Raw genomic sequence first — 72,089 nt, 5'->3', positions numbered from 1 at the left:
CTTTGCAGGAGCTTGAAAATGATCTTAATCATTTGCATCAGGTGTGTTTAAGAGAGCAGTATGGAAAACATGCAGGTTTGCGGCCCTCGAGGCTTGGAGTTTGAGACCCCTGCGTCTATACTGTATGTTAGTGTGAATGTGAGTGGATGTGAGACTGGTTGTTTCTCTTTTTGTGCCCTGCGATTGGCTGGGGACCAGTAAAGGGCCTACCCCACCTCTCCGGCACACCTGTGCACCTAGTGAGGATTAGTGGGAAAGAAAAAAAAAAAGGATGAATACATTTATGAATAATAATAATAATTACCACATATTTTACATGCATGTTATGTACATATACTTCTGAAGTATACTGTATATCAAATCATATCAAATTTTATTTGTATAGACCTGAATCACCAAAGTGGCATATTTGGCAGGAAACGTCCAGTGCAAAGATGTATATCGCTGTACTGTACTTGCAAAATGATTTACAAATGTAGTAGTGTGTTTTAACTGTAGTAAGCTTTGTTTTTTTACTTTCCAGCATAATTGTCCAGTTGGAAACGTGGACCTTCAAGGAAGAACAGCTTTACATGATGCTGGTAAGGGTCTGTGTAATTTTACTGCAAACTGCATTCAACAAAATATCTCATTATAGAAACAAGTTGACCAGCTTAGCCAACTCATATCAAACAATGTATATTCATGGTTTTTCTAAGTAGGTAGCTAGTATTGCTGACTGCTTGACCATTTTGTTTTCTCCACAGTCATGGCTGGCTGCTCATCCAGTGTGAAGCTTCTCTGTGACAGTGGCGCTTCTGTTAATGCCAGCGATTTTGTAAGAATTACACTTAATTTGACCATTATAGGATAAATCCATTCCCCTTAGCTCTTTCACTTTGTTTTACCCCTTATTATATCATGCGGGTTACTCACTGTGGTGACCTCTTTGTGGAGGGCCCATGGTTGACACCCCCCCCCACCAAAAAAAAAAAAAAAAAAATTGAACACCATTTGGATTTTACTATCTGTTGTAGGCAGATAATACACTTGTATACACTTCCATGATGCTGTCCTGTCAAATCAATGCTAATAGCTTACATTGCTTTTTCATTGTTAAAAATGTTTTTTAAAAGTGACATATATTTTAAATTGTTAATTGTATGTTTCTTACCACATGGTAAGTGACATACAATTCAATATCATTCATGTATTTTTTTTTTTTTTTAAGGAATACTTTTTTTGTTGATGTAACACATTTCGACCCAATGCTAGGGATGGGACGAGACACAAATCCCACAGGAAGAGTTGTTTTAAGAGATTAAGTCCATGGGCATGAGACTGGATTTAGTGCTATATTAAATACTGCCTAATCCTAATCAGCAGTTTTCAAAATGTTTTTTTTTCTTGTGCAGGTTGCAATATAGTTTACGATCTAGCTTTAAAGACGAGTGACTTTTTCACAGCCTCTGAGATCCTTATCTGAATAGTATAACAAAATGCATACAGCTCGTGTTAGCTGTGGTGTATGGCATAATTTTCTTTGCTGTGTTTACAAATTGTCTTTGTCTTACCTACCACTATTTTACCGCCGTTTTCTTCAATTGATAAAACCAAAATGTCACGCAACAAGTGATTTGAAAGTATCTGTTGTAGGGCTGCAGCTATTAAGTATTTTGTTATTCCCATATTGGACTGAAAATTCTATTGAATAGAACATAGAAAATATATTTTATGCTTGATGAAAAATAACGCAGAAGACAACATACAGTTTCCATTTTATTATGAATGATCAACTTTTATATACTTTTTGATAATCAACTTTTAAACCTAAAATTTAGACTGTAGGATCAGTAGGAAATGCAACTGGGTCATGCCTAAGCGCAGCACCTGAGTGTGCAGTCATTTAAGTCTCCAGGATTAAACGTCTTTTGAAAAGTAATCAGACTGTTCTCACTAGCCCACGCTAAATGGGGTTCTCGCTGCTGTAACACTGGCCACAAGGGCCATATAATACAATGTTAGCCTATTTGTTGTTTTTTTGTGCGACTTAACTTGATTTCAGAACAAGGTTGTGTTATTTTCTAAGTAACAGTCTATGACATGACGGCAGTAGATGAATGAGTCAAGTCCACGGTTATGCCACACTAAGCTTTTGTGAGCAACTTCAAAGCGCACCAAGGTTCTCCTGTTAATATATTACTTGGTAGGTTATGGGATATTTTAAAGTTAGCAGCATGTTTTACTGTGATGCAGAGCATTAACAATTATTCCTGCGAGTGGCTTGACTTATTTCTTCTCAAGGGTAGAGGGTACACTAAATAATCGGATACCTGGGGCAAGAAAAAAAATGCCTGGAGAATTTTTTTAAATCGAGGTACTTGCTCCAGCCCTTTTGTGTACTTCATTGCAAATATGACTCAACAGGTCTCAAAAACAGCAAAGGGAAAACAGATGTCGTACTGTGCAAGTAATCTCGCAAGATGTGGGAGATCTCGTCTCATCCCTACAAACTTTTATTGCTCAAAGTAAGCCAAAAATTAACAGAAACAAAAAACACAAAACAACCATAAAAACAGAAAATAATTTCAGATCTGCAAATGGGGGGAAAAAAGGCACTTGTGTCAAACATGCATAAGAAATGCAAATTAGGTTAAGAACAAAAACCAATCAAAATTTGCATCTTCAAATGCATGTTACGTGTTTATCTGCATTCCCACACTGGCACAGGACAAAGCATTGCAAAAATGTTCTTGTGAAATATTGCTTTCTTAAATTAATTGGCCTCTGTGTTGTCAAGTGAAAGACTGTATTGTTGCTGTGCATTTATACAACACGTTTTGGATGTGTGTCAGTGAATTAATATAATGTCTGTATTCTTTAGGACGGAAGGACTCCTCTGGTACTTGCAACTCAAATGTGTCATCCACGCATCTGTCAGCTGCTCTTAGAACGAGGGGCTGATATCTCTGTGCGCGACAAGCAAAAAAAGTAAGAATGAATTGACAGTTAGTGAGAGCCTGAGCTCATACAGGCATGTTAAACAATATGTGCCAAAATGATGTTCATGTTTACTCATAGGCTAGTAAAAGGATCTTGATATGTGGGTCAAGCAATAACAAATACAAATACTTGCAGTAGGGTACTGTCATTGCTGATGGACTATAGAAAAACAAGGGTAATATATTTTGGGGTTTAATGTCATTCACGCTAAATTTTATGAACATTAAATATATTTTGCAGTATATTTACATGTACAGTGGGCTCCCACGTTATGAGATGAATCCGTTCCGCGGTTGGGCTCATAAGGCGAATTCACCATATGGCGGCAATCCAAACCTATGTTAAATAGCTAATGCGTTAAGAACCCCAGGTAAAAACATCAAAATTGTACTTACATATTAAAAATTGTCACCAAAATAGTATGGTAAGTGCTACGTATACATAATATACATGTATCCAATCAGAAAACATCATAAATTAAAAATATAGAAAGCATTTTTTACCTTTGAGTGGTGCTTATGCCCATATTCCCTACTAAGGGTAGCGTAGGCTAGGCTAGCTTCGTATTTCTTGATTATCTCCAGCATCGTTTTCATATAAATCAGCTTCTTACTTCTCTCTTTAACATCACTAGCAATCTTGGGGCCCATGGCATACAAGTTTGAATTAAGCAGTAAAATGCACTATAAATACAGTTTTGCAACCACTCACGATAGAACAAAGTTTTACCGTTCCGCCATTTTGAAACGAGTGAGGCCGACCAATAGCAGACCAGCATTGTAGTGACACGTTGCAGATGGGGACAAAACAACACAAATACAGCCAAACCCCTAGGGTCATGACAGTTGTTTTTGTCGCAAAGCGGGGAAAATACTGTAAAGAGGGTGCGAAAAAACTCAGTATTCCACATCGCAACATGAAAAAAAACGTAAGCTGGGGCCGCTGTAACATGGGGTTCCACTGTACATTGCTTACTATCTTAAGTTAATTGTCACTTTTTCCCCTCTCTCTGTCAACCTTAGAACAGCACTCATTCTCGGTTGCGAGTATGGCTGTAAAGACGCAGTGGAGGTGTTGTTGAAGGGTGGTGCTGATGTGAAGGACGTGGACAGCTTGGGTCATGATGCTTTCCACTACGCTCGTCTCAGCAAGAACTCGCAGCTTGTTACTTTGGTCAAAGGCTACCTTGAGAAAGCCAGCAAAGGTGTGAAAATTTACCAAAGCATTGTTGTCCGTCACGACATAGGAAACATAGAAAGCCTTCAAAGTATACCCCTTTCAGTGGTTTCTTTCTGATGTTTTTTTTTAACTATTGGTTTGATTTGATTTACCGAATTTCTGTGTGTACAAGTCGTCCTTGCATAAAAATCGACCCCCCCCCCTTTTTTTTTTTCTAACTTGGGTGAATTTGACAAAATTGCGAGTATAAGTCTACCCCTGACTTTAGTGGTTAGTGTCTGTCCAATTAAAACACATGGTGTGTGTGTTATTGAAATGCCGAAATTAAGGTACTTCACGGAAGGGATGCAGTGGAACCAAGACAAGTGTGAGGCAGTGAGCAACTGCAACAATAAAACGATTTGAAGTTTCACAATGCTTTATTTTTTGACACAGTTAAATGTGAATTCATCTAAAAGCCCTCAAAGTCCTCATCACGATCTGACACGCTAAATAGCCCCCCCCATTTGAATCCCGGACGTCCTCTCCTTCCTGCTTGTCATTAGTGCAAACATCCTTGTTACTCTTCCACAGGTAGTTGTCTTCAGACCCGTCCAAATGTTAGAAATGGAGGTCTTCGGAGATGATTTGCTCATCATCTTACTTGGGACGTTCTTTACCCAAGTGATGACTATTGTGAGATCAGAATGGGGAAGGTTGCCCTTCGCTGTTTCTTCCCTCACCTGCTGACTTCGATGCTGGCTTGTTCTGTAAATTATCCCCACAGCGTCATTGTTGACAACAGAGGCAATTAAGCGGTGCTTGATGAAAGTGCACTTGAAAACATGTTAAAAAAACAAACATGCTAAAATGGATGCATACTATATTGAATTAGAGGTATACAGTATATAATTATTTTAAGCCTTGTAAATGACATATTACTTATTTCGCGTTCAAAAAACTCAACTTGTACACTGAGAAATATGGTACATCTTTTCCATCAAAACCAATAATCAAATTCCAAGCAGCCTTTGTTAGACTTAAGGCATTTCTAAACAAACTTAAATTAAAATAAAAACTAAAACAGAGGTTGATGATATTTGTTTTGGAATCTTTTATAGAAATGCAACATAAGCATGATCTTGAGTATGAGTGCTAACATTAGTGTGTTGCTTGTCATGCTATTGCATCATAGTGATTTGATATTGTGATGATGAACACTTACATTGTTTTTCAATTTTTTTTATTGTCATTCCTTCCAGAAAAAGAGGCAGCAAAAGTAGAACAGTGGAGGAGACAGGTAATGTGGTCTTCAAAAAATTGCCTTCAAAAATTGAATGCATCTCACTCATGATTTGTACCTATAATACACATTTATAAAGTTCTTCCAAGCTTTCCCCACTTTTTTTCTCCTTTCAGGCTACAAGTATTCTTAACATCATCACTCCCACTATTTTCAAATCGCTTTTGAACTGCAACCAAATTACCCGTCATTTAAGTAGCCATTACTTGTATAAATTTGGTTTTGATTTGTTGCATAGTTGTTTGCAACCTTTTTGCAATCGCTTCACATTTCAAATAGTCTTGAAGCTGAATTTTGAAACATTTTATACATAAATCTAGCAGTCTTTTCAACTTAAGAAAAACAAATTGTCTTTCTCATCATCAGTCGGTGGAGCGCTCAGACACAATGGAAGCTAACAGAAGGGATCATTTTATACTGGTAAGCAAATTTTTTTCCCATTCATTCATGCCTTGACAGATTGTGCTGAAAATGAATATATCTTCTGTTGTGTCTAACATTGTGATCATTTTCCTGTACGGTTTTTGTGGACAATATTTGATTAGGATTAAGTTGCTCTGAATGTTTTTTATTTCTGGCTTAATATTTTAGGACCTGGAGAGGCAGAACGAGTCCTTGCAGGAAAGTCTAAGGAAGTCCCATTTGGAACAGAGGAATCTGTTAGAAAAGGTCACTTTGTTACAACAACAGCTCACACAGGTAATTGCTGTTCATAACAAACACATTGGATTGTAGGGCAGCGTTTTCAAAACTAAAATCATAAATATCGTAATGACTGTACACCCCCTAATTCTAGTGAAGTTGAGACATTGAGTAAAGCATTTAAATGGAAGTCAATCATTTGCAAATTCTTTTCAACATGTTTTCATGTGAATGCACTTCAATTACAATGTTTTTAACTGCAGGACCTTTTTTCCTCCATTATTCTTTTAATTTGAATTTGATGCCTGAAACACATTCCAACAATGTTTAGACTGGGGCTTGTGTACACAAGTGTTACATCACCTTCCTTTTGAACAACAACCACAAATTGTTTGAGAACTGAGGACACTACGGGCGTTTGTTGAAACCTTTTTTGTAGTTTGGTGTGATTGTTCATTGTGAGAAGAAATTGAGTAGTCTCAATAAGCTTTTTTGCTGCTGTTGTTGTTTTTTCTTTTTTTTTTTTCTTTTTTAGCTTTTCATTATATCTTACTCTGACAGCTAGAAACTTTCATTTTAGTATTCATTTCATTTTATGGAGAAGATTACTTCAAGCTATAATTTTAGCCATTTGGATAGGACAATCCATTAATCCTTTTTCTTTCCACAGGAAAAGAAGACAGTAGAAGACTGCCACAAAGAGGTACGCAGTAAACAAAAATGACCATTGGTTAACTAAGGATTTTTCTTTTAACATATTTGAACATGCAAGGAGGAAATTTTGATAAGATTTCCAAAGGAATGTGTGTGCTTATTCAAGGTCATTTTCTTCTTGTAGAGCAAAAGATTGTTTTTTTGTTGTAATTCATTTATATTTTAATTGGAATGTGGTGAATTGTCCAGCACATTTCATTAAAAAAAAAAAAAAGTACCGTCACTCTTATATTAATCAAGCACACGACCAGATAACTAAAATGTTTCATGTGGTTAACACAATCACAACCACCCAACACACACATTGGGCTGAAGAGAGTTTGAATGAGGAAAATACAATGTTGCAGGATATGTTTTCAGGCGTGTAAAAAAATGAAGCCAGTAGCCTCAGCAATGGTTCGTAACATGCATTATGGTAACTGGCTGCCAACGTGCTAAAGGGCAACTAGGAGATATATCATTTTTGTACTGTCATCAAACTATGAACATTCAAGTTAATAATATTTAAAATTGGGATGACATCACTCATGTTGATTTGAATTTGTGTGCTGCATGTAAATATTAGAATCATTAGACCAACCAACTGCATGCCTCCTTTTAAGTTTGGCATTGATCAACAGCCAAAGCCAGCCAATGACAATCATTTTGTTGTGGGAAGGAGCAAAGGTGGGAGACACAAATGCAGTTACTGCCTCATAGCACACTTGCGAGAAATCCATTTTTGTGTCTGTGAGACGTAACTACGTATGTCTTATGCGTCATCAAGCCTATAGAATATACAGTAGTATTGGAACACATATATTGTGTGTTTTAAAACAACGCATAACCATGTTACAAATTTCACACGTAGCAATGGATAAAATAGCGAAGCGTGTGATTTAAAAATAAATAAATAAATAAATATATATAAAAAGTAAGATCATTCTGTGCATCACTGACCCATTCAACTTATGGGCAGCGAGACTTTTTCCTCATCGTTATTGCCCATATTTTGAGATGTACAAACATTCTGTATGGTCTCATCCATCATACTCAGGTTTATGACTATTAGAGCACTAAAAAGCTGAAAAAAAATCATGGATCACGAGGCCCAAATAGGTTGAAAAGGAGGAAAAAATACTTGGTCGATAATCGTGTTAGACGTGCTGTACACACTTCTGCCAGTGACTCGGGTGATGTCAGCACCAGTAGCTGCATTAAGTGAAGACTGCAGCCAGTTCTATTTGGGTTATTGTGTTGGCAGCCAAAGTCAGCAGTTTTAAATGATGCTGAAGATTGTTTAATTAATTTGCAATAACCCATGCAAAACTCAATGGTAATCTGGAAATGGTGGCTGTTAAACTTATTTGTTCTTTTTTTGTTGTTCTTTTCATTGTATCAGAAGGAGCAATTAAGGGTGTTACTTAGTGCCAACGAACGAGAAGGGTCACGAGGCTTGGAGACTGTGAAGGTCCAGCTCAAAAGCACTATGGTCTGTGAATGTATACAGATCATTTGCTATCTGTTTATAGCAATTTGTTGAAGTGTGTTTTACTTAGCTGTAATATTTATAGAGGTTTTTTTTTTTAAGCTTTCACAAATTCAAAATGTATTGTTCTTCTTGTTGGCAGGGGGACTACTCTGGACAGTCAGTGATCAAAGGTTGACTCATATTTTATAATAAGTTGTTACAGACAAATATGTTTATTGACTTTTTTTCCCCACTTGCTTTTTTTGTGTTAATATGTTAACTATTTGCACTCTTTTACAGGAAAAGAGAACATCTTGCTCAAACAAGCGTATAGCCTGGATTCGGATCAGGTAACATGACCTTAGTTAAACAACTGTCGATGTAACGTCAGGGTTGTGGCTGCAATTAGCGTCTAGTTATGAGAATTTATTGTCAGAAGATCATTTTGAAAAACAACTACCAATCTGCTACTTACAACTGATAAATCCGGTGATTGCCTTGGTAGTTTGTCTTACTTCCAGTCATGAAAATATCATTTCTCCTGGCAGAAACTCCAGACTCCAGCAATTTCCCGTTCACTGTCCAGACCATTAGAAAAGAGCCTCCCTGGTGAGCTTGATGGTCTCCGACATGAGCTTGAGATGCTCAGACGAAAACAACAAGCGACCGAGGAGGAGAGGACGCGACTTCACTCGGCCTTGAGCCGAAAAAATCGAGAGTATCTAGAACTAGCTCAGAACCGAGATTTTATTCAGAAACAAGCTGACCAGCAAGTTCAAGAACTGGAGGATGCATTGGGGGACGTCCAGAAGAGGATGCTTGATTCAGAATGCAAGGTTAAACAGCTGCAGGCCCATGTCGTTGCAGTGAAGGAACATTTAGGAGGCCAGGCTACGGAAGAGCTCCGTGCTCAGCTTCAGGATATCAAAGCCAAGTATGAGGGAGCTTCGGCTGAGGTGGGCCGGGTTCGTAATCGTCTTAAACAGAGTGAGAAGGCACTGGAGGAGTACAAGAACAGTGAAAGCCAGCTGGCTACTGAAGCGGAACGGTTAAATGAAGCGCTCGGAGCTGTGACCGCAGAGAGAGATGAGCTTTCAGAAACTATCCTTGCGATGGAGACCCAACTGAAATGTGCTCAGGCCAAACAGGGCAACATGGTACCGGCAGAAAAATTTGACAACATGAAAAACCTACTGACCAACGCAGTAGACGAAAAGGAAAGGCAGCTTGCTGAGCTGAGGGACGACTACGATCGTGTCCTCGAGGAGGTGGCGGAGCTCCATCGGAAGCTAGATAACCCGGCCCAGGAGAGAGCGGGGGCCGTGCCCGCTGAGGAACAACAACGAATTCAGGCTGCCCTGGAAGAGCAGAACATGTCGCTGAAAAGAAAACTACATGATGTAACTGCAAAAAGCCAGGCACTTATTCACGAGATGGAGGAGAGTGAAGAAGAACGGGAAATACTGCAAGAGAAGCTGGAGGAGCTGAATAGCAGGCTTGAGGCCGACTTCATTCCCATCAAGGAACACGAGGAAACTCGAATCACAATGGTGTCGGCTGTGGAGGAGCTTGAGGACAAACTTGTAGAAGCCAGCGAACGTTTTGGCAAAGCGGAGGCACAAGTTCAACTACTTCAAAACGAGAGGGCGTTGCTTCAGGAGAATATTAACAATCTGCAAAGTACCAATGAGAAACAGCAGAGGGAAATAGAAGCCTTGAAGACTCAGAATGATGAGGAGATGAAGAAATTTGAACTTTTACAGTCAAGGTGTGAAGACAGAGACGAGCAGTGTGCACAGCTGACAGCACAAAGCCAAACTTTGAAACAGAGCCTTGAGGGAGACTACGTGCCGAGAAAACAGTATGAACAACTGAGGATAGAGTTAACCTCCATTATAGAGAGCGTCAAGGCTGAGAACTCAGATTTGGAGTCCGTCGGAAAAGAATGTGGAGAGGAATTAAAGAACGTGAAAGAAGGAAACGCCAAGTTACAGGAAAGGTTAGAAAAGGTTCAGTCGGAGATGAAAAACAACTACATGAGCATAAAGGATCACAAATGTGTCACCGAAAAGATGGCTGATGCTGTGGTGCAGGCAGAGAAGAGAGCAAACCAACTCTCAGCAATGCACGCGCTGGCCCAGGAAGAAAACTCGAAACTGACCGCAGAATTGGAAGCGCAAAAGAGAGAGCTTGATACCATTATGGGGGCTATTCAGGACAAGTTTGTCCCACTGGCAGCCGTTGAGGAAAAAGAAAACTTCTACAATACCCAAGTAAAGGAGTTGAAGGCTAAACTGTTGGAAATGGAGGAGAAGTATAACAAAGAGAAGTCTGAGAGAGAGAATAACAAACTGGAGAAAGAGAAACTGAAAGTTGAGATTGAATCTGTTCAACAAAGACTTGACACTGCTCTTGTCAGCGGTGAGAAGCACAAGGGATATGAAGAGGAGTTCAAGGGCCGCTATGAGGCAATGGCTCTCAAGCTAACCAGTCTAGAGGAGAAGCACGATGAGGTAACCCTTCAGAAAGCTGAGCTTGAAAACCAGAATGCACTGTGCCAAACTCAAATCCACAATCTCCAGGACCGTCTAAAATCGGAGCTGACAAGAATTGCAACCTACGACGCCGAGCTCAAGGCCCTTCATGACGCCATGCAGCAAGCCCAGGCGGATTGCAAGAAAGCACGAGAGGCTCAGCAGGTGGAAGCGCAGAAGGTTTGCGCTCTGCAGAAGGAAGTTCAGGAACTCTGCGGAGAACAGGCTTCTCTGTTGCAGGACCACACCAAGGCCAGTGAAGCCCTGGAGGCTGAAGTCACGCGGCTTCGGAGGGCACTCCAAGAAGAGGAAGAGAACAGCAGCCAAAGGACAGAGGATGTTTCAGCCCTGCAGTGTGAACTCCTTCAAGCCACTCAAGCTCTTGAGGAGCTTCGTGTCAAAGAAGCTCATATGACCCAAATGAATAAGGAGAAGCAGCATCTCGAGGAGGAAGCTGCCAACTTGACCAACAAACTGTCGAGTTTAACAGAAGAGTGTAAAGCGGTCCACAGGGAGGCCACTCAGGCAAGGGAGGGCGAGAGCAAGGCCAGGAAGGAGATGGATGCTGTTCATGAGAAGAGACGGGCCATTGAACGAGAAATCCGGGAGCTGAAAGAACGCTATGATGAGTCACTCAGCACCATCGGGGATCTTCAAAGAAGGATTCAGACATCGTCTCAGCTGACTGAAGCCAAAGACAAGAAGGTAACCGTTCAATTTATTATCAATGATTGGGGGAATTTCCTCTAGTGATTCTTATATGCCTACATTTGAAAGCGGTTCATTTGACCCGCATATATTTTGTCCTTTGTTCTGCTGCGTGGTTTCATAATGCTTCGCTTGGGCCAGATCACAGAGTTGCTGACCGACGTGGAGCGTCTGAAGCAAGCACTGAATGGTTTGTCCCAGCTGGCGTACACGAGCAACTCCCCGAACAAAAGACAGATGCAGCACATTGACACCCTTCAAGCCCAGATCAAGAACCTACAGCAACAGCTGGCTGTGAGTGGATTCACATCGCGCACAAGACACACATGTAGTCTCGGGACATACTTGATCGTAGCTTGTGAAGGAAGTGTCTGCAATGGTAGTGGCATTATCAGAATCACTGCCAAAGTTTTATGCTATCGATAGAGTTGAAGAACTCCCACCTATCATCTACTGTGACATTTGTCACTTGATTGGCATACAAAGCAGCCAATCATGGATCCATTACATACCTCATCACAAATATAAGCATTTGGCTTCCTGCAGTTATGCAAACTACACCAAGATACGTATATTGTACATCCAAATAATTCTAGCTCTATATACCGGTATATTTTTTTATTTGTTCTAATTAACGAAATAAATAATGAAGGATCATTTTGGACTTGGGCCTTTATAAGAAGCTCACATTCTGAAAAAGTGTGGGCTGTGAGCACCCTTGTTATACACAAAAAGGGTCGAAGTAAAGTTGAAGTATTCATTTTGTGTTTTCTCTTTTCCATTAGGATGCTGAGAGGCAACACAGAGAGGTGGTTTCCATTTATCGGACACACCTCCTCAGTGCAGCGCAGGTTAGTGGTCATTAAGTTAAATATACTTGATTAAACATTTGTTTCAGTGACAAACCTAAACAATATATGAATATAACACAGCTTTTAGTCACCATTTTCATTATTCAGTCTTTTCAATTGAGTGTGTGTTTGGTGTTGTCCAAGCCCTCTCTTTATTGCATGATGTGCTTTTGCACCTGAATATATATCCGGTCACGCTTGTCCTTGATCTGGCCTGATCTTGAATGACCTGATTTTGGTTGGTTGGAACCACACCCAGCTTACTTGGCATGTTTCTTCCGGGACTCCTTGTCAGTCAGTTGTAGTGACCATACAGGCTGGGGGTGAGTGTGTGTGTTTGGGGTGTGGGGGATGCAAAGAGCGTCTTGTCATATGGCTCAATTGCTTGTCTTGGTGCACTATCTAGTGACCCAATGGCTGGAAAACGAAAACCTCTACAATACAATGTGTGTGCTCAAAACACTTACTGATTTAGTAGTTAGCGGGCTTCTGTCAAAGACATTAGCACGTGGAGTTTCCCAAGACAAAGGAAAGAACTTAGCAAAAAGCACTAGGGCTATATTATCCAAGAATAAAACCTGCCACTACAAAAAATGGATAGTGACTGTTTTAGATGTTCAAATTTCCACCAATAGGGGGCAGTCAAGCACAAAAGGTGCCCAGTCTGCTCGTCAAGAAGAACAGGATGTTACTGACCTTGTAGTCGACAACAGCTGGAATGCTCAAGTTTACACATGGTATATTGTTTAAGCATTGTCTGTAAGTGACGCTGTGTAATGTATATGTATAACATTATGTGTGTGAACTGAATGGTAGTTAGTGTTTGTTGACCTTAAATGGTAATCGCCTGCACGCCAATGCTAATTGTGATTGCTAACTGTAAATATTCATATCATAAAAATAGTAATAATATTTTACGGCATAATTGATAGGATAATCGATCTTAAAAAGATTCGATAATGGCGACCCTACCTATGAGCGAAAATTCTAAGGTTCAAACCTGAAATGTGACGCAGCCTTTGCAGTCAAATAACTATTCATTTTCTTGACGATCGTAAAAATGAGATCAAGATAAATGTTTTCATTTCAAAGGCATTCTTTCAGATGATGTCACTTGTTTAATACACCTGAAAAGAACAAAACATCTTCCCGGCTTCAGTTCTAGAGGAGAGGTAAAGCACGGTTTGTGCGGCTCCGTCACTCATGTCACTCCTTGCTTGGCTGCGTGAGTGTGAGCTGGTTGACTCAAAAACATCAGTGACAAGTTCAATTTCTCCCGCAAAAGATTGTAATTGCAAGTACATGATCCTGAGACTGTAACGCAAACAGAATTACTGTGACAAAGACTTTTGTTTCTATCAATGCAGGTCTAGCTTTCATCTAGAAGGGTGATAACTGATGTATTTATTTACTTTGATGTCAATATTTTAGATAGCGGGAAACCAAGTCAATTGAGCAATTATGCAAAGGCCTTTTGCATTTTGGGGCAGAAAATAAGAGGCTGCTTATGATACAGGATGTAAAAAGTATTCTCAATCGTCAAGTGTATTCTTGATCTTTGCAGGGCCACATGGATGAGGACGTCCAAGCCGCCTTGCTCCAGATCATCCGCATGAGACAAGAGTTTGTGTGTTAAAGCTTTCTTCAAGCTTAATGTGATGCTTCTACCTGCGGACTCAAATTCACCACCAATTCTCACACCACCGCGCCTCACACTGCCAATGATAGCTCTTCAAATGGACTATTGTAAATCCTCGTATACGTTCACTATAGATCCACACCTGCTCTCAAGTCATTCTGAATGTTGTGGCTGAACAACTATAACATTTAAATAGTACCCTTAAGAGGGGTGCACCCACAGTGATTAAATGTTGGACTGTTTCGACTCGACACATAGTCAGAGAAAAGGTGGCAGATGTGTGCTTAGGATCTCAGTACCTGCTTTTTTCTTCTTGACCAGCGCTGAAGGGACACCTCAGCGATAACATGTTGTGTCAGAGTAGTTAACACTGTTAAAAGTGTTGGAGGTTTTCATTTTCAGCCATATTGGTACTCGAAAAAAGATAGGACAAGTGAAATGATTACAGTCACCCATTTGGCATTTCTCAAAAGCAATTTTGGTTGGCCGTTTCATGCCCTTTCAGGCATTAGAACACCGAAGACGTCAGCCAAACTTGAAACCCTTGCTGTAGGTTGACTACTGGGCTCATTTAACAATTGTAATGTGTTTGTTGTTTGTTTTTGTTTTTTTGCCGTTGTGGCTAATGGCGGATTTGAGTCGTGAAGGTGAGCGTGTGTGAGAAGGGAGCTCTATTGCTGTGTTATTGCGGTGGCTGGTCATCTCCTTTTTGGAACCCGAGTGTCCTCTAGTGGTCAGACTTGGCAGGCCAAGTTAATAGAATGTTGACTTCAGTGTGTGAGCGGGGGACGGACGCTAGTTGTCTTCGGAAGCTGCTCAAATGAGAAACTTGAAAATTCGTCATTTCACTAATGAAAGGTGACAACTCTTGGGGCTCCCCCCCCCGAAGCGGCCGCGTGTGCCCCCAATCGGTGTTGTGTGTTGTGATTGTTGAGCAAGTCTCTTGTGCCTTTTCACTGACTTTTTCATTGCTTTGTACTACTTTGATGACTGTACCTAAGTGTGACAGTCGCAACGTTCAGCAGGTCTGGAAGTAGAAAGGCACAACACAAATGTTGGGCAACATGAATTTTTTAGGTTGACTTTCTCATAGAATGTCACGAAATCCATTAAAAGAAACAATGAGTTAACCTCCTAAAATGTGTTATTTGAAGCACTCCTGTCTTTTCCTGTGAGCTTAACGCTCTTAACAATTACTCACTCTGTTTTTATACTTTGGATCAATTTCTTCACATTTTTAGGATGAAATTTTAGTCAACCAAGACTGGTAAATCTGTTAATAATACAAATACTGTATTTGTGTTTGTGATTCATAAATACTAAATCAATAAACGTGCCTAACAATAGAAACTCTGTGTTTGTTTGTTTGTTTACTTTTAATTGGTACGCTAGCTCCTTTGGTTACCAGGAGTTATCTTTTGAACTATTAACCTTTAAGCAAATATGTGGGAAAAATCAAATTTGTGATTCATTATTTTGTCAATTACATCCAACCATTTTCTATTGCATATGGAACCCATCCATGCAGGGACACTCTAGACTTGTGGGTCACAACATTATTTGCCTTGTGTACCCCCAAATCGTTTTTGTTTTACCATAGGTATCCTCTCACACTTACTGTAGTATACATATTGATGATTGTCCAAAAGTTGAAGGCAACACATTTCAGAGCCTAAATTTGAACATTTTATTCTCTGTCATTGTCTTATTTTTGCCTAGAAAATAATTCATTTAAATTAATAAAATCAATCAGAAATAATCCTAAAATTTGCTACACAGTATACACTATAATTTATAATATTTACCACAAAAACAACTCTAGATTATTTAATGTTATTAACCATCCCAAGGTCAGCAAATATGATGAAAACAAGTGCTCCGAAGCCGAATCCTGTGGACTGCCGTACGACAGTGGGATAAAATGGTACTCACGGCAAACAAGGCTAAAATAAAAAATTCTGTCTGCCGTGAAACTGCTGGAGAACTTAACCGTTAATACCCACCTGCAAATGAGTCAACAGAAAACTTTGGTCCATCATATAAAACACTGCATTTAGGTCCATCGGAACAAAACACACATAGTCTCCAGTCCTTACGAGCCATCAGGATGTCCACCCAAGTGAGCTGATCTTAAAACCTGCCTGGGAAACCAGAACCCCACCATTTTTCGAATCGCCTATTCTCACAATTGTAGCCGACGTGGGAGCCGATCTCTGCTGTCTCCGAGCGGTAACTGGTCACAGTCTTGCTTCCGGTCTATCGGTTCATAGCAGATATCATAGTGTGGTTAAGGACAACGCGTCCCACAGCTTTTCAAAAAATGTCAGTGGGTATGGGATTGGTAAGAACAGATTCGACAGATTCCAGTGGCATTTAGCAACCTTTCCATACACAACAAGCCAGAACTGAGTCGAGTTTCAACAAGGTAGCTTGCGCAAGTTGCACAATTTCTTGTCATTTACCAATCTAGAACTAAACATATTGGTAATATGTGCTACATATGTGTGTTGCTATAGATTACACTGATTACTTTCACTTCAATTTTCCCTTCCCTGGCATGTTTATATTATTACATTATCATAAAATACTGATGGGACAAAAAAAATCCCGAGGCCTGTAACCTCATCTAAGGAAGTGGGAATCCTAGACTTATAAACAATTAATATATGTCATAAGTTTTAGCCCCCACCCAAAAAAAAAAGAGAAAAGGTTAAATTAAGAGTTAAATTAATTGCCCTAACTGTATTTTAATAAAGTATTTTCATCAGTTGTTTTGTATGTTTTTGTTTTCCAGTCAGTTTTCATTTCAAAAGAAATCTGATGGTCATATAGTTAGTTAGGACTCACCAGCCTTAATCAAATCACAAATCACTTTGTTGTATTAAATGTGAGTAAATACAGCATTGTAGCTGTTACTTTTTTGCTACCAGTAGTTATTGATGTGGAGAAACTCTAATAATTTTACTCATGAATTACTTTCTTTGTTTTTTTCTTTTAATTCAGCTACATGCAGGCATGCACCCAAACACATAAACACAAGCCAATGGGAAGATCGTTTCATATGGATTCATTTTAAATGTGATGAGCCCAGGAATGAGACTGAGTAGCTTTTTGGCACACGGCACTTACTTTTTCTCATTCAGCGTGCAATTTTATGGATTTGTCTCCTGCAATGTTCTCTCTCATCTCAAGGTTTATTTTCATCAAAATTGCTCCCATCGAGGCTTGCTCACGTGTTCCTCAACTGAGGGCTGAGCTATTTCAACTGATTCCCGTCATGCGTGCACACAAAGTTGGGTTTTGTAAACTATTTAAAACAGAACTTTGTGGCCTGACTGTTGAAAGCAATCCTGATTGCTGACAGCAACATGATATACTCATCAGGTGGAGGATCATTACTCAAATATCCGTACACTTAACATGTGCACAATGTCTATTCGCCTTGCCGTGCCTGGCTTTGACTTACTGGATAACTTAAATTTTGGCTTGCAACGTTTTGCAGACGGACTGATGAATGACGGGAATGACTTAAAAAAAGGCAAATTAAAGATTTCAGAATTGCCGTTTTCATCCATCATTGTAATTGTCTGGATGGACTTTACACCAAATGTCAGTCATTTGTCTGTCAGCTCCCCAACGTCCCTTTTTGCTTACTGAAATACAATTCAACTGTCTGTGATGGTTATCTGCCATATTGCTGCATCTCTATAGTACAAATTGCCTTCAGCCTGCAGTCTATGTGAAAATAGGCACGTTAAACAAATAGCGGAGAAATATGTTTAGTTGAGTGAATAGACTGGGTTGGCTCAATTCACTACTTGATAGTTACAACTATTAAACAGCTGACTTTACCAGAGATGTATTTGTGTTTGCTCCTTGTTTTAGTCCTGGTTTCGGGTTTCTTGCTGATAAGAGCATTCTGGGATGAGTTTCAAGTAACCAATGAATGCAGACCGAATTTGCATTCTTTCTCTGGTTGGCTATTGGCCAGTAAATGGATAGAAGTTTTTTAATTTCCTAATTAAAGACATTTTTTAGTAAATTCAAACTCAGTAATGCTTTGTTTCTCTTGTAGTGTACGTGACAGATGAAATTTAGACAAATGTTAATGAAACTGTCTTCTATTGTTGTAGGACAGGCACTTATAAATGAGAACTAACATCTGCCATTTGAGAGTTATATAAAGCATGATAATGCCATCCAGTGGACATGTTTACTAATTGCACTCTTGTCCCCTGTATTAAACATGATGGCATATTGTAGCCTAGGGTTAAAACCCCTTAGCTGGCTTTGTTTTCATGTTACACTCATATTACTGTGTTGTGTTTCAACTGTGTGTAACTGCAGAACCACGGAATTTGTGTTAGGTTTAAGTTTACATACTAAAACAGAAAAAATAATTAGTATGAGTGCAGCAAGAAGTAGACCAGCGGCTGACGAATGACGGACCAGAAAAAAAAAAAAAAGTCAAATGCCGCCCGTTAGTGGTGGCATAAGGTTGGGCAAAAATACACCGACTGACTGATGATTAGAATTTCGTATGGCTCAAAAAAATGTAGACAATGAAAGAAAGGGGGCGAGGCTCTGACCAATGTCAGACCACCAAAAAAATATAAGTCGCCCACCTCTGCATACTGTACATAATATTGCTCAATGCATTAATCCCACATGTCTAAAGTAAACAGCAATGTTTAGAATAAAGTATCGAGAGATGTTTGTGTTATTTTGCTTTTGGCAAACATGATTTAAATATGATTGGAATGAATAATTGATCATAGTTGAGTAATGCACAATGGGAGGCCTTTCCGCTGGCGAGGTGGTGATGTCATTGAACTAGTCAATGTGCACATTGCAGTCACATTCTCAATCTGATTGCCTCTTAGCCATGCAATATAAAACTTTTAAAATGCCCCCCAAAAGGCATTATCTAGTAGTAAATAATGCCCAGCAAATGCTTGCGTTTTACTTATAGTAAAAAGGTATGCGCTCACTTATTATTATCGTTTTCTTTTTTTTTTTTGTAATGTAAGCGTTTCTGTAAATAGCCCTGCAAAGAGTGGCCCCAGAGGTTGAATGCTATCCAAACCACTATCATGTCTCCTAGTGCACGTGCTTGCTAATTGCAGTCAAGTGCCATGTGAACGCATTAGGATGTGGGTTTAGTGTGTTTTGTCATAATCTTAATGACCTTATCAAGATGATTGACATGAAGACTGTGAGGTTTAGTCTTTGCATGTTTTGGGAAGATGGCAGATTGATTGTGTGGATTTAAGTGATAATGGAAGTGCTGTTAATATTTGGCTGAGGGTCAGACAATTACAGTTTGTGTAATTTTTCCAAAAATGACGGATCAACGATGACGTACCAGCAAAAAAATCTCCAATTCCCACCTCTGTATATTCATTTGTAATGGCCTTGATTGGTACCCTTTTTCCTTGCTTAATTTGTATTGGTTCAGCCTGCCACAAAGACTCCTATACATCACGTTTATCATGCGGTGAAATGACTGAGGAAGCCAGTGAGCGGTCATGGACACATCAGATTGAGTGCGTAACCACGTTGAGACGATAGTCTGTCAGAAGTGTCAGGAACGAGAGTCATCTTATATGACTGCCTGTCTGTTCTCCTTACAGTCACTCCCGTTGTAGAAATGTGCTGCTCTATCATTAGCACTTCAACCCTTTGGATTTCAAGCACACTTTGACACTCCAGCAGTCATTTTCACTCCCACCTGGTCATGTATCTTTAACAGAGTAACACTTTGAGGAAAAACCTGAATCAGAGGCAAGAAACCTGCAGTAGCAGTATTTTCCTGTGTTTGTTTCCAATTTCCAATTCAAAGATAACAGCGTCGGTTTCACAGTCAAACAAAAATAGTGTGCGATTCATGACAACATATGTTTCAATCCAGCAAAAAAAATCTACTTATGTCACACATACCTGGTCAGTGGACATTACTTGCAAGACAGGGCTGAACCCTAACTAGTTGTAAGAATAATTGTAAAAATTGTGATTATACATTTGCCACAATCAATTTAACTGCTTGCATTGAAGAAACGCTTTGCCGCAAGAATGGATGCAATGCTTGCGATGTTTGCTATGAGAAAGCTGCCGTGAGAAGGTTGCTCTCTCGAAGTTCGCCGTGCAGGGACAGCTCTGACCAGCCTGCTCAAACTGAACCTCAGACAGATTCACGTCACTTGTTATCTACAAAATATCTTTCAGAAAGTCTTGACACACGGAATGCACTAATCATACACACACAAGTACAGAACTCTGAGTTATGGCCATGTTTTTTGAACCATGTAATTAGAGACTTCTGAATCAGAGAATTCAGAGAAGCATCTTTAAAACGCAGTAGATTTGAACTCGTGCAGTCCTTCTCCGTTCTCCTCATGCATGAGCTGAAAAAGAATGCCTTTTCTCCTTCTTTGTGTGTAGTTTCTCACAAACGTCTAACAGGCGAACCTGACACTAGTTGAAAAAAAAGAAACATGGAACTCATGCACACTTACCATGTATGAAAGGTAAAACCAGCCTAACAAGGAAGCCAGTAAATTGTTTCAAAAACAGAATGATTTGCATTATGAGGCACAATTCTGAAGTTGAATCACTGCTCGAAACGACAGTACACACTTTACAGTAAAGTAACAAGAAAACATTAGCCAGGCCAATGGGCGTCAGGCCAGGGGCCCCTGCCCCTCCTTATTTTCATTAGTTCCCAGAGGAAGTAGACCGATCTTGGAATGGGGCCGAGGCAAGCAAGGCCCCTTTAATGTTTTTGCAGGGTTCCAAAGCACTTTGTTGCTTCAGTAAAGTTCGTTTATGAGATAATAAGGCTCTGGAGAACACATGGTGCTGATTTGAGGTGAATGCCTTCAACATGGTTCCAATTTCCACAATCAACTCCCTTGGCTTCCTATCTCTTCTCTTTGACGTCTTAGCTCATCTGGTTCCTTTTCCTTTCTCCACTTCTTCACCTTGCTTTTTGTTTCTTCGCCGACCGTCATTTCTTGTTACAGCCAACACGTTGGCTGCTCCCGCTTTGACCTGAGATTACACACAGGGGAAGCCGGTGCAGTTTTTCTCAGGGTTTCGCTTGTGTAGGCGTTGGGGTTGAGACAGAAGAACAAGAACAAATAAAAACAAAACAAAAACAAACAAACAAACAAACAAACATGATGCAGTGAAGATACGTTTGGATGGATTGTGTGTGGACTTAACATTACATTAATGTTACCTTAAAGCAGGGGTGTCAAACTCATTTTTATCGCAAGCCACATTAGTTATAATTTCTGTCAGATGACTGTGAAATCAAATACATTTAAGGTGTGTTTGTCACACTATTAACTAGTTTTGCACTCAGAGGCTGGTAAAAACATTTCAAATTTTTTTTCCCCTAAATTTTAAAAAGTTGAAGACAATTTGCAAATTTGTCATTTTAACCAGAAACTTGAAGTCGAATCAGCATTTCGCTGGCGGCATAAAATAATGTGGCGGGCTAGATCTGGCCCCCGGGCCATGAGTTTGACACCTTTGCTAGATGGCGCCTCCCTCAATTTTAAGTCAATTGTTGCATACTGGTGCACAAAGATTTTAAAGCAGTAAAGCAGTCATCACTTCAATCACTGTCATTACAAATTGACTGGATGTAAGTCAATTGTAAGTCGAAGACCACCAAGCATTATATGTGTAATGATTTTGAGTTCATTTCAATGTGATACTTCCCCCGTTAGTATTTGGTTAATCGCTAACGCTCAATGTGTCTTTACTTGACTTCATCCCGTCACTGACTGAGGAAAAAACATTCCAGTTTTGTGTCACCACAATTAGGTTTGGATAGTGTTGCTTATTGTAAAGCAGTCCCTCTCAAATAGCGGTTGTTGGCTTCCCCTCTGGGCGCGACGTGAATTACAATTGGAGTATATGTAAATATTTTTTAATTTATTTAGGCAGTTTGATGCACAGTATTTTTTTTTTCAGTTTTAGACTAACCTGTAACCCGTATAAATGCTGTAAAAGTGAAGTTAGCATTAAGCAGTGGGGCCTTTGCAACAAATAATTGAGACACATTGTTGTAAAGGAAGTTTGAAGACAGCCCTGGTTGTCCCTTACCTAATATCCTAAAAGGGGTTTGGCCTGAGAGTGTCAGCTTCAGCTCAATAGTGCTTACCAAACCAAATAATTCCATCAATATTTCTTTATATCTTTATTCATGACTTAAGCATTTAAGAATTAAATGATGGCAACAAACACTGAATTTGAGGAGTTTCCCAAAAATTGGCTCGTACAAGTGCTGTGAAAAGTATTTATTTATTTATCACACGCAAATGCATCAGAGGTGTGTGCGTGTGTGTGTGCACGCATGTTAAACATAGCTGCTGGCCATACTGCATGTGGGAGGAATTACATGGGGGTAGATCAGAGTACAGCATGTGTATTATTTCAGTGTGTTTACACAATACTGTAGGTGTAGTTTCTCTTGTGTCTATACAGTATGTTGTGTCCATATGTTCTAAATATGGTTTACTGTCATATAGGGAAAAAAAAAAGTTGTGTAAAACCTCTTCTCAAAACATTCAAGCCTCATTTGGATTATGTCATTTTTAAATCACAATATAAGTCACTATATGCATATATTGTGCCGTATTAAAACAACAACAACATTTTTGCTATATTTCTTTGTTACTGTTATTATTATTGTTATTATTTTAAATTGAGCAAATAGGGTTAGGGTTAGTTTGTTGCTCGTTTGTTGGCCTATTGAAACCTTTGGGGAAAAAATGGTTTAGATGTACGCAAACGTTTACTGGTTGAGCAACATGTCTTTTTTTTTTATTTATTTATTTTTTAGTTTTTCGAAATAACTTTATTTAATCACTTTCGCTGTTAAACTTGGTGGACAAATATCACACCGGCTACCTGTATATATATATATATATATATATATATATATATATATATATATATATATATATATATATATATATATATATATATATATATATATATATATATATATATATATATATATATTTTTTTTTTTTTTTTTTTTTTTTTTTTAATTTTTTTTAAATCCATCGTGGCTGAAGAAGAGCAAAACGGAAAATGGACCGACACGACTTTGAGCATTGGCGTCCGTCAAATCAAAAGTATTTATTATCGGAAGTGAAACGCGGAGACATACTCTACAAGCAAGCCATGGAAGTCTTTCTGAGGACAAAAAGAAGAATGGATTTTGTCTTGAAATAACTTGGGGACATCCGTTTTGGGTAAGTTAATATGTTTTTGTCATTTTATGTCATTCGTATTCAATTGTCATGGTTGGTTGGCTTTTGTTGTAGTGGAATTTTGTGCATGTTTCTGTTCCACTCACGTCTGCCTTTATTGTCTGCGTTCTCGTTAATTTGATTTGGTCCACCTGTCTGGTGATAAAATTGTCCATCCAGTTTTGCTACCGTTCGGTCCTGCCTCAATTGTCAAAGCTTATTTTTGAGCCACATATTTCCAAGTTTTTCAGCATTTTTGGGCCCCCCTTCCTTCCTCCTAGACACTTATATTAAATTGCCATTTGTAATTTAGCGTACAGTCTTTTTAAGGCTTGCCTGCCCTTGGTGTCCTTAATAAAACTTCGTAGACAAATAATTTGAAAATATAACATATATAATATATAAATATAACCTCCAAAAACCCTGACATAATAAACAGACGATGCTTTGCACAGTCAAAATATCAATGGCGATTCTAAAACCAATCAAATCAAAGGTTACCTGAAACAGAAAAAAAAAGTCATTAAAGAACAAAACCAGACAATAGTCGCTCTCTAGGCAGCTGATGTTGTTACATCTACTTGTTTACATTAGGGTCCTGTGTGAACTCACTTTGAGGTACCATATACAGTATAAACAAAACATAATTTGGAATTGCTCAGCTGTGTACACAATGATTCCAGCAGAGGGCAGTACATGCTCATCTGTTTCGTTTTGATTTGGGCAAACTCGTCAATACTGTAGCCCCTTATAATTGCAATTATTTGTATCGTGATATCATAAAACAATGTTAAATAATGATAATAATACGACCTAAAGATGGACATCATCACATATATAAACATCTTGTTCTTTTACTGCAGTCCACCCCCACTATTCGCAGTTGATTGGACAGATCCAGAGCTGTAAGGCATTATTTATTACTCATTACTGTCATTTCAAAGTAATTAGTTACATTATAATATTGGCGTATTTGAAATGTAATGCATACGCTACTATTTCATTACTTTTATGAAATATGGATTTGACATTCTAAATGTACCTCAGTGCACATCCAATGAAAGGTTGAGTACAATTGAATCTGTATTGTATTGTAAACTTAGATACAATAGATAGAAAGATAGAAAATCTATTTTTTGTAGTTTAATCCCTTTGTAACTTACCTTAACAGCATATTTAGTCATTGTTTATGCTGTAGGCGAAAACAGTTAATGCATTTCACACATTCAACGTTAATATTCAAATTCAGGATTAGTTGGCTAGGTTAAAGACAATATGTTTCAAAAATAGATGGTTTCAATGGGACTAACGTTAGCAGCTAGCCTACATCATTGTTATGGTGTTTAACGTACTGGCTAGCATGAGTTAGGCTAACATAGACTACTATTTATACCAATTGTAGTGTGAAAATCAGTGTTGGATTATCTTGTGATTTTTGCAAGTTGCGCTAGGGATCTTGCTGACAAGGTTTCCAAATGCTTGTAAATCCATTGTTGAAAGCAGCAGCATATCTTCTACATGTGACATTCTCCGCCACGAGTCACCTAACCTCTTGAGGTGAAAGTGGGATCACTCTGTGAGAGAGAGCTAAGCTTTGCCTGCTTATTTCATCCCCATGTTTTCATTTTGCAAACTTCACGTTTCCAAGGCCACCACTGTAAAAGGTTTGTCAAATTACTGTTATTTGGTGAAGTGGGCAGCTCTATAGGTGTTACACACAAAGTGCGCCCAACGATTATATTCTTCTTGTCCTTATCTCCATCAAACTGAAAGTAATGTGCGTATGTCCATTTTCTGTATGTATTGTTTATATCCAACCTCCCGTCCGCTGCTGCTGCATTCATCTTAGCTCTAGTAGGCTACAGTAGATCAGCAAGTAAACATACAGTATTGCCCTGGACTTTTCTCCTCCGACCTCGCAGTGTTTTGGGTGAATTTAGGGGAATAAAACACCACTTTGGGGCTAAAAATGCATTGTAATGCCTTACCTTACTCTCATTTGTAACGAGTACAATATTACAATGTTTTGTGTGTGTAATACATTACCGGGTTACAGTAAAAAGTAATGTATTGCAGTAATTGCATTACTTTTGTAATTCATTACTTCCAACTCTAGATCCAAATATCTGCTGATGTATGTGAATTTAACTAAATATCCAGGTTATTGAATAAAGGCACAAACATATTTCCATAAGTGGGACATGAATCAACTTTGACCTCTCTTGCCACAGAATTGTGAAGAATTTGTTAGACAGACCGACAGCAAGAATAACTGCGGAAAACATTTTCCTGTTTGGGTCTGGTCCAGTGAGAGAACCTCAGACCAGCACCGCTACAACGCTACAAACTGCGGACTCAATTTAAGAAACTCAGTGATGGTCAGCCTGTCTTTTGGTGAGACATCCTAAACCACTTCTTTCGTTTTTAAGGGAAAAAAAAGTAGTGACCTCATTTCGAACATGGCTCTCATGAAAAAAAAAAAAAAAAAAGATTCCGAGCCTGACCATGTGGGGGCCTAGCAGATGGATAAACCAGGCTGCTGCTCCATTGCACTCATGCACTTTCACGCTCATAAACACAGTCAAGGCTCAGTGCAGGCACACTCATCACTGAACTCCTGCCCTCCCAATCCCTCACTGTTACTCTTCCAAATTCCGACACACTCGCGAGCGCGCACACTGCTTCTCCTTCCAGCTGTTAAGCTGGTTGTTGCAATTAAATAATTTATTTGCCATTTGTTTCTCGTGCTCAAGGCTAATTGAGTGTTCAAGATCTTAATTAGATTAGTGCTCTCTTTTCACCTCTATTTTTTCCCCCCTCTTTTCCCAAGCCTTTATCTCTGAAACGCTTGACTTTTCATGTTTGGAGTGCAGCGCTGGAAATCTGCAAAAGCTGTGATCATTGAGCAACCTCTGCTAATCATCTTGTGCCTTCTGGAAGCAACGGTAATTAATTAAGTCCTCGCAAAGTGACAGGTGCACCGCATCCAAAATTGTTCATTGCTTTAAGAGCACAAAGGGATTTTCAATTTTGCTCAGACTCTTAACAAATTCCCTTTGTTTCTCTCGGTGCATGTAAACACTTGTGTTTCAGAGACGAACAAATCCCAGCCAACTTGTTTTGCAATCTTGGTGAGGCTTCAGACAGATAAAAGCTTTAAATTATTTATGGTGCGGTTGTTAGCAGAGCTACTCCGGGTCCTAATAAACTCTGCGCTGTTTGATCTTCTCCGTATCTTTGTGCTGAAAATAGGAGAGTCGGAGCTGGATTTCACTAGAACACCTTTTATTTTGTGTTTGTTTGTTTGTTCCGTGACTTGTGTTCTCCATATTGTCTTTTTGGAAAGTTTAGCTTCACAAAAACTTCTGTAATTAGTTATGGAACTTTGTGACTTTTCACAACATGAATCAGGTAGCGCAACTGTTTTTTTTCCCCTCTAATTATTTGTATCATTTCAAGGGGCATTTAACCCCCTACCCGATTCTTTGGGTGTGGGCTGACTAATTGACAGCAGCAGCTAGACTGCAGTGACAATATGGAGTGTGACAGCAAGGTTAGTTTTGCCACTGAAAGGTCAGTTGACTTTTTCTCTTCACCTTTCCCAAACAAGAGGAAAGAGAGGAAGGAGTTGTGAGGAAGGATAGCGGCCCTGAGCCGTACCGATTCGGCCCCCCCGGCGCAGGTCATGGATGAGGCTAGGGCTGCAGCTGTCCCGCCTAAGCAACCCATCACATAGAATGGACTCGGTATCTTGAGCGGTACCTTCATTTTATTGTTATTGCAAACAGTTAAAATGGCAATTTATCTCTCTATTTATCAAAACCAAGCTTGTATCATCGTCACTTTTAGCAGTTTTTACTTTTGTACACACTCACATCAGATTGGCTCGCCAAACGGCGCTTTGACTGTTGTTCGGGAAGTCACACTGACAATAACTACACAATACTACTAAGACAAAACTAGAACCTCCATTTCAATAGTACCACAATGTATGACAAATAAAGCCTGATAAATCGTTAACCTGAGAATCCATACAAACATGTTGCAGCCATAAAATTCAAAGTTATTTATTATTTGGCAAAAAACAATTGAGTTTATCAGTTTGAACATGAAATACGTTGTCTTTGTAGTGTAATCGATTGAATATGGGTTACATTATTGTTATTGTAAGCCCTTTATTCACTACTTGCCTATTCAGAATTGTAACGGAGCACAGCCCCCGTGGAAGACAAATGATGTCGTTGTGACACTTTAGGCAGAAAATGTCATCCAGAGAATCATGGGGTCCCTAAATATTCAAGGGCAGAAAGTTTTATAGTTTGTCCATGAGGATTCATGGTAGACCACAGAAGTGCTCATGAAATGCCGGGGGGGGTAAGATATTGTTGATGAAGGATTAGCTCCTCAGATGACATTGGTTCATGTGGGATCTATTAAGAGCAGCAGAAACATGACATACTTCCAGTGTGAAAGTCATTAGGTTGGATACCATCATGAGGTTTTATACGCTATGCTCCTCGTGATTGCTCTGGGTAACTTGTGGCCAACACCACCACACTCCAGGATTCATTATCCTGGATGTGCTCCACGTTTTCATTGACATTATAGCCTATACTGAAACTATTGATAGTTTGAAATAAGTCAGCAACTCTAGTAAAGGTTGTCCAATGTGAACATGTGAATCCTCGTACAGTATCGCCAAAATCATCACTTTTCAAGAGGTCCCAAAAAAACAAGTTGCTTCTACCATCAGCAAAGCATCATAACAGAGAGCAAGTCTTTTTGATCAATACACTTTCGGATTGACCAAGAAGGTAAATATTTGAAAAATGTGAAGTTCACCAAAACATGACCTTTGAGGTTAACATCCCGTCATCAGTGATGTAATGCTGTAAATGTCCAAAATTAATGGGACTGATGCCTGTTTGGCTATTTAATGTCACAGCCGTCAATGGAATGGCTTCCCTTGCGTTTATGATTGTTTATGGGGTATCAGAAAATAATCAGTGACTGAGCTTACATGGTGGCCACGAGTGGCCATGGCCACTGATTTGGCCACCGTACACATAGGGGGAAAAACAGTATATTTGGATCCCTTAATATCTGCTAATCATTTCTATTTTATGATTTATTATTACTATTATTATTATTATTATTAATAATATCATCATTATTATTATTTTATTAACGTTATTTAATAAAATCAAGTAATGTTTTTATTACATTAAAAACCTGACTGTGTTGTGACACCCTGGTTTTAATTGAACACTTCATAATATTTGGATGTAAATTATGCTCACATTAAAGCTCAAAGTCAGCAGTTAAAGCACATCTTGCTTGTTTCATTCCTAATTCACTGCGGTGGCATTTTCAGCCAAAAAAATGGGAACTATTTCCATTTCCCAATATTTATGAGTCTGAATGTAATGCACTGGTGGTTTTGATTGAGGAAACAATAATTCCCCCAATACCATTTTAGAGATGTGCACGCACCCACTGTTCATCAACCAAGCAGAAAAGGGGAAAATGATCTGTATTCTACTATGCATGTTTCCAAAGTCTTTGTCTCGCTTACAGTATATACCCTCAGGGACAAATTCACTTTGGAACTGCATTGTGCTTGTGTGGTGCCAACCGGTAAGAATGGAGGAAACGGACAGTGCCTAATTCTCAAAGCAGCCGCAAATTGTGATGTGGGTCTCGAACTGCACAGCCTGTTTCTCTATGCGCCGATGGTATTTGCGCATATTTAAATGAGTTCATATACATTCATTAGGCAGAGAAATTGCCATCCTCTATACAAGTTCTACGAACTTCATGGATGAACAATGTTGAATTCACTAACACGGATGCATACAGCAAAAGGAAGCATGGGAAACAAATAACAGGAGCTGAAAGCTGGTGTGATAGAATAGCACTTCCCAGTGGAACGTCATATTAAGCATTCTAAATGCAAAATTGTCACACCGTCAGTTAATGGCGACTAGTTTCCCACATCAATCTAAAAAAAATTCAAGATAATCACATCAGTAGGACGGCTTGGTGGAGGAGTGGTTAGAACATCCGCATCAAAGTTCAGGGACCCGATTTCAAATCTACCTCCTATGTGGAGTTTGCTTGTTCTCCCCGAGCCCACATTGGTTCTCTCTGGGCATTTCAGCCTCCTCCCACACTCCCCCCCCCAAAAAAAAAACATACATGACCGGTGTATTGGACACACTATATTGTCCTTAGGTGCGTAAATGGTTGTCCACTCTACAAAGTGGAGGGGCACTTGCCTTCTGTCCGAAGTCCATCCAATCCATCCATCCATTTTCTAGAGCCGCTTGTCCCCACAGGGGTCGCAGGCTTGCTGGCGCCTATCTCAGCTGGCTTCGGGCAGTAGGCGGGGGACACCCTGAACTGGTTGCCAGCCAGTCGCAGGGCACACAGAGATGAGCAACCTTTCAAGCACCCAATCACACCTAAGGACAATTTAGTATGTCCAATTCACCTGCCATGCATGTTTTTGGGGTGTGGGAGGAAGCCGGAGTGGCCGGAGAGAACCCGCGCAGGCTCGGGGAGAACATGGAAACTCCACATAGGAAGGCCGGAACCAAGTGGATTTGAACCGGGACCTTTGAACTGTGAGCCGTACGTGCTAGTCACTGCACCACCGAACCACCTCTGTCCGAAATTATCTGGGATAATATTAACAACATACAATATCTTAAATTATGTTAGGTAAAAAAAACAATAAAAAGTGGAATTACACAAAGTAGAGTATAAGAAAAAAAAAACAGAAAGGGGCAGAGCAAAAATGACTTTAGGTGGGATGGAATCTTTAAACAGGTGAATTGAGTAAAAGAATCTTCCTAAGTGCCACGGTTCTGCCGCAATGTTCTGGGTGCTAAGCAAACCTTTTACTTTTCCTTCTTGAACTAATCAGGGCGAAAACAGGTGCAAACTTTACTCGAACTGTCAAACTTTGTGGGCGTGTTTGCGCTGGCATATCGTTAGCACATTTGTGAAATAGGCTGTTAATATGGAGCCAACTGCAAATGCAAATGAAGTGCAATTAAAGGTGCCACAGTTTTTTTCTTTGGGAATTCAGCCCACAGTGCTTCAACACGGTTGCAGTGTTGGAAGATTCATGAGAACATTTTAAGGCTTGGTGTCTGCATGTCAGTGACTTTGAGAAGTGTTGTCAGTTTCTACCCGTTTGCCGTCTGCCTATGACTGAGTTTGTTTGTTGTGCCCACGGACATAATGGTGCTATTTGTCAACATTACCTGGTGGGGGTAAGCAAAGACTCAAGTTGTGACTCATTGTTGACAGGGTCGCGGGACAGTATGTTTTCTATTTGTTGGGAGTCTCAGCCTGGCTCACATAGACAGTCGCTCTGTAAATTTGAATGTTCTGTTTGATGAGGATCTGCCTATTGAGGTCATTTTTTACAGTTTGAGTTATGACAAAAAAAGAACATCAACCACATCACCTCATTTTTCATGAACAAGGAAGCCACGTTTTTGTTGTTGTATGAGGAAGTATAAAAGAGGGAATGGATTCAGTGCATGATTTTTTTTTTTCACACTCGGGGATTTTTTTGCACATGCAGGTTTTGTTATAGAGGAGTTTTACTCTATGTTAATTTCTACACCTCCTCCTGTAAATGGCACTTTTTCTGTCTTTTTTTGTTTCAACCTTAAACCTCTCGGTTTGATACATGAACAGCTGCTTTTTTGTGCCTCTACTTGGAGCATTCATAAGCATCCATTTTTCTTCAGCGTCTCTTCATACAAAAGTTGTACCGCTGAATTCACAGTAGACAAAAAAAAGGATTGACAGCGTATTCAACATTAACATGGAATATAGATGTTATTCTTGAATAGATCTTAGTTATTGTGGCATTCAAGTATAAAACCCAAATGAATTGCATACAATTTACTCTAATTCAGACTGCTTGAGTTCCAGTTTACTTTCGCATCACATTAATGCAAATACACCATTGCTATGAAATCTACTACTCGAGAGCCCTAAAATGTTTTGTCAAAACAATATTACCAAATTGCCAATAACCTATTAAACTGTTCACATGTTTTAATTGAGCAATGTGTAAGAGAACATGAGAAAAAAGAAAAACGAGAAAAAAAAGTAACAAAGTATATCATATTTATATTTTGAGTGTATTAATTTTGTATTCGCAATACAGTTTAATACTGCAATGGGGTGTGGGGAGAAGCAGGAGTGCCCGAAGAGAACTCACACGGGCTCGAGGAGACCATGCAAAATCCATACAGGAAGGCTGGAGCAAGGTGGAGTTCAACTCTGGTCCCTGAACTGTGAAGTGGATGTGTTAATCACTGCTTCACTGAGCCGCATCTGCTTAGTTTGTATATCACAAATAGTAAAATATTCATCATAATACTTTATTAGTAGTTGCTAATACTTAATAACATTTTTGACTAAACTTCCCCTTAAAACACCAAAAACCCCTTTTCTAAAGTCTATGTTTCTTGTGAACAAAACTAGATTTGAACATACCACTACGTATTGAAACGTGTATTTAGCAAGGGATTTGCAGGGAAAAATGTAGGACATCTTTAAAGATGAACCAGGCTATTCAAATAAGAGAAAAAACATGTGGCATTAAAGTAACACACTTTAGAGTCTGCATGAGATAGACGTTACGGAATTACAAATCAGTATAAAGATAACAAAGACCTTTGGTGTCCGCTGCCTCACTTTTAGTCTTTAGTTACAAGCATTACAGAGCAGATAAAGGTCAGAAGGTCTGCTAATAATTGTTTCTACGTGGTTTTGAATGACAATGAGCATGGCCAATTATAAAAATCACTGTGAGACACCGCACAGCAGCGTGTATAGCAGCGATAGATTGTGACAAGGGACCAGCGAAGAGAAGGAGGGACTCCAATAGAAAAGATATGAGTGAAACTGTTTCATCACTTTTGCTTCCCTTCTTCAGCAGCACATTATTAATGACATAAATCAGTAGTGGCATCAATTTTAATAGTGGGCTGTGTGGAAAAATAGTCACGGTCTCTGTAGATAGCCCCTCCTCATTTGAAATTCCATTTGCATAAAAGATTCACACAACACCGCAGATTTGATTTTTTTTTTTTTTAAATAGTGTGTTCATTTATTAGTAATAAAATCCTTTTTACATGGTGGGTTTTTTTCAGCAGTGCTTTGAATATAAATCAATGTCTTTTCAGAACAAGTGTCTTACTAGCTTTTCTTCTCAATTGTGATGTGAGCGTGTGTGCTAATGCGTGCCTTCGTTTCAGCTACAGTACCTGCCATGGCGAAAGCAGCGGAGTGTGTGCCTGGTTGCGATGTTGTGTTTTTAGATGACATGACATCAGTAGACAAGGCCGAGCGGCCACCTGGAGGCTGCCCATCTCTGAAAAACAAAGGAACAGCATACAGTATTAGAGCTTTGCCAGGTGCGTGGAGAGGCCTTGTCAGTTGAAACATCCTATGAGGAGCCTTTAAAGATAGTCTTAGTCTGACTTGAAAATATACCCATTATAATACCATCATTTGTGACAGCACACGTACGTATTACTGGGCGTTGCATCACCTTTATCGTGTACAACACAGGCTATTTTCCAGAAGATTTAAACATCAATAAACACGCATCGGCGAATAACAGTTATCACTACACTCGATGCGTGATAATCATTTATTGAATATAAACGAAATAAAATTACAAACACTTTAAAAAATTAAAAAATGCACGCACTCACAAAAACTGCTGTCCTCCAAAACACTTATTTCGTCACAAAATCTATTCTTTTTTTCCTCCAAGAAGCATTCAATGACTTAACGTTTCATCTCCTTCAGCCCGTTATCTCTGGTGAAGGCTTCACTGTTAATGCAGATCAACCAAGCACACCGTATAGCTTGGTTACTCTGCATAGCTCTGCCTCCCATCCAATCACAAGTGACCCACATGTCATGTTCAACGTTAGGCCTTCTAGCTGGCCTTACTGTCACCTGCTCGTGATCGGATTGGCTATCGCAACTATCTATTAACTATATGTACCCGTTCACTCACAGTGCACAGACGCCCGCAACTGTAGGCTGTGAAGGCCTCGGACAGATTTCATACAGCCAGGTGACCCAAGTTAGCAGAATTCTGATTGGATAAAAACTAACCTAAAGTTACAACACTGGAATGAGCATGACCAAATGGATATAATACAACACGAAGAGAACAGGATATGGAGAATAATTCCTTAGGTATATTGAGGACATTTACTTTTAAAACTTTCATTATTAATATGATAATGATGTCAGATTATGTAAGGCCAGCATAGAAGGCCTTGCTGGCTCTGAGGGCCCACCACTTTTGGGTTTGCTGGATCCTAAACTAGCTTCGGTTAATAAACATCTACTTGTTCGCCAGTCAACAATAGGTGGGCATCTCACCGTATGTTAAAATCAAATATGCAATTAAATCTCACCAGATTAGACACTCTGAAAATTGATTGGTGAAAAGCAAAAAGCAAATTCAAAGAAATAAGCCTTTAGATTGCAATTACTATCTTGGATCTAAATTGTAATGAACACTGAGTGCCTACCTCCTTTCTACTTCAGTTTATTCTGTCTCTTGATGAAGCAATCAATTCCGTTTTAATTGTTTGCAGTTAGCCTTAGCGCTGCTCTAATAGAGCTGCATTTGCCTGTTTAGATGAGGAGGCCATTGTGCTGAATAATGCATGGCCCATTGCACAGCTTTGCAGAATGAATTATGGACACTTGGCTGAGACACGAACTTGCTCTGACTAGCTGCAGGTGAGAATAGAGATGGGGGGGAAAAAGCTTCACCCCACCTGACTTACCGTTATTGGAGTTGATGCAAGAGAGGAGGCTAAGATGTTTTGGCCACTTCCATGTGATGCATTAAACGCCCATGAAACCTAAACTGAGGTAAGCCTGCCTGAGGGTCTTATTCTCTTATGACACAGCTGTGATTTTTTTTGTACTCCCATTGGACATTATTTGTTGACATGGAGACTTGTAGTCTGTTTGAAATGAAACAAAATGACCAAACGTAATGAAAATGCTCCTTACACCTCAATCCAAATAAAAAGGCTGAACTCAAAAAGGAATGTCAGAGGAAGTTTATTCCATTGCCTTGTCCAGTCTGCCAGTGCTCATGAAAGCAAAGTGACATCATCGTTAACTTGAAATTGACAATGTCCTACCAGAGATTGTCAGTAACAGAAGAACTTGTTTTTAATTACTTTAACTTGGTTTCGTCAACCTGCATAGGTCTCAAACTCCAGTCCTCCAGGGCCGCAAACCTGCATGTTTTCCATACTGCTCTCTTAAACACACCTGATTCAAATGATTAGGATCATTTTCAAGCTCCTGCAGAGCTTGCTGATGAGCTAATAATATGATTCAGATGAGTGAATGACAGAAGCATCAAAAACATGCAGGATTGTGGCCCTCGAGGACTGGAGTTCGAGACCTATGCAGTGTAAAGTGTTTAGCAGATAACTCAGTCCAAAAAATGGCAGTGTCTCTTCACTGATAATAATATCAATGTTGTTCAGGTTACAACCAATCACAGCTCATCTGCTTTATGAGTTTTGACAGTTACCTGAGCCCTGAGCAACTGTAATGTAATTTTTACTCAGCAGAATGTAGGAAAATGGCCACCCCATGAAATGGAATGGAATCGAGATTGACATTTACAGTGATTCAGAAGAGCTAGAATATTTCTTTAGTGCTTACCAATATCAGCACACTCTTCCTATTAAAAAAAAAAAACATCCAGTAGCTGATGAAGGACGCCAAGAAACTGTTTTTGTTTGATATGGCACCAACGGTAGCACTATGTGGTGCATTCAAATGCCATAAAACAGTACAAACTCAAGACAGTGAAAGTCCAGCTATGCATCAAAAAATATTAGCTGCAAACATCTAAACAATGAGAATCTTTGTATCGATCTAGAAAAACTGGCCTTACTAGAAGAATGATTGGGGTGAAATTACGTTCATATTTCTTTTACTCACATCAAATGGCCCATCAAGACACTTAGGTTTAAAATCATCTAATGATCAAATACCAAGGCTCCCGTCTTCCATTCTAGTGTTTGGAATATCGATAGATTTGTGGTCCACATGCTCGTTTTTTAAATGTAGAAAAATGACACTTCAATGCCTTCATTTGTCATTTTGTCTTGCAAAGGAGACTGGATTCGAGTCTTTGTACAGCTATAGATTGAAGCAGAAATCATTGTCAGTCAGTGAAATCATTTTGAATCCAAAATCATTTTTCATCAAAAATGTTTTCTCAGTTGAATCATAGACACAAAAATCTAATTCAAATGGAATCATTTGTGTCAACGATTACCACCTGCATGAGTACACAAAAGCAACCGAGGTTAAAGGAAATGCCATTACCTTGAATTAAACTCAGGAAGTTTCTGCTTGATTATGAGTGTTATGTGCACTGTTTTGGATAGGTGAAGATTTTATTTCATGCAACCTCTACTCTAGACTGCATGATGTCACCCCACTGACACATTTTAGATTATTCTCTTGGTGGAAAGCTTGAATTTACTGTGCAAAATGTACCCCATTAGCAGCCATGAAACAGTGTAGTCACTCCAATTTTTGTCTTTAAAACTAAACATCTTGCTTTTTAAATTCCTACTTGTTTTGTTTTGAACATCTGTTTTCCCTGACTAAAGACAATTCCAGTGCATGAGTTGTATCTGCATACTTACATAAAAATAGCCCAGAGCTTGTCAAGTTGTTTCCTTTCTTCTTCTTCCTGTCTACTCTTTGAAAAACTGTTTAGGAATCCGATGGCGTCTGATTTCTGGGAGGTGGGTGCTTTGTGTTGAAGGCTGTGACACTGGGGTGTGCTTTAGGGCAAAGAGGACTGAAGCGGAGCATCACCTTGAAGATCTGCAAAGAAACAGATCTATCAGGAGGGAAGCTCGGGCATCTCACCCCCTGGGGAGAATGTGAGTGTTGTCAAAGGAGAGCCGGGGGGGGGGATGCCTTCTGACAACTTATTATCATATTCACAAAAAATAAATAAATAAGTAAAAAGAAGAACGGCACAACAAAACAAAACTGTACAGAAGCTGCTGCAGCGTTAAGGACATATTGGCCCCTTTCCATAGCATCCTCGACTATGCAAATCACACCGTGTTTACCTTGCCTGAAAAAGCGACTTTATTATTATTATTAGAAGCATAAAAGAAAAGTCTGACTGGGGGTTATTTTACCTCTCCCAGTGGGGAGTGTGCAAATTAACAAAAGAGAAAATTGAATGCACCGCTCCCCGCTTATTTTCCATCTTTTTCCTCCACGAGCAAATTAATTAGCTCTGAATATGTCTTAATGATATTTATACTTTTTCGTGTCATTGTCTAATTGTGCTTTTTTAAAGAAATGTATTCAGTGTGTTTGAGGAGACAACTTGCTTGTAAGGGTAAATTAAGTAGAAAATGTTGCATCTTATTAAACTGCATAGCTCCTGTACTGCTCACATCATTAGGCCGGCTTGTGTTATGATTATGCCGAAGCAGCATGGTTCTGTCTCCAGCTGCTGCTTCTCTGGAGGTATAGATTCTGCATTGAGCTGTTGGTCAATTAGTATGTGCATGTAATTCAAAGGCTGAGAAACGACCGGAGGGAAATAAATGTGTGTGTGTGGGTGTGTGCGTTTTTTTTTTGTTTGTTTTTTTTTGGATGAAAAGCATCATGTGTGTTTTTGTTGCTGATATAAGTTTAGATATTTTGGAGTAAAATGAGCAACACTCCTTCACCACCAACTCAATATGGGAAAAACTTCTCCTGGCTTATTGTGTAATGTGATATTCATTATTGTCAGTTAGTCGCAGTATTTAAAACTGATTCACAACAGTTTACTGTACAATGTTGGCATCCATTTTTAAAAAAAAATGCTTGCTTTATTTCTTCATTGAAAGTCTCTATCTATCTATCTATCTATCTATCTATCTATCTATCTATCTATCTATCTATCTATCTATCTATCTATCTATCTATCTATCTATCTATCTATCTATCTATCTATCTATCTATCTATCTATCTATCTATCTATCTATCTATCTATATCCATCCATCCATCCATCCTTCTTATCCTCTCTAGGGTTGGGGACGTGCTGGACCCTATCCCAACTGTCTTGGGGCAGTAGGTAGTGTACACTCTGAACAGGTAGCCAGACAATTACAGAGCTCTCAGATGAATGACCATTCACACTCACAAGGTGTCACCTTCACACTCCTAAGGGAAATTTGGAATGTCCAGTATATTTACCATGCATGTTTTGGGGGAATGTGGAAGGTAAACGGAATACTTGGAGGAAACCCACACAGGCACAGGGAGAATGTGCAAACTCCACACAGAAAGCAGGGAGACAGAAGCGAACAGTTCCTGCACAGAAAACAACCAATCAATTCACTCCTATTGACGGCTACTGCTGTTAAATATCCAATTTAAATAGACTGCAACAGGGGTGTCCAAACCCGGTCCTCAAGGGCCGGTATCCTGCATGTTTTCTTGCTTTCTTACCCGACACACTTGATTCAAACAATCAGCTAATCAGCTAGCTCAGCAGAAAGCTGAGCATTTGAATCAGGTGTTTAGGGGAAAAGAAACCTGGAAAACATGAAGGATACCGGACCTCGAGGACAGGGTTTCTATACCCCTGGACTACACAAAATTATACTTTAGAAGTCAAAAATCCATTTGAACCTTTGGCTGCGAATGGGTTAAATTGCACTACACATTCGGATTTACGGCAGCAATAGTGGCCATTCTTTAAATATATACTTGTGAGTTTTGTTATTTCATCCATTGCCATTGACGGCTATAAACGTCAAGCATCCATTTTTATTGGGTGGGCAGTGATTGAGTTAAATGTTCTGTGTTCTTCAAAGTGCATCACAAGTTCAAATAAAAAGTTCATCATGTAGGCCTACATCCTTATCACCTTAATCTGTGTATTACCACCTCATGATTATTTTCTGTGCAGCACATAGGTGCAAGTCAAACATTTGTTGAAGGTTCAAAATAGGTACTTCTCTTCATAAAAATTATGGCTGCACTTCAGATATGAGCAATTTTGTATATTCATTCATTATGAATTAACACTGCATAGTATTACGATTATACAGTCATCTACCTTTCTATATTTTGTCTTCTAAATTTGAACCCTCTGACCTCCAAAACCATTCCTTTTCATTTTCGTCTGGTTATGAGGATAGCATCAACTCTTCTTGACCTCTCAATAAAGAATGCAATAACTTTGAAGAATATGTTACAAATGGTCATGACCAGTCCAAAAAGGTGAGACGATGGCTTTCGGAACAGGCAGAGAGAGAAAAAATGACGCTGGGAAGAGAAAGCAGTGCAGATGAGGAGGGTGCTGCTGTACAGTTGAATTTTAATGAGTACCGTGGGGAATTTCTTTCTCACATTTTCCCTCCTTGCTCCTTTTACCTCTGTCTTCTACATGACATTATTTTCCAAGCTTGTGTAGCACTGTGACACTGCGCAACATGGACTTAATAGTTGCAGCTCCATTTGAGTTATCTGCCAGTACACCAAGCAAACAACACGGACGCCATCATAGACCGGCATAGTACCCTTACTATGAAAAATCTGAAATTTTTTTTTTTTCTTAGAATCTTCTAGAAACCACTACAGACAACCAAACTGCCTGTGTTCTTGTCGCTCTTCCCACTATGAGTCTTTCTTGCCCATCCACAGACATCCCTCATTTCTACCTTCAGAAAGGACTTTATGATTTGCCCTGACAGCAAAGTACACAGATAAAAGATAATTGCTTGGCTTGACTTTCCATCGAAATGAAAATAGGATTTCAATTATTCACGTGTTTTAAAGGTTAGTCGAAGGTCGTTACTGGCAGACGGTAGGAGGAGGCTACTGGGTGAGATTGGGGAAAAGAAGCCCAAAACACGCTAGCTGCGAGATGTGGCCGGCTGCAAGGTGAGGTGTCTTTTGAAAGGTTCATTTGCAGTCCAGGCAGCGCAGACATCTTGTGAACAAACCACAAAAGCCTCTCAGGGGTTCTCGGGCATGCTAGTGGAAGTCAATTATTAAGCAGCAAATTAATAGTGGCTTCGCCGCAGAAAATTCACTTGTAAATAATACCCAATCCCTGGCTGCAGTCAAATCCTTCGTCATCTCCTGTCTAGCCCGGTACAGCATTTCCTGCTTCATGCCGAGCCGCCGGTGCACTTTAATAATAAAGTGTCTGTTCCTGGAAAGGATGGAACCAGGTGGGAGTGTGGGGTTTGAATCAGGGTCAGTTCCACGGGGACGCTGTCTGGTTCGAATTACCTGTTCTGCTGTTGCCAGTGTGCTATCCCCGAGGATACGCTCCCTGATCACAGCGGGGGATTGTGGGATAAACAGCAGAGGGGAGAGGTTATCAAGAGCCCTTTTTTCTGCTTCACTCACATTACCTCAACAACAGCGTGTTTGTCTGAGAGGTTTTGTTATGCCTGCAGACAGGATTGCAATTTATTCCGAAGGTTGCTGTACTGTTAGACACTGTGGACAAAACAATCCCGCTATCATCCACAGCTTGACTGCCTTCATGCACGTGCACACACACACACACACGTTTCTCCTGAGTTGCCAAACCACTAATACATTGAACAATGATTTTGCAGTTCAACACCTTTATACTTCTTTCAAACTTGCAAACTTGTTTTTTCTTCTATTAAAAAGAAGAAAGTCGCTCCCTGCACATTTGAGAGCAAACACACTGCTCACGTGTCATGGAATAAACAAGATGGCCATGCTGCCATGACACTCCATTCTGCTGCATTTTTGCTTTTGACTTGCACATGAGAGGTTCAAGAAATGATTTTACTTTTATTCAGTACAATGATTATTACAATTGTGTCCTGGGATACAAAATCATTCCGTAAGCGTGACTAAAAACTCAGAACACATCTCAAATCCTCTTTCTGCAGTAAAATCTGTGGAAGGGCCATTAATCTGTTTCCATTCTTAGAAAAAAGAGTTTTCCCATGTGCTTTCAGTAATAATAGAAATAGTATTCTATACTTACTGTGCCGCCCCTGAAAAAAGAAAAGCGTAAATATAAACTCTAACAAAGCCACAAAACCTAGTAATGTAATACATACTGTGCACTGACTATGGATTTATGACTAAAGAATGGGCAGGCTAGTTTGCCTACATTCCTCTGCTGAGGCGGACCGTGTATTTATTCGGTGATTACCTCAGACTTTTTAACCAGTCATAACCATCCATGACGACTGCGTTAATCTGCCTGTAACACGTAGTCGTTATCGTAAATGTGTTGTCTTATTGCTAATTTAGTTACCTCTGGAAAAGCTGTGGCTGAATTACACAACAGGCCAAAAATGTCAGTAACATCTCAGTACACCAGCCAATCTCATTCTCATTGCTTTTTAGTGAGTTTATTTTTACCTGGTCTTGGGTCTCATACTTCTCTAAAATGGTCAGAGAAGGCCTGATTATCCCAAAAGCTCTTGGGTAAATTATGATGCTTTCTGTTAGTCTTGGTTGTGAAGAAGTGCAATTGTCATGTCTCAAGCAGCTGCAAGAGAGAGACAGGCCCCTGACCAACGGGGGTCACGTGACCCGACCAGACGCACATCCTCTTCCTGGGGAAGGAGATAACGGCATGGACTCTAAACTGCATTCCTCACAATCGTGAAGCAATTGTTTACATTGTTGCCAAACGTCTCCTCCAATCCTTCAGGGCACCAATGACTTTTGTACCTCGGGACCTCTTGAACGAATGAAAAGATAGGGTGTGGAGAGGCTGTTTCCGCGGAATTGCACTTGTGCGGTCCTTCCTCATTCTCCTCGTGCATAAGAAAAAAAAAGGATATTTCTCCTCCTTTGTGCATAGTTTCTCAAATGTCTAACATGTGAACCTGACAACTTGCATGTCACATGATCAAACCCAGAAAACAATCGTGCCTTGATTGGTCATTTCCTGAGCCTTGAGCGCTTGTGATGACAGCAAGTGAATGTAGTGTCGCACGTTGAATGATTTATTTATCAAATTAATTTTACACCAAATATGAACTTTCTACTGCTAAAAATGACTAAATAAGTTTCGAATCCCTTTAATTTGTAAAGTGATTGACCTATCTGTTATAAATGACTTGCTCTCTTTGACAATGTACATTCAATGCACTTTGACGCAAGATTACAATGCTTTTCCAAAGTTAGAAAGTTCTCACGGGAAATAACTCACCATAAACAGCATTTTTTTTTTCAAGTCAGCGATGTGATGTGCTCAAAATATTGCTCAAAACCTGTGTGCGAAGATAGAATATATGTATGTGTGTGTGCGTGCATGGCGGGTGCAGTGAGGCCAGCTCAGTCTGAGATCTGAGGAAGCCTGCGGGAATGTTCCCTGCCTTTGAAGAGTCTGCTATGTGCGCTCAACAAATATCAGGTCCAGAATGAAGAGAATGTGGCTTCAGCCCAGTCCTGTTTTATTAAGGGATCCCCTTCTTTTTTTCTTCCTTCTGCCTCTGTTGTTGTTGGGGATGAAGAGGGCACATCCATACTGATGAGGAGAGTTGGACTAGAGGCTGGAGCTCACAGAGTTCTTCGTCTTCAGTCACAACACATAAAGTAGGCTGACTGAATGCGTGATGTGCAGCGGGTAGCTGGAATGCTTTAAAACTCGCCTATATAGCGTCTCGCAAGCGAGTACACGCCTCACAGTTTTGTAAATATTTTATCATGCCTTTTCACGGTACGACACTGAAGGAAAACACTTTGCTCCAAAGTAAAGTAGGCAATGTACATCTTGTATAACAACGTAATTGAACAAATTAACTCAGAACTGCAACGCTGCAATTAATGTCTAAACTACTGCCAAAAAAATTGAGCATGCTGTCAATTTCTACGTTTCACTCTAAAGTGATTCGACAGAGTGAAATGTACACTTGGATCGACTATAACTATTATAAAAGTACTCCAAATGCGAATTATATTTAGGACTGACAGCAAATACACTCAGTAAAATGTACTTGATGATATGTACTGTGTACAGATACAACTTGGGAAGTACTTGCATAGAATGTGATATTTTATCATGTATCTTTCATACATGTAATAAAATCACATATAGCTTGTAATTGTGAGTAATATTTATTTAGTTGAGGAAAAGAAATGGACACAACTCATTTTTATGACCTGAGATTTAAATAAGCACCCATCTGTATATTTTCACAAGTTAATGTAGATCAGTGTTTCTCAATTATATTTTGCAAACCTCCTTCCTAGGAAGGTGAAAACATTCCACGCCACCCCATTTACCACGCTGACCATAAATAAGATTACTTTCTAAAAGAAGAAAAAAAGATGCCATTCCTTCCTCTAAAAAAAGATGCCATTCCTTCTTTAATCACAATTATGCTTCACATGGCAAAAACAAACCCTTTTCCCTGGGATCATCCGCCCCCACTATTTGAGAAACACTAATGTAGATGAAGAAATCAAGCCATCAACATTTACCAACAAGATTTATCGACCTCCACTTGTACACTTCCTTTGATGTATGATCTTTAGGTTATATCCTTAGGTTATATCCTTATGATATTTAGGTTGAATCTTGTTTGTCCACAGTCTAACTTTGTTTCCCGTCACTAATCCGAACATCGCTTTCCTTATGTCTTCATTATTTACTCCTTACTCATGACTCAGCAACTTACCGGCCCAGACATCGATATCCAGTGTTCCTTTTTTTATTGTAGCCTCAATTTTTCCTTGTTTGAAACAATATAGCCTCACCATTGATTTTTTGTGGATTGTGCTCCACTAAGCACTCTTTCAAGCCCCAGCTGCTATATTAAGCAGTCGTTTCCCACAATGGACGATACACTTTCCCTGCCTTCCGCTGCAATTTGGTTGGCTCTAATGGGCCTGGCATTACTCAAACGCCACATTGATTGCACAGTAGTGCATTTTAAAAGGAGCGGCTGAATGGGTCTGTCACAAAAGAGCCTGGGTTTTGATTCACTGAGACATTTTCATCTCGATTGGTTCAGCTTGATAGTCGAAGCTACTTCTCTCGCTGAATAATATTCAACCCTGCTGTGACGGGGGCCTGAGGATTTTCCGGCCCGAAACTCAATATTGCACTTCCTAATGGTGGACTCCTTTTTGAAACCAGTGACAATAATGTTCCGGGATTGATTCCTCTGGCCACACATTTATTTCTGTTCTGATGTGATGTGACTACATTTAATTTCTAGGTTAAAGTGTGTCTCTTGAAATCACTGCTGCCTTATAAGCGCAAGAGCAAGTGATAACAGAGGCTGGGCTGCCTATCCAATCAATTGCGGTACGTGAGATTCCCACTATGTTGTTTATGATCGTCTTCCCTTGTCAGCGAGAGTCAATAAATTAGTGCATACTTTGCATAGAACAACTTGATGATCTATGTCTTGCTGTCTGGATTAGATTTGGGCCTAGTTTACATGTAGGCGGGCTTCCTGAACATAAGAAATAAATGTCCCCCCGTAACCAGTGTTGGGAAGTTACTTCAAAACTGTAATGCATTGTTTATTATTACTTATTACGGTCATTTCAAAATTATTAGTTACTTTATAATATTACTTTATTTGAAATGTAAGGCATTACACTACTACTATTTACATTGCTGTCATCAACATACCTGGAAATATGGGTTTGGCATTCTAAATGCAGCTCATTACACTCATAAAAACAGTACAAATCATTTGATCTGTATTGTATTGTAAATCTCTAAATACATGACAAGATGCACATTTCTTTCTTCCCTTTTCTCCCCTTCTTTTTTGCATTTTAATCACTTCATTACTTAGTTTGAGAGCATGGTGATAAATTGTTTATGCTTCATCGAAAATAAAAGACTAACCTTGCCTAATCTATATTACAACACAGTTAAAGATACTTTATGCGTCATCAACAACAAAACAGATTAGCGTTCAGCTAAATGATTATGGCTCATTCCTGACTCATAAATCACTTCCATGTAGACAAAGAAAATAAACTACAGTATATGAGGCTATCCAGACACATGTGAAGGTGACAAAAAAGCAAATTAGAAAAATTTAAAGTCGTTTTAATAGTACAGTGGTAACTCTACTTACAAATGTTTTATGAAAAATCCAGGTTACAAAACACCTCTTCGGAAAAATATTGTCTCTAGTTACGAAATAAATTCAGGATACAAAAGGCAACATTTTTTATGTATAGTAATGACACGAGATTACGAGTGCTCGCTCGAAGACTGCAATGTAATACATTACAACCTGCGATGCCTTACCTGTGCTGCTGGAGCTGCTGATTATAATCAGTATTTGTTACAGTTTTTGATGTACTGTATTTTAATAATTTCTTAAAATGCCAGCTTTTTTCAAATTGCACTGATATTCAATTTTTATCTTTACACGCTTCATCCACACTTTCTACCAAAAGTACACATTGTAGAACTAACAAACTGAAAACTAACATTAGCTACTGCTAACATTGTACATATTCACATTAAGACACGTAAATACCACTTTGCGCTACTGTAAACAAAGCACTGAACACTTCCTTAACTAGTGTGCTGTCGTGTCTGACGCTAGCCCTGTAGCATAAAGCACAAGAAGTAATTTGCATGACCTTAATCAGGAACTGAATGTGATTTTTTTTAATGGCTGTTTATATGTAGGTAACTCTGTGATAGCAATAAAAGAGTTGCAAGTACTGAAGCTTGCTACTCTACAACCACAGCTATAAAATCCAACGTCAAAATAAAATCCCACAATGGCTATTATCTTGTCGTCCATGTTTAATTTTGATGTGTTTATTTTTGTGTTGACCTTCGCAACATGCGGTTGGCTTGTTGTTTTGTTACATTCTTCTTTGTAGCTCTTTTTTCGCATTGCACATCACAATAAATATGGTCACATTTATGTACAAACTAATTGCACTGTGTGACAGGGTGAAATTCTCACCGGTGCACACTGTAAAGTTGGACGCATGAGCAGGTGAATCGGTCACAGTGTTGATAAGCGCCAGAAGTTACAGGAAGTCAAAAAATTTGTTAAAACCATCACAACTTCACTGTCATACGCATGACGTGTTATTTGTAGGTAGACAATATTGCCTTTTTTAGAGTAACTACTTTTTTTTACACAATTGTTATCCATGTGAGATTTTCAAAATGTAAGGAGTTTGTTGCACATGATAGTCAGCCAGTCCATGGTGTATCCTGTCACATACCCAAAGTCACACAATAGGATCCAGTAAAAATTCGCGGCATCGTAATCAATGGTGGTGTTTGTTGCGCAATCTGTGACAGGACTCATTATGGCACACACTTTTGTTAGCAAAGCTAGCATTATTTTAACATGTTCCTTAGAGGATTGTAATCCACGTTTGCATTTCTGCTGCTGTTTTCACGCTTACTGTAAACTATGATACACTAATTAAGGTCTATTTGTTTTTTCATTTTTTTAGCAAACAGACTGAAATATGCAAATTAGGATACAAATTGGGACAGGAAGGCGCCACCAGAACTGTGAAAACCAAGTCCAAATTTAGTTCCTCATTAAATGTAGTGAATGTAAATGAACAATGGCTGGCTTGGGTGTGACACAGACAGGAAAGGAGAAAGCAGAAGGATGTTCCTGTAGTATATAGTGGCTGGCTGCACATTTGTAGAATAAATTCATTTTGAATTTAGAAATGTCTATCTGTCTGTGTGTCAGTGAGTCACGTTTAACCTTAACAAGTTAGTTTGTGCATCATTACATGTAGGTGTGCATGCATCCGCGGTAGAATGTAATGGCTGCCCACACAGCTGCCTGTCAAATTCTAAGGGGACGCCGGTCCGATTAAAAGCCTCAAATGCATGTGAATAGATCACAATCTGCCTCCTGGCTTCAATTATTGTGGCTTCAAGCTCCCCTTGGTGTGGAGAGGAGAATTAGCTGTGAGCCTCATCATGTATTCAGAGATGTAATGGCTTCTGTGTGCCTGCGCCGCATAGATTAGCACCAAAGACCAAAAGGGAAGCTACATGTTGGCTCAGGCTTCATGAGCATTGCTTTGATGGGTGTCGAGCCCAAGTGTCATTAGCAATGTTGTGCAGTCAATTGTGCTGTAGATTGCCAAAACAAACTTGGCTTGTTTTCTCGTATGTTGCTAGAGGGCATGAAGACATTTGTATTGAAAACCAAAGTAAGGGGACCTCTCATTGTGCTGCTATTTTTGCCTTAAGTAGTATAGTCAGCATGTAATGTCCACAAATGACAAGCCCCCTGGTTCACCTCTTCTACCCTCTAGATGTGACAGAAGGAACGCTGGGGGCGTGGGGGGGATATTTGAACACCCCATAAATTGTCATGCAGGCTGCCTGCTACTTTCATTCCCCCGACAGCCTGGCGTATAAACTCTGTGCCAACCCGTCACACTGCCATTGGCCCATCCCTACACTTTCGACAGTGGAGTGCAATTAATGGCATAGATCACTCACATGGTGGCAAAGCTCATTTTCATAATGTTTCCTTTATTATCTGAGGAGGATATTAAGCCAGGAATATATTTACGTACCAGCTGCCAATGTTAACAGCTTGCTAATTGCCTGTTCGATGATTAATAAGCTTACAGCAGATGCTAATGAAGCGAGCAGTCATAGTTTCAAAGGTGCTCATGTGGCAGGGATTGTATTTTTTGCAGCTTGATTACAACAGTAATTATGCACTTGTTGCATCTGCTTTGCTGCAAATACAATTGATTGATGGCGATGATATATGTCTGCGCTAATTGATGTCTAACTGTTACGCGATGAGTATTTAGCATCGATTTTGTCAAGGATGCTTTTTGAAGGCCTTAATATCAATGCTGATTGAAAAAGTGTTTATTTATCTAATTTGGAGATGTTTTAGATACGGTAATCTTCCCCAAATGACCGGCATAATGCATACATGTCATCCTGTCTGCCTTCCATTCCAGTAGTTTGCATTGGTACATTCGTTAGCCCTTTTTACACCACCTCTAAACAAATGGCATTTCCCCCACACGAGGTACTGTCTGGACTATTACAGACATTGCTGCCTGTATGCAAGCGTATCAAACAATGATGGGACTGAGACTGAGCTATGTTTACCACCAAGCATTCATTTCTCCTGTGCTATTGCGTTGAAAGCAACTATCACTGCTGAGTTTGTATTTTATGTCACAGCGGGATCAAGTGCTGGTGTTGTCATGCATCTATTTCTTATACCGTTGGAAAATGAATGCTGCATCGACTGTTATAACTCTGATGTGGCAATTTTGAAAAACTTCTATGGAAGAGGAATCTGATGATGCACATTATCCTATTTTTCTTCATTCTCAAATTACCGGTAAATATTAACGATGTTAACATATTGTACATGAAAACCAATGAAAAGGAGGGTATTGGAAACATTTATTAATCGTCTCAGTTGGTTCTTAGAAGTGTTCCTCAAGCCATATATCATCTGCAGTAAACCCAATCTTATAGAATTGAGTGGAAAAAGAATAATGGTTAAGACGCTGCATCAAATTGAACGCTTCAACATCCATCCCTATATTTTCTGTACTGCCTTTGTTCACAAACATCTATTATTTCTGTTTCACAACAAATTTACACTATGTACCCAGCAGCTACAGCAATCATGTAAAAGTGTGGGTGGGGATGGGATTTCCCTGGTTTCAAGTTTGAAAACTGTCAAGATAAGAAAAGAAACAGCTGCAATTAAAAATGAGTGAATGCAGTGAATGCAACGAAATGTAAGTCTACTATGATTTTACAAAACTTGGAGACAGTCTATAGAAGTTACCCCTTGTTTTTTTTTTTTTTTTTTTTTTTTGTCTGTTTCTGCCACGGTTCTCCTGGCAAGTTTGTATGTATGGTCGCCTTTTGTATGGGAGCAAACCCAGGTCAGTGATGGTTATGGGCCTGGCGCGATGTAGTGCGTCAGTGTCAGGTTGCACTGTGGTCTGACACTGTGCACCTAGGCCATGTATCATCCATAGAAAGTTCTGGAAAAAAAAATGTTAATCAATTTGACCAGAACAAAATAACCTGAGAAAGAACATACTGTCTGAACAGCTGTTTTGCTTGTGAAAGCCTTCCCCCCCATGGCCCAGAACGGATACGGTGATAGACCATGAGCAAAGTTAGCAAGACTTACATATGCAGGATAAAAAAATAAGTCATCAAAATCCTGTGGTGCGCTGCGTTTTGGGAAACAGGTCTTCTGTTGCCGCCGTAAAGTAAACCTAGCATCAGCGGTACTTTCCGACAAAGTAACTGCAAGCCAAAGTAGATTTGGGATAAAACATTAACATGAAGGAAAAGAAGTTGTGGCTGCTAATGTTTGAGCAACTTATTAAATTCAACTGGATGCATTATTGTCAGGTTCAGGCAACCTGAAACATTAAATAAACAACAAACAGGAAGGAAGACAAGGGCCTTTTACCCGCGAGGAGAGCGGACAGGAACCTGTACTTTCTCAGAGTTCCTTCCGTTCTGGTTAAACTTTCTGTCCACCTCTTCTTTTATTCATGAGGGTTGGCCATCTTTACATAACCACTTGCTGCCATGGAAGGTTAGGGGAGACATTATGGCACCAAGGTAACACTCCGTTTCTGATGGTGGGGGACATAGGTGGAAGTCCATATACACTATCAGTCCCTGCAATTACTGCTATCTTCTTTACCAGGAACATGATGAAAGACCTCGTACTGTTCTGTCCTGTGATTAGATTATTGTGCCTGTGAGTTGGCCATTAGGTCATCAGGCCTGTGATTAGGTCCTTAGATCATCATGCCTGCGATTCATTACAACTGCAGAAAACATAACTCAAACAGAAAATATCCATCCATCCATCCATCCATCCATTCATTTTTTAGAGCCGCTTATCCTCATGTCTACTAATATACATGCCTCAGAAACAAATATGGGGTAACCTATATACAATTATTCTGACAGATTTTTTGGGGAAAAAAGTTTGTAAAACTTACCAAACTGAAAGCCAATTTTCACGGATCCACTTGTTAAGCAGCTGAGAGTGTCTTAATTACCCAAGTCTGTTGGGAGTCAGTCCTTTCTGCAAGTGCTCATGTTGTGGCTGTTAAATCCTTAGCGAAACATACCAAAATGCATCAGTGTGTGCATGATTACTATGATTGTATGATGAATGCTGTCTCGCTCACCTTTGGCACAGACACACGAGCTGCGTTTTATGGATTGCAAAGTGACTGGGCGTTATGCAGTCAGCAGTAGAGAATAAATCCTTCTCCAAATCCAATGTTTGTATCAATTATCATTTCGAATATCCCTTCCACGCTGTTATTGGAATCTTAAGAAAACACCCACTCGATCTCAGAACAATAAAGCGTAACCAGAGCTTGTGACGTTCATCAATTGAAAATACATGCATTGTCTTTGTCGTTTCACAGGCTCTTAGTTTAAAGTTAATAAACGACTTTGAAGTAATTGTATTGCTACTCAGACACTACAAAACGTGATTAGCTCAACAATGTCTGGTAAACCCTCTTTCTGCTGTTTGTTTAATTGTCCCTATGATGCCGCAGCTATGCTCTATTTATTTTGCTGCTTAACTAAAACAAAAGGCCGGGTTCAACTTTGGCAGAGGCTCATGCAATATTGAGCAGAGTGGAAGACTGAGCTGCACTCCAGAGATGTCGCTCCCAATCTTGGTGCGCAAAGACGAGCAAGTGTGTGAGCTAGTGTGTGTGTGTGTTTTCGTTCACGTTTGTTCCATGTTAGTGCCAAGCCTGTGAAGAACACAGCTTTGAGGCTATGAATAATTTCCCGTGTTTATGCTTTCTATGCCCCCAGAGTTGCTATTCCCCCCGCTGAAACTATTCCATTCCTCCATCCCACAGATTTGACTCCTATTTACGGCCAGATTACTTGTAATTATTTCTGCAACGTCTAAATAGACTACGTTCAAAACAGAAAAGCCTTTCTCACGACAAAGCAATTTTTCAAACATAATAAAACAGAGTATCTTATCTATTCAAATAAAAATACAAAAAAAATAAGTTAGCCTACCACTCTATATTAATGGAAAAAGAAAAATCATTTTGCTCTTAGAAGTAACATTACTCTTTACGTGACAGATTTGCGCTATCGAGTTTGCTTGTATATGGAAACGGTTGGCCGCCGCTATTGATGAGTGTGAGCTAAGTGCTTAGTTGGGGCCCGAGGCCTGGAGACTGTACCTCGAGATCGATCTAAACTGAACCGCTACTGCTCTGGTTGGATTGGGACGTTGTGAAGCTGGCCCATATAGCTAGATATTTATTTGCTCTTGTTGCTTGCTCACAGTTTTTTTTTTTTTTTTAAAGGCCTACTTTACATGAAGGCGGGGCTTCTGAACACCGGAAAGGCCTACTTTACAGGAAGGCGGGGTTTCTGAACACAGGAAATTGTTTTTCTGGTAAAAACCAGTGTTGGGCAAGTTACTTAAAGACTGTAATGTATCATTTATTATTTTATACCGTTGTTTCAAAGAATTACCGTATTTTCTGGACTATGAGGCGCACTGGGACGTAAGCTGCAGCAGCAAAATATGAGCAAAAAAAAAAAAATAATCGATTTTTGTCACAGATCAGCCGCACTGGACGATAAGCCGCAGGTCATAACATCAAATCTTTACGCAAAAAGATGGTAAATGAGGTCTATAGTTATTTTTTTTTGTTATTTAATGTTTTTGTTATTGTTTGCCAACAGCAACATCCTCTTTAACAGACTGAACATGCCTGTATGTTTAGTCCCAACCTATTTCTACAAAATGGATTGATGGATTTCTGTTAGTTAAATAGCAGTTCAAAATTGAAATCAATACTTCAATAGAATATTTTTTTGCCTCCCTTTGTTTTATAGTTTATTTCAGTGAAATAAATAATAATACATTCTACATGATTCATAAACAATCATAAATATATAAATAAAATCACATATAGCTGCTGTGTAAAGAATATAAAATTTGCATATCACAATTTACCCAAAATTGTATACATTCTCATTAAATATATATATATATATATATATATATATAAATAATATATTGTTTTAACTCTTTTTGAGCACAGCCATTGATTTACATCTTTTCAGCTCTATTTGACAATTGTTCCATAAATCAACACCCTGAACAGATACACACATTTGCTTGCTGGTGGCTAGCAAAAAAAACAAAAAAAACAATAACAAACAAACAACACACACACATACGCAAAAAAAAAAAAAAAAAAAACCCACACAGACACAGATAAGCCACACTGGACTATAAACCGCAGGGCTCAAAAGGGACAGGCGTTTCGAAAATAGATAGGTTTCAGTGAGACTAATATTAGCAGGTAGACTACATTTTTGTTATTGAGTTTAACATATTTGCTAACATTTGTTTTTGTATGTTTCATCTTAATACACATTGACCAAAACTATTTATAGACTACTATTAATAGCAATTGTCCAGTGAAAATTAGTGTTAGCTCACCTTGTCATTATTGCTAGTTGCGACAAGGATCTTGTTGACAACGTTTTGAAATCCTGGCAAATCCACTGTGGAAACTGGCAGCATATCTTCCAAGTATGACATACTCCGTCACAAGTCTCCTAATCTCTTGAGGTGGAAGTGGCATCCATGACAGAGAGAAAGATCATTTTGCCTGTTCTGTTTTATTCCCACTCTCAATCGTCCGGGTTTTCTTTTTGCAAACTTGACTTTACTATGCCTCCTCTCTAAATGGTTTGGCAAATTACTGGTGCTATTTTGCAAAGTAGACACCTCTTTAGGGTTCACACACAATGTGCACCTAACTTTATTATTCTACTTGTCTTTATCTCTGACGAACGTAAAGTAATGGGTGTATGTCCATCTTGTCTACGTATTGTCCATATTCAACTTGTCCTCTGCTGCTGTCGCATTCATCTTTGCTTTAGTCAATACTATCAACGTAGGTAAACGCTCTGCCCTGGACTTCTCTCCTCTGATCTCGCTGTGTTTTTGGTGAATTTGTGGGGGGGGGGGGACAACCAAAAGAAAACACTCTCGCTCTCACACCACTCTCAAACGCTTACTCTCATATATATCGAGTAAAGTCCGTTACAGCAAAAAGTAATGCATTACAGTAATGACATTACTTTTGTAATGCATTACTCCCAACACTGCATATACCGCAGCAGATTAACCTGCCTTGCCAAACAGGCCAACTGTCAACCCGCCTGAAATTCACCGTTGCTTGTCAAGAGCGACGGCATTGCTAGAAACTCCGCTCACTGTCCATCAGGTCTCAGCATTATTTGTTATGAACACAACAGAGCCACAATATATTGAGTATTTGAGGAAAGTGTGTGCCACCTTCCAGCCAACTGGCAATGACTTCAAAGCAGTGCTCAAGCTACAGCATATCAGCAATGATGGAGTTATGAAGTTATCCAGCAAGTCTTTGGCTCTGATCCTTGCTGGTCACACCATCCTTGTTGGTGACTCCATGTTTTCCAACGTGCCGTCACCTGATACTCTTGGAGCATCCATCCAGCCTCGCCATTGCTGTGTGAAAAAAAACCCCAATAACAAACAAAACCTCATTAAGGTCCCGAACCACTCCTTTGAAAAAACAAACAAAACAAAACAAAAAACTCACCATTGAGGATGTGAGCAATCTACTTTTTTTTAGTATTTTCAGAATAAAACTGCCTTGCCTTGACAAGTAGAGACCATATTAGTTATAGTTGCTGTGGACAAACAGCAAGTGTGTGCTGCGGCAATTACATATCATTAACTGACTAAAACTGGCTAGTCTGTAATATCAGATCATATCGGATTATAAACTAATGTTCACATGAAGTGTAGTAAAAAGTAATACTGGGAGCAATTAGGCAGAGTGCCTGAGGGTTTTTTACACTTTATATTAAGAATAGTAATTCAGGGAAAATAAATATATTATGATAACAATCCCTTAATATCTTTTGCTAAGAATACTACCAGGAATGCAAAGTGCTGCTCACTAACAAGATGTGTAGACTGCACATGATTTATTGAGGTCATTAATGTATGTGTGCTCTTTAACTTGTAAATTATTCATGTATGAGTCAAGTAAGTATTTATTCATTTCCCCTTATTTTACCATTATTGGGAAAGAGGCCTTCTGCTGTGCACCGCATATCTGCAAATATTATTGATGATTAAAAAGATATTTCAAAGGATGATTTCAAAATTTTAACATCCATTTCTTTAATGTGATCCTACACATGACAAGGAAAAAGTCAGCTTGTTTTCCAAATGTTTTAATTGTGCATGTCGTACTCAAAAAGATCAACTCATGACCATATCTTCATGAACAATGTGGAAAGTAACATTTCGTTATTAGACCACTACATTGAGACACTCTAAATCAGTGCTTCTCAATTGTATTTTGTCAAGTCCCTCCTCGGAAACTCCCGACTATGACTAGAATTATCATCCACAAAAATTGAATAAGTATACCTAAACCTCTATTCTTTTTAGCATTAACAAAAGAAAAATCAGTTTAATTCAACTTTCAACAACTGTTTTTTTTTTTTTTTTTTACAGAGTTTATACGGGTTACAGCTTAGTCTAAAACAAACAAAAATAACCAAGAGCATCAAAGTGCCTGAAACTAAAAAAAGAAGGATACAATTCTTATTTTATTGCGATTGCACTTTACATGACAAAAACAAAGCCTTTTCCCTGGGTCATCCACCCCAGGGTTAGATCTATCGCAGACTGAAAAACAAACCAAAATAGAAGATGGATAGTTGGAATGTGTTTGGCACCTCACCAACAGCATGTACATCTTTTTTGCCGACAAGTTAATTTGTTATGATCCCTTGTTTTGGACAGGTGTGATTCTGGTTTGGTTGCTGCATGCCTGATGTTGCTCACTGCGGTCAAAGGAATGACCAAGGAGTTTGTGTGAATGCTCAAACAAAGAAAATTAAAGGCAACATGTTTGGAAGTCAACCAGTGCCAGAGTGGGCTGTGTAATTATTCACAGTCCATAAAACTCCGGAACTCACATCCTAAATGTATAAACAACAAATAAAGTTTTCAACGAAAATTACCAGCTGCAAAAGGTTTGTGTTAGTAGGATTTGGGTTTCCTGTTTAAAAAAAAAAAAAAAAAAGAAATACAGCATAAAATCCCAAAGCCATCTTTAAATAATTTTGAAGGAAAAAAAAAATCATTCAACTTCTACTCCAGTATTTGACTGTGTTTTACGTGGCATCCTCTTTTGATGAGTTGGTGTGATATGTGCATTTTAATCCCAGCTATTTGTCATCACGTTATATGCTAAATGGTGCTCAGAAGTAGAAAATAAACTGACACAACTATTCTATCGCTGTTGTAAAAATCACGTGGCTTCAAAGCAACAAATATCAACAACGCAGTCGGGCAACCATCCTCAGTGAACGCTCTTAAAGTGTTTGTCTGCTTCTGGCAAACACAAGGTTAATTCTCCGTGGAACTGTTCTAATTAAAGATACCATTTTAACAAGTGTTAATTTTTTTAGCCAGTATCTCTCTTATGTGATCAAGTGTTCTGCATAGGAAGCTCAAAGTGGAGTTGCGTGTATAATGTGATGTTTCATGGTGGGTGGCCGATAGTTTTCTTATGACCTTGAGGAATTTACACAGTGCAGATGTGAAGCTACCAATGTGATACAATTACAGTATTGCTACTTAATTCAAGTCGGTTATTAAAAAAATAAAGCAATATTGTACTTGTACAAATAGTGCTGCTTTTTGCACATGCAGAGCATCTAAACCACTGGGCTAAAGACCGACTACACCGTGGATTGGTCGCCAGCCATTGAAGTGCACAAAGGCTGGTCACAATCTTACGGACAGGCAGTTTTGGGTCTTCGGTTTCCGTCAAGCGGGAGTATGCTGGCCTACCTTGAGAAAACCCAATGAAGCAAATTTTTGTTTGTAATATAATACACTACCGCGTTACAGCAGAAAGTAATGCATTAGAGGAAGTACATTACTTTTGTTATGCATTACTCCCAACACTGGAGGCAGGCATGCTAATCACGTGGCCACCATGCACAATGATCTCACATTACCTCAGCACAAACTTTAACATTCAGAATTTGTAACTAATGGACATGATTGTTTTGTTTTACTGATGTCAGCCTTCAACTATTGACTGTGCTTTGTATGTTTAAAACTAGCTTCTTTTCTAATTACCTTTCCACTGAGGGCTAATTATGGACTGTGGAGTGAGTGGAATATTTTCCACATCTGTTATAGTTTAGAAGATGTACATATGGAGACTATTTTTCTAGGGTTCATAGACAGTTGAAGACATGCTTTTTATTAACTTTTGGACAGCTATAATGGTTAAATGTCAGTTTCAAAATTTGAATATGTAAAACAAAAATCTGAACCCTACTTGCTGTTATTTCCTCTGCAACATTATTTAGGGATCCATACATTGTACTTTTATTTCCTTAGGCCTGAAAACTGTCGACTGTCACTGACATTTTTACTTCACTTCAAAATTTGAAAAAGGAAAAGAAAGTGATGAACACATCACTGCAATCAACTTACAGAACTATAGATGACATTAATGCTAAGTTGATGGTATATCCTGGTCCCGAGTAATAATGTTTTTCAACATTGTTTGGGAAAATTACAAGTTAGACTTAACCTGTACATTAAATCAAAACAACAAGCCATGTTAACAACAACAACAACAACAATAATAATGATAATAATAATAATAATGATAATAATAATAATAATAATAACACAACCCTGGATGATTCAAGAGCTCACTGTTATCTGTCCCGTTCATATTTGTGTTTTGACAGGCTATTGTGCTGGGATTAACTGCTGTCATACTTCTTTTCTTATTATTTTTTTATCTCATTACAGGCCATCCATGTGATTTTGAAGATTTTGCCATTATTATAGAGTTTTTATTTGGGAAAAAAATAAACAAAACCTAATACCTTTCGTGCCACATGCCTTCAGGCTTTCTAGGAGAGGGCACGTTTTTAAAACCTGCAAGTCACATTACTTTGATTTGTTTTTGTTTTACAGCAAGACGTGGCCGTGTTGGAAGCCAAGAAGCAATAATGCCACGCATCAACGTGCGGCTCTCCTGTATATGTGGATGTTAGTGGGTGCAGCTGGCAAAGCTCCAGGCTCTTCTGCCCTTGGTGGATGACAAACTCAGGAAGGTGGTCGGTAATAGCTTTCCTGCACCTGCTTATTCATCCCAAATCCTTCACTTAAAGGACGACTGAGATTAAGTTCTGCTCAGGTATCCCTCTCCTCCTAAACCTATTGACCCTTGCTGATTGAGTCATCAATACTGAGCCAACCTGAAGTTTTTGGAGTCTCTCTATTTTACGCAGCATAACAAAGACGCTCAGCTTTTAAAATGAAGACAAATGCTGGAAAGCTGCCATTTTGAAGAATACTAAATCTCTTCCTGTCCTTTACTCAATCTCAAAACATAGATTTCCCTGCTTGTGTGTGTATATTGTAATATTCAAGTCATGGCAAACATACAACGAGCCAACGAAGCCAGAAACCGCTTTTCCTCTGAAAGTGAAAAAAAAAAAAGAAAACACGGACCCTTCCAGAATTTAATCAGCTTTTGAAACCAGAAGTTAACATTCGATCTGTAAAAAGCCGTAGCTCACTCCTCCTACTTGACATGAAATCAAATGTTTCCTGCTTTAGATCAGGTTGTTAGTAACAATATTATTTATTTTATCGATAAAAGCTAAACAAATGAGAGGGTGAGGATTTTTTTTTGAGACCTTTTCTTTCTTGAAGTCAAAATCTCCAGTTTTGTATAGACGCGTCTTCTTCAAATAAACAAACAACGACAGGGGGAAAATATATATGTAGACAAGACGGTTACATGTAGACAAGACCTTAATGACAAGGATTGAGTTAATTGGATTCACACCTGTGATAGTATTCTAAAGCTCACATGAAAGCCTACGGTACTTCCCTGTGAAACATCATGCAAAGGTCAAACACACACACACAAAAAAACAAAACAACAAACAATAAAACAGCTGGGTTAAACATGATCCACATATGGATCAAATGAGGACCGACCCAATATTTAGGCCTATTTGACCCAACATACTGGCCTTTTTGGCGCAAAATAATAATAGTAATTGGGAAAAAAAAGTTGTTTTACAAGCAGACTGTTTCTCTATGCGCCGGTGGTATTTGCGCATATTTAAATGAGTTAATATACATTCATTAGGCAGAGCAATTGCCATCCTCTATACAAGTTCACCGAACTTCATGGTTAAAGAATGTTGAATTCACTGACACGGACGCAAACAGCGGAGGAAGCATTGTGAAGCAAATACCGGAAGTTGAAAGCTGGTGGAATAGAATAGTACTCCCCAGTGGAACTTCATATTAAGCAAGGGGACATTCTAAATACAAAATTGCCACAACGTCAGTTAATGGCTACTAATTGCCCACATCACTCTAAAAAAAAAAAAAAAAAAAAAAATCTCTAAATAATCACATCAGTAGGATGTCTTGGTGGAGGAGTGGTTAGAACATCCGCATCACTGTTCAGGGACCCGATTTCAAATCTACCTCCTATGTGGAGTTTGTATGTTCTTCCCGAGCCCATGTGGGTTCTCCCCGGGCACTCCGGCCTCCTCCCACACTCCTAAAACATGCATGGCAGGTGTATTGGACACACTAAATTGTCCTTAGGTGTGATTGGATGCGTGAATGGTTGTTCATCTCTGTGTACCCTGCAATTGGCTGGCCACCATTTCAGGGTGTCGCCCGCCTACTGCCCGAAGTCAGCTGGGATAGGCACCAGCAAGCCTGCAAGCCTTGTATGGGTAAGCGGCTGTAGAAAATGGATGGATGGGTCAGTGTTGATTCTTATTTTTAAATCGTCCATAAGAAAAACATTTTAATTAATCAAGAAAACCGATACATTGCCCCAGCCTAATTTATCCTTGGCATCATTCACATTTAATATATATACGCACTCCCAAATTATTTGGATTTAAGTTTGATTACTACACTCACACCAAATGAGCAGTTAATGAACATTTCCATTGAATAATTGGTGATGGCTTGTGTAAACAGATTAAAGCTTATAAAAATGTTTGTGCGCTCTAAGAAGACATTTAATATAAAGACAAGGCTGTGTCTGCGTTTATGTACTGTATTTTCCGCACTATAAGGCGCACCGGATTATAAGGTGCACCCTCAATTAATGACATATTTTCAAACTTTTTCGATTACAATATAGTATTACTCAACGTAATAACAATAATAACTCAAATAAACTCTCAATAGCATCATAACTCAATGTCAATATGACCAATCTTGTTCAACTGTAAACACACAAAAGAAACAGGTAAAGCTTACTTTATCACTTCATTCCCCATCTACGAAACCCAATCTCAATATTGATCCATATATAAGGTGCACCGGATTATAAGGCGAACCATCAGCTTTTTTAAAAAAATTAAGACTTTTAGGTGCGCCTTATAGTGCAGAAAATACGGTAATCTAGAAACACACACACCAGAGTGCTCCTCCACCCAACATTCCAACTCCTTCAATCAATCAATCAAATTTTATTTATATAGCCCGAAGTCTCAAAGGGCTTCACAGATGAAAACCCATTCACCGTTATTGTGTAATACTGTGGATTCTTCTTTTTTCAATCATTCGCACCAGGGTTCAGATGACAAGATTTCCACCAAATAAACCTCACAGAGAAATAACTGGTTTATAAATCAGGGTTTGCTTTAATAACGTGGAAGATTTTAGTCTTCATCTCTTTATCTTGCACACGTCGATAAGCTTTTTGCCTTTTTATCTCATGTGCAAAATTAAGTGGGATGTAACGAATGAATGAATATAAAGTAGCGTGCTCCATTTTGTATGCCATCACTCATGTTGAATGTCATCCGCAGCTACTAATTCTTTTTGCGGGTTTCATTTCTTTGGTGTGATACTGTCTCTGTGTCCTCAAGAGGCAAACAAGTTGGATGCCGGCTCCCTCGGATGTTCTGCTGTCTCTTGGTGACAGAGAATGACATCCTCGTTGGCGAGTCGAGACACAAGAAAACAGCTACATTACAGTTGAACCTCAAAATAATAGGGTGGGGAGCAAAAAAAGCATTCTTTCAATTTCAATTCCATTGCTATGATTTTTTTTTCCCCTCATATACTGTAAGATTGGCATAGGAGGTACAGTATATATACACAATAAGGCACCAGGGAGCGCAACCAAAACAGCTTGGGAGTGCACTACCAAAATATAACTAAAACTATGGAACCGAGTTATAAATAAACAAGCAGCAATATCCTCTGTTATGAATATATAATTTCTTTCCTTAATAAGTATTATGGCCCGAGGGATGGGCTACAAACGGCACAGCGAGCACTGATATTTGAATAGAACTTGGATTGAATTATTAAGGCACCAGCAGACTGGTCTATTTCCTCTCAGGTGATTGGCTCTTCTGCCCACCGACACCGACACCTAACCCTATTTAAATCATCATCGCAAATGAAATGAACACAAAATAAGCAGGTTCAACCGCGGAAAAGATTCCAGTAAATAGATTCAAACATTCATTTTTGGAATCACAAAAAATCTTGCCATCTACATACGTATACGTACAGTGTACTGTATATAGAGAAAAGTATTACCTTTTTAAAATGTTCTTACCTTCAAATGCATTGAAAACATGTTTGGGCGAGAGGCCCCATCACACAATGCCTTTTAGAAAAAGCTACACTGTCTCGCATGTGCATCGAGGATACCGTGACGTATCACAATGCATGGCCGAATGGCGTACCTGGCGATGTTGAAATGGCTGTCAAACCATTATAATTAATTAAATGTGGCATTAACTAAATAAATGTTTTATTTAATTAATGAAACATTTATTTAATGAATGACACTTTTAATCAATTACTTAAACATTGAAATATTTAATGACATTGATTATTGAATGGTACATTTGAACATGAATTTTGGCACTTTCGGTCCTCCATACCTTTGACCAACTACCATGGTTTATATTAATCTGACAGGATGAACTTAACTAGCAAGAAAGGGTAAATCTAAAATGTGTATATGAATGTAAATACAGTATGTGAGCAAAACATTGTAGAAGTATGAATACATTTTTGCACTGTCTAAATTGTGTGGTGTAAACGTGCCTAGACAGCATAGACTTTGATAATGTCACCCACAAAAGCCTCCAATGTGCATATCTCTATGTTTGACACTTCTTTGAGGTTACCTCTGCACAGCTCTAAAATTACTTTACTTTTGTGATTATTTTTTGGAAGGCCGGGGGGCCTTCTTTCAAGATGCATGCATTGAACCGTTGACTGCCAAAAATCATGTTCAACGTACAAAACTACAGCAGCAGATGCTAAAGTTTAGGTGAAAATGGTTATTTTTTGAAAATCACTTATTCTACTTTTCAATGGAGGACCATGTCAAAATAAAATACATATGTTTCATTAAATAATTAAATAGTGTCATAAATTAATTAAATGTTTAATTAATTAAGTCAGTTTGTCTTTATTCGATGGAATGAAATGAATCAATTCATTAAATGAATCGTGGAATGAAAGCGTGATTAGCTCAAATCTTGTCCGGTCCAATGCTATGGCCTGAAGTCGTTGAAGAAATGGTGACTTCGATGTTTGAGGACCTGCATGAACTTTCGAGAGATTTAGGTAGAGATATTTTAGTCCTTGGTGAGTACGTATATGGAAGCAGAGCCGGCAGAAAATGATTTTATACAACACAAAGTGGAGGGATTTATTAAAGTTGTTGTTTATTAAAGTAGTTATTTACGCACTTTCCAATTACAACATTGACCCAAGATTGTCCGAATTCTAGAAGAAGTACAATACTCAACATTTGTTACCCTGCACTGTCTTGTCTTGAAGAACAGGGCAACCAATCAGGTGTTAGGACCCGCCCATCAAAGTTCGACGCGAGAGTTTGACAGATAAAATAAATTCATGCAACTCCGCAACACAGGACAGTGAAATAGTTGACTAAGTAGATACATGTATTTCTTTATACATTTATTTTAACAATGTAATCATTGGTGATTTCATTAATTGACACATTTAATTAAACATTGATTTAATTCATTTTTGAATTAATGAATTAAACATGTATTTAATTAATAAATTATTCACCGGTAATTAATTGAGTACATTTGCTTCTTTAATTTTGGCCCTCTACTTTCGGCCCTCTGTACTTTTCTTTTTGTAAATATGTTCCATTCCCCTATGTTAAGCCAGTGGAAACGAAGAAAAATGACTTGCATTTCACAAAGAAATGCATCTTGTTACAAAGGAGATCACAGCAAGTTGTCCATTTAACATTTTTCCTTGCAAGTGGGTCACCCTGTATAATGAACTACAGTATCTTCGTAATAATGATAACTCACAAGTACACAACATCAAGCCAATATCAGCGTTTTGCTCGTTCTCGTTCTTGTTCTCTCTGTATCTCTCACACAAACACACACACACCAGCGCACTTCAGAAACTGATAATAAGGCGATTATTCCATAAATAATGCTAGAACCGACTTGGGATTTGCCTAACAATGCCTCATTACTAGTGAATGAGCATCGTCTTTTACTTGAGATAATACAATTCGTCAAGGAGAACAGATGGGGGAGGGAGCGTAGTGTGGGGGTGGACTTGGGGGGAGGAGGACAAAACATTTATTAATTTGCACGAAATGGAATTAGCAGCGGGGAGTTAGAAGCAGCGAAGTTTCTAATTTTACTCTTGCCCCCCGTGCGCCGATGGTAAATGGAGATTTGTCACACTCCACTTGGCTGGCTCCCCAGCTTGATGAGCTGTCTCTCTCGCCTAAATCTCTCGCTCTGGCCACAATGCCAGCGCTCACATCACTGCCACAGCCCCACTGAGACGTCATGGCAGTGGGAGGAAGTGTCACCAGATGTCACATTTCACTGGTGATACTGGATTAAAAAGACAGTGTGAGCACATGCATTATTTTCAGATCCCTCGGATGAAAATGCTGAGGACAAAAGTTGTTAAGGTCCCTCCTTGAACAATTTGAGGGATTCTCTTTTTCATTTCTAGCATGACTGTATATGAAACAAGGTTCGTAAAGACGCGGGGCTCTATTTTCGTGCCCACTGTTGCAAGCTGCAAGCTTAGCCTCAGTGTGAGCATAGATGGAGTGTCCTGACTTTTGGCATCAGTGTTATCAGTTGCAAAGAGGTGGTGGTACCGGCACAGTCATCCTTCTTCCCGGTCACACGAAGGGGCTTCCCATTCCCTTCAAACAGGAAAAAGGTAATCGACCATGCAAAGTACATTTATAAGGAACTGCAAGAAGAGGAGCAGGCACTTTTCCATCCTTTGTCCATTTGTGACAGCAAGCTCACCTACTGCACCGAACCCCCTACCTAACCCTAACCATCACACAAGTTCGTAGAGCCCGAAATATGTCTGTTACGGAACCTTCAACAGAACCGAGACCCTATTTATCTACTCTAGTCCACTTTCTGCCACAACATTATTAAGTGCTCCTGTAAGAAAAACTGCCCTCTGTCAACAGGAGCACCCAGTGACATGCAATGTGATCTGCCAAATTCCAAAACACCCAAAAGGAGACTTAAATTGGCACAAAAATAAAGATGTACTAGATTTTACACTCAAGCACGTGTTTGCTGTTTACCAAAATATAGCCTATGGAATATGCATAGGAAGAAATTGAGACCCCTGGTCTCAGCCACGTAAAACACCTTTGGGATGAGCTACGATGCAAATGTGAGCCAATCTCTCAGCTGTCATAACAGCATCTCCAATGTAATGTATTCATCTTATGTAGGTATAAAAGGATATTTGCACTACAGATAATTCTGCATGCACACACAAATGAGGGAGCTTCTTGCAATCAAACCAAATTAGAATAAGCCAAGTTGCTCCATTGCTCACCAGTAATACTATATGATACTGAGAAAATATTGTTGGCAATCAATAATAATAATAATAATAATAATAGCTGTTATTTCTCTTCGTGTCGCTTGAGTAAAGCTGGAGCTAAACTGCGTTTATTGATTGTGTTGCACGAGCAGATAATTGCACGCTTATGCGTTCTCACCCACGCACACAAACAAAGAGTGTGAGAAAGAAGGGGGGAGGGAATAAACAACATTGTCATAAAGCGCTCAACAGCAAGAGGAAGACCTCTTTTCCTTGTGAATGTATTTGTTTTCATGTCTGCCGTTTGTTTATCCATCCGCTCGAGCCCCTCCTTAGACCTCTCGGGTCACTATGTCCGCAAGGCCACAGAGTGATTAAAGGCAAGCCGAGACACACACAAACACATAGCGCCCACAGCGCTCGCCTGGCGATAAGGATCCCGATGTGTCTGACAGCGAGGTTGACTGCCGAGTGTGAGGGAATTAGAGGGATTAGGGGTTTATAGAGTAGCGTGATAGCCTCCGGGATGACGGAGGGATTAGCCCGATTATCTCTCCTTCTCCCTCTTCCAGCCAGGCAGGCCTCGTCTGGAGCTGCCAGATGTGGCACCGAAAGACTGAAAGAAGCAACCACAACAAGAACGTGGAGGAGAATATGCGGGAGAAGGAGAAGCAAAGTGAGTGTGGCTTGTTGAAGAAAAGGCGGATGAAGTGAGTCAAGGATGCTTTTTGCAGCCAGCCAGTAAGAAAAGAGAAATATCAGGGAGGAAATTGTGTGGGAAGAGATAAGCAAGGTAATAATAGCGGCGAAAAGGGATGAGACAGGAGGCACAAGTCTCTGTTGGCTTGCCTTCACCCTCTTTCCCTACAGTGCGCATTGACTCCTTGCTCACCTTAATGTGGGATTTCATTAAGATGGTGCTCTGAGCAGCTTTACATTTTAATTTGCGCATCTCTCTCCACGCCAGAGGCTGTCTACAGCGGATCAGGACAGTCTCATTCTTAGCCATCTTACATACTTAAGTGTCAGTTGTAGCTTTAGGCAGCTAGTTCATAATTTGTAATGAAAAAGCGGTCACTAATTTCTCATGTTAATGTAACAGAACTACCGCTGATAGTATAGTAGAAATGCAGCTGAAGTGGGTGGGGTCTGCATTTACCGCATTTTCCGTACTATAAGGCGCACCGGATTATAACGTGCACCTTCAATTGATGACATATTTTAAAACTTTTTCCATATATAAGGCGCACCGCATTATAAGGCGCAAAAGTATAAGCAGTCAAACTTTATTAGTAGATTACAAACCAGCTTTCTGACAACTCCATTCACTCCCAAAATGAATAAACAACAGTCTTATGTTTTATTTTATCAGGATTTCCGTGACAGTGTATCTTTTAACAGCATTGTATAACATGTAGTGCAACATTTATATCAGCGAACGTTTCCTCCAGTGCAATCACAATATAGTAATACTCAAACTAATAACAATAATAACTCAAATAATAACTCTAAACTCTCAATAGCATAATAACTCAGTGTCAATATGACAAACCTTGTTCAACTGTAAACACACAAAAGAAACAGATAAAGCTTACTTTATAAATTCATTCCCCATCTACGAATCCCAATCTCAATATTGATCCATATATCAGGCACACCAGATTATAAGGTGCACCATCAGCTTTTTTTTAAAAAAAAAGGTGTTTAGGTGCGCCTTATAGTGCGGAAAATAAGGTTGCTATACTTTTGCTACTCCATTGTACCTACACACCAGAACACAACTCTACTGCAGTTGATATATGCTACATTTGCATTTAGTTATAAATGTCAACATTTTCTGAAACATTCACAATATATCTGTTTCCCTGCTTTAGTAAAGGGGGTTATGTTAATTGTGCTGCCTCGATTGAAACCGCGACGTACAGATAACTTCATAATGCAAATAGACATCATTTTTGTCTACTTTCAACTGTCAATAAAAAATATGATATTCATGTCACTCACCAGAGAAACAAAGACATCGCGTTCCTGCTCGCTCCAAAAGTCTGGCTCTTTGTTGCGTCTGAGTTTCAACTGGTTTACCCTATGAATGTATTCAAATTCGTCTCCTTGGTAAGTCCCTCCTCTTCCTTTGACAAATATACTGTAATGCATCACAGCATGTTAAAAGTATTTTTGTTTCAAAACTTCCAGATTCCACGCATTCAGAGCATGCGCAGAACACAAACCAATGGCAAAGGAGGTAACTGGAATGTATTCACTTGATCACATATTCGGGTAAAAAAATAGGTAATTCAGGTGTCTCATTCTTTTTTTTAAAAGCAGGACAATTAGCTTATTCGGGTTACTGGGTGCATTTATTTGGTGTTTAGGAACCCCCAAATTCCCCAAATTTGACTTTCAAAGGGGTTATTGACTGCAACTAAACACAGCAAAGGAAGCACCCATTACAGGGGTCTATTTCCAGTACTGAATGTATAATCCAAGCATTCAGTAGTGAGACCATTTAAGTAACAATAACTACTGTTGGTCGGTCGCACATGGTCAAGTACATTTGTTTTTTGCACATTATTGCCTCTGCTCCCTCACGACTATAAACAATATTATGATTAATAATGTGTTAGTGAAGTATGAATTAGGTAGAGCAATTCAACTATTGTTCTTAGAGACAATACCTTTGTCATTTTTAAAACTCGCCATTTTTATTGTTTGGCTTTTGACACCGCATGAGAATAGTCATTGTGTTAGTTTTGCTGTTTTTATGATATTGATTCCTTTTGTCTGTTGTGTGATGCAACTCCAGCTTTTTTTTTTTCATGCAGCGATGATTATCTTAAATTCCTCTATGAATGAAATAGAGTTGCATGAAGATAGTGTATATGCCAGCTGAGAAATCTTTGCTGGCCCTGACCTTTCACCAATTATTATTGCACTATCGATTGTGTGGAAGCTTATGTAGAGTTGTTTGACAAGATCCAACTGTATCAACTACTGTGGTCATATTTGCATTTCATGTGTTATTGAGTTGCTGGCGTAGCCGCTTACAACACGTGTCAAAGTCATGGCCCACAGGAAGTTTTTCTCTGGGATTATATTCATTTATTATTAGAAGTGTCCCGCGGCTTTACTGCGGCTTACAGACCGGAGGTGTTTTACACACACCATTACTACATTTCCCACAATGCAACAGTGGTGTGCCCGAGCAAGAGATGGTTTCATCTCATTATTCATCAGGAGTCATTACCTAGCATAACAGCAAGCGCCAACTTTCAGATACCCATCAAAAATAGTGAAATCAAAGATTCCATTCAACCAGGGGTTTCAGACAAGGTGGGAGTCGGATTACATTTTCACGGAGGTTGCTGGAAAACTCCTGGCATGGAATGAAACTCGCGGACAAAAACAAAAATATGGATGTGAAACAAAGGCTACGGAAGGTGGAACAATTAAAATAAGGTCTTAAATCTCAGCATTTCTGCTTCACTCTGTTCAGAAAAGCAGAATTACAAAGTGAGGCCACTGTCAAGGCCAGTTTTATTGTGGGAAAAGAGCTCACTAAATAAGCCCGGCCATTTCCAGAGGGGGATTTTAGCATAAACTTCATGCTTCAAGTTTGTGAAGCAGTTTGCCCAGACAAAAGGCAGCTAATCTTTTTTTAAACGTGAGCCTGAGCAGAAAAATGGTTGCTGTCCATTAGTATAAACAGAGCAGCTTGTGATGAAGGAAAAAGATTTCATCATATATTCCCACTCAATGAACAAGCACCACATTTCTGACATTGCCCAGTTATCAATCTTTAAATGCATTGTGGATTGCAGTCAGATTGTGGCTGGAGCCTATAGCACTGTGTCCTATGCATGGCACAATTACCGGAATTGCTTTTAAAATATTTCATTTGAGTGACTGATAGAAATTTTCCGTATTTATTTCTTTGAAGAAAAATTTACTTTTGTCTTTTCTGTCAGAAAATATACTCATGGTGCCTTAAAAAATATCACCTAATTAATATGCATGTTATGCATATTATTACATTTAGGAAGTCTGTCATTTGCGCCTGTTGAAAATGAAAAAGAACCAACAATAAATATACTGACAGAGCCGTCAGACAATATTGCTTTATTAATCCTATCCAATCATTTCGTAATATATTTGTTAGGGTTTCAGTAGGTTCATTTAAGTTCACTAGACTAAGTGGTCTTTTTTTTTTTTTAACAAACATTCAATAAGTCTGTCTCTCAGTTTGTAGGTTAATTCTTTCATTTGGCACCCCCGTTCATTTGACTTTGACACCGCTGGCTTACAACCTGCGATCATCAGTTCCAAAGATTGCGGCTATTTCTCACAAGTGTTGGTTACCTCAGTGCCAAAATCAGAATAACTCATGAATAATTTCATTATGCAATTTTCATTACTGTAGGTACAATGTTGAGAAAAATCAAGTCTATCCATGACTTTTATTTCAAAATTCTAATTCAAAGATTAGGTTTTGCCTTGGCACTTTATACCGTATGTCTCCTGTGTTTTGCAGTTCATGTGCTGCAGCTTACTGAAGATTGTTTTGCTATTTTGCAACATGTATACTTTCATTACTTTCTATTCACATCTTTCATCACGTAAATGCAGTTGTCACATGCTGCAAAACCAGTCAAGCACACTATTTTAAGACAAGGTTTTTTTTCCGTCTCTTTAAGCCACTGTCTCACACACAAGCGGTGGATCACACAACCTAAATATGTTGCTGACAAGGAAACTGAACCGTTACATCTTATGCGAAAGCCCACAAACCCCAAAACCACAAGCGGAACCCAGTGCTCTCCTCCCATGTGCACTAAAAGCATTTACTCTTTGAACACAGACCCAATAGAATAATTTTAAAGTCTGCACTTTGCAACCTCTCCTTAACATTTTATTGCAGCTTTAATGAAGGTGTTAAATCAAGTGTTTTAGCAGTTTTTGTTTTTTTTTTCCCCCTGGCGCGTTGAAGAGATTGTTTGGGATATCTGCTGCAACTACTCCACACCACATGCATTTGTGGGTTATCACACACGCCATTGGTTCACAGCTACGTAGGATGCAAGCGGGTGAGTAGCTCGACAGTTTTTTTGTGGTGTGGCACATAGTTTCCATGCATTTAGTTCCTACATGTTTGTGTGCATGTTTCTATGAGCAAGTCTGTGTAGAGAGTGTAAACAAAATTTGGTTTCAGCCTCAAACTGTGGCCAGCATGGTGCTCTTGTGAGCGCTATAGGCACACACTTTTCTCACAGGTTACTGGGTTAAGGAACTTTCTCATAGAAAATATGTTGCTCTCTCTTTTTTTTTTTATTCACAATAGGAATAAGCACAATGCAAACGCTGCAAATTGTTCGTGTAACTTGTTGTAAAATGTAGAACTCTGGCTCGTTAGTTATTTTCTTTTTGCACTTCTCTTTGAAATTTGAGGTTTCTTACAAAATAAAAACGAGCAAATGTTAGTCGCCTCAAGCCTACAAAAATACAAGCATGCCCAGGCAGACACCTCAGCCTTGAAGCTGGTTTTCAGGCTCTTTATGGAGCGGTTTCCTTTTTCGCACTGATCTTGTAATAGATAAACAGACTTACAGTAGACTTTAGCAGACTATGGCATGCATCGTTATGGTGGCCATGTTGACAGAGATGACGTTCCCATTGAAATCAGTGCATCGGCATACAGTGCTGTGGTGGCAGGGCGATTGACCCAGTGAAGGTAATAGGAAAGATGGACGTCACACTAGATTAGCATTGCCTTAAGCATGCAGCTCAATGGAGCTATTTTTGGAACAGTACATTGTTGTGTTTTCTTTGTGTGTGTTTGTAAGTAAGCACTAACATTGTGGCAATAAGTGACTGGTTTTGCTAATTAGGCAACTAGAAGAGGCACAACATATTGTTAATTGTGTTCTAATATTTTTTTAGAGAATGATTATCTCATGCCTACACATGCACACAGAAATGCAGGTGACAATGCAGGTGGTAGCTTTAAGACATACAGCTTTCATCGAAACTCCATTGGAGGCTAGCAGGCTGGTTTCATTGCCAGCATTGCGCTTTAGCTCTGAACATGAAACAATCCCAAGTAAGCAATGGAAACAGGTAGCATCCATGGAGGAATTACAGTACATTCAACACAAGTGTAATGCTAAAATCATTTTCCATAATGGCATATTTTTTCCCCACATTTGTCAATGGTCCACCTAAAACCGGAACTCTCTTTTTGGTATTACCAGAATCAGTCAGAACTGAGAGAGCAGGATTATAAAAACTTCCTTTAAGCCTCACCAAATATGTAAAGGACAATTCATCAAATGTTAAACACATTTCATAAATTAGTCATATTAGTCTTAAACTAAGACTACATTCCAGGCCATGATGTCCAATTTGGACTTTTTGTTGAATTCAATCTTTAAGATTTAATTCATTCTTAGACTTAAGGTACATTATGTGATTTTCCAATGTGAGTCTTCATCCAAAAGGATAGGAAACAAAGATATTTAAATAGCTTCACTCTTTCAAGTGGTTGATTATTATAACATTATTTAAAAGGTATCTGGAATTTTCTTTCTAGTTAAAAAAAGAACAGGCACCCTTTGCAGAAAATTTCAATCCTCAGTCCATCTTTCACTGCTCTAAAGCATTCATCCTTTTTGTATACTCTTCACTACAAGTGCTATAGCTTATATATATCTTTATACTATATATAATGCCCCAGCTTCCCAGTAACAATCTGCCTAATCTGCATATAGTAATTGTTTTCTGTCATTATTTTCAATGTGTCATGACTCGTATTATTGAACAGAATAGGGCAACAGACAGAAAGAAAGCAGGTAATTAGTACAACTAAACTGAGGTAACACGAAACACCTGGACAAGACAAAAGCAGCTGAGGGAGTTTTGGGGAAAATATAAGGAAATGAGCTGATGGTGGAGACAATAACCCGACAGAATAATTTTACCAAAACAGCGAGAGGTAGAGTTAACTGATTGATTTTTTTCTGACTCATACTATGAACCTGAGACAGATGTGGAAGAAAAGCGGCACAAGGAAAACATGACAACTTGAAATCTACTCAAAACCAAATCAACAAATTTGTGGCCCTGCAGTCCTGCACCTGTTGAGAAGTCTAGTGACTATCACTGACGTCACGTATGCTTTTTTTTTTTTAAATGCCGTTTTTAACTCAATGAAAACAAAGCCGCTCTCCCTGCCTGTTACTTGTGGTCATAACTAAAGCTGTCAGTAAGGCAGGCTTTATATAATTATGTCATCAAAACGGATAACTTTCTGGCAGAAGTTTGGAAATGACATTGCCTGAAATACTGTGTATGAGGTTTAGGTCTCTGTGGATACTTTTATACATGCTGATTTCATTGCTTGGCTTATGTGTGAGTACCACGGTTAATTTGAACCCAAATATGGCCGTTTCTGTTGAAAAAAAAAAGGCCATCTTGACATTTGCTGTCTGTGAACTTCTTTCGTGGATCCTTTATTTGTGCAGATGTACACATGTCAGTGTGGAGCGAGTGAGCAAATTGAGCATTAAATCTAAACGCCTGACATCAGAAGACAAAATTGCAGTACAGACAAGACCACCCATGAACATGTTGGCTTCCATCTGATGGTATGCGTACTGAATTAGATGCTGTCTCAAAGAGTTTATGACGGAACTCTGAGAAGCCGCACGAGAAACAGATTCATCACATGGCCTTATTTATGCGTGGAGAATGTATCAACACTCACGGAAAATCTGTTAAAGCTAGGGTTTAAGAAATAGCATCTTTAGATTGAAAGGGCAACCGTGTGCATTTGAGCTTGAACTGCACTGCATTGTACAGACGATTATATTGTGAGGCTGAAAATGCTGTCATGCATTTACCAGCTGGAGACACTTCAGGGCTTGCACGTCCACCATAAAACTGGGTCAGTTTCTGCTGCTTTTTTCTTGGCCAAAAATTAAGCAGAATCAAATGCCCAACTTTAACTTATTTCACTTCTGTGACTTGCCTCCTTTTGAACTATCAAAAACTGCAATAAAAAATGAAATGATCCCTATTCTTCTCCTTGGATCTGATATCATAAAGAGAATACCCCAGCAGCCTGTGCCTAATGGGTGGAATACACCTGGAAGCCGTTGCCTGCCAATCACAGGGTGCTCAGACAACCATTTACACTCACAAACACACTTAAGGACAGTTTAGAGTGTCAAATATATCCACCGTTCACATTTTTGGAATGTGAAATTGAACCGAATTTCCTTAAAAACCCCACATGGGCACTGGGAAAACATGAGTACTCCACATAGAAAGGCCGGAGCTGAAAGAAAATCATGAGCTCTGCACTGTGTGCTGGATCGGCTAACCAGTCTGCCACCATGCCACCTATATGATCAATATATAGCATCTATTTCATCAGATTCAAAAACCCTGTTTCCGTTAATAGGGCGAAGGATATTGCTACAATCTACTGGGCGAGCCTCTTTTTGAATAGTGGGCAAGCAGCAATAACAAGGTTTGTGACACCATTATTGATTTTATTGGATGTGGTCACTGCAATTGTTGTCCTGCTTGGGCTATTTTTATGAGTAGCCGTAAAATAACACTGGGGTATTGCCTGGATGATATCCATGTATTGCAATCAGGATTTACAGTATGTATTGCCCCATTACCCGGCTTTCCACTGGTTACTCTTGCAACATTAGCAATTATTTTCACATGGGTTAGCCTCATAAAACCAATAATCTAGTGATTTAAAGCCTGG

The 72,089-nt window shown here is 39.1% G+C and overlaps 1 protein-coding gene and 1 long non-coding RNA gene across 3 annotated transcripts in view; both read left to right on the top strand.

Moving 5' to 3' along the window:
• The window catches only part of uacab (uveal autoantigen with coiled-coil domains and ankyrin repeats b), a 40,445-nt gene extending 25,120 nt beyond the window's left edge, over nucleotides 1-15,325 (top strand). The window contains exons 5-19 of one of the 2 annotated variants that reach the window (XM_088413814.1): nucleotides 524-581; nucleotides 747-817; nucleotides 2,864-2,970; nucleotides 4,005-4,186; nucleotides 5,403-5,440; nucleotides 5,810-5,863; nucleotides 6,035-6,142; nucleotides 6,756-6,788; nucleotides 8,181-8,270; nucleotides 8,410-8,440; nucleotides 8,550-8,599; nucleotides 8,798-11,488; nucleotides 11,633-11,785; nucleotides 12,277-12,342; nucleotides 13,907-15,325. In XM_088413814.1, the coding sequence (XP_088269940.1) occupies nucleotides 524-581; nucleotides 747-817; nucleotides 2,864-2,970; nucleotides 4,005-4,186; nucleotides 5,403-5,440; nucleotides 5,810-5,863; nucleotides 6,035-6,142; nucleotides 6,756-6,788; nucleotides 8,181-8,270; nucleotides 8,410-8,440; nucleotides 8,550-8,599; nucleotides 8,798-11,488; nucleotides 11,633-11,785; nucleotides 12,277-12,342; nucleotides 13,907-13,978 (3,804 nt within the window). In that variant the 3' untranslated portion in view covers nucleotides 13,979-15,325. The remainder of the gene's footprint in view (nucleotides 1-523; nucleotides 582-746; nucleotides 818-2,863; nucleotides 2,971-4,004; nucleotides 4,187-5,402; nucleotides 5,441-5,809; nucleotides 5,864-6,034; nucleotides 6,143-6,755; nucleotides 6,789-8,180; nucleotides 8,271-8,409; nucleotides 8,441-8,549; nucleotides 8,600-8,797; nucleotides 11,489-11,632; nucleotides 11,786-12,276; nucleotides 12,343-13,906) is intronic. The other variant, XM_088413815.1, reaches the window with a different exon arrangement.
• A 7,796-nt stretch (nucleotides 15,326-23,121) lies between these two features.
• On the top strand, nucleotides 23,122-65,400 carry LOC148424977 (uncharacterized). The gene is made up of 4 exons (XR_015865501.1): nucleotides 23,122-23,253; nucleotides 56,399-56,621; nucleotides 63,889-63,992; nucleotides 65,324-65,400. It is a non-coding gene; the product is annotated as an uncharacterized LOC148424977 (long non-coding RNA).
• The last annotated feature ends 6,689 nt before the right edge of the window (nucleotides 65,401-72,089 follow it).

Source organism: Hippichthys cyanospilos, chromosome 4 (genome assembly GCF_059441005.1).
Source record: "Hippichthys cyanospilos isolate Australia breed blue-spotted pipefish chromosome 4, RoL_Hcya_1.0, whole genome shotgun sequence".
Taxonomy (NCBI): Eukaryota; Metazoa; Chordata; class Actinopteri; order Syngnathiformes; family Syngnathidae; genus Hippichthys; species Hippichthys cyanospilos.
Note: the sequence above shows the minus strand (reverse complement) of the source record. Positions and strands in the feature narration are given on the sequence as shown.